Source organism: Leuresthes tenuis, unplaced genomic scaffold (genome assembly GCF_036924035.1).
Source record: "Leuresthes tenuis unplaced genomic scaffold, fLeuTen1.0.hap1 SCAF_3, whole genome shotgun sequence".
NCBI lineage: Eukaryota > Metazoa > Chordata > Actinopteri > Atheriniformes > Atherinopsidae > Leuresthes > Leuresthes tenuis.
In genome coordinates, this window is record NW_027325357.1 from 26,457,806 (window position 1) to 26,529,787 (window position 71,982).

The window sequence follows — 71,982 nt, forward strand, 5'->3', positions numbered from 1 at the left end:
TGGTGTAGAAATCCACAGTAAATATGACTGGCTCACTAAATGAGATTTCCAAACCAAGATGTCCCACACACATTGATATGGTTGTTGTGTTCAGAGTTTTTGAAATGGTAATGACTTTAAGCAACCAAATATACGCTCCCATGGACAACAAAGTAGTGTCACTATTAGCTATTGCAGTTTTAAAGGCAACCATTTTCCAACAATCATTTCATTATTATTTCAAAATATTTTATTCAAATCACTAGATATGGCTGTGGGGATACATTTCTCTGTCTCATGTTGCCTAGACTCCCTGAAACATAAATGCATTTTTCACCCTCATTGGCAGAACAATAACATATTCTTAGTAAAAGAATCCCTGGCTTCCCTCTCACTCAATCATTACATTGTACTCTACTACAATACCTCATATTGCTCTCAAACTCAGGATGGCTCAGAAAAATGCCACAGCCTGTGCATAAGCACACCAGCAAGTTATTTAGCCTGGCATGTTTAACTCCTCCCTCCGCTCTTTGCCCTTGGGTGGGCTGGGGTCTTCAGCGCTCCCCCGGACCTGCATGGCCTCTCCAAGCACCATCAGAGTTTTCAGCCTTTACTGGCCACGACTCCACAGGTCCAGCTGAGAGAGGAGCTAACGCTTGCCCATCATCAGGGTCAAGAGCTCAAAGAGGACCGTTACAGGAGGAGCAGTGACCCTCTGCACCACAACATCCACCACACTGCCACTGCCTACGTCACGCATCCACCTGGCCGACTCGCTGTGAGCCAGACGTCCATGGAAGTCCTGAAGGTAAGCCCATTTATTCTGTTGTATGCTCATATGAGTGAATCCAGCAGTGGCAATGATCTGCAGAACAACATGGTGATGGATGCTCTCTGCTGGAACCTCGATTCCTCATCTGACTAATTTCTAACTTCTTTAGATTACAAATTCATCGTGACTGCGGATTTTTGTTTTAGAAATGAGTGCTTCAGCTCCTCTGAGACAAATAGAGTTCTTTGAGAGGGGACTATGTTAAATCCATAGGGGGGATTATCTCTTGAGAGAATTCCTGTTTCCAGACATTTGGCATGCAACTCATTTAATCCTATTTGCTCCACTACACTGACATATTTTCATTTGAGTCCTTGTATGACCACGTGGAACGTAATAGCATGAGAATATTGGGATGTTTTTTACATAAAAATATATTAATGACATTTAAAACCAACATTGGATCATGAAGATCAATGTGTCTTGTCATATAATCAGTTTTGAGTTTGGGAAAGCAAATAGTCACAGAAAATTCCAGCTGTCAGACACTTTATATGTAGTTGAATGCGCTGGGTTTATTGATTTTCTGCCCAAATGAGTTAAAGAAAAATATCTTCATCATTTACGCTAATTTTCACAGATATGCATGTGATGTCATTAGCTCTGATACGCTCTGCAAGATACGAGTGTTGTTTCTGCTTTTGGGTGATTTACCTCTCCAGTTTGCACATGAACTGTTGACTTTTTTTTTTTCAGCAAAAGTTTTTTTCATATCTAACTTTTATTCATTGATAGCCATGCAGCATAGTTCCTCAGCTCTACACCACTTCAGCTCATTTTAGCATGAAAATTAAATCCTGTCACAGTGGTGTTTGGCACGTGGCTCTCTGGTTCCACATGGTTTTATGTCTCTGCGTCACTATGGTTATTGTTGTTTTTGTTATTGCGAATGATAACTCTTGTGAAAAAGCTTGTGTTTTCTGCTCTAAATGAGGCTTACGCATATGTATAGATTTTTTAAAAAGTCCAAGTGTTTAAGGAAATAATTTTTCCAACACTGCGTCATTTAAATCATAGATAATCCAGACATTAATGTCAGTTTTCTAGGCAAATACCTTTTTACAGAACCAAACCTGTCTGTGGATTATTAAAGAACCCCCCCCCCCACACACACACACACACACTCCCCTTGTGAAAGCCATGCAGTCGAGGCAAGATTATCTTAGAAGTACCAGGCAGAGCTGCTCGACCATGGAAGTGAAAACATCAAGCTCAGACGAGGTTGTCTAAAACGGGAGAGTGACCCTTCATTAGACATATTACCTCTGACCCCTGTGAGAAGTAAAGCCAATTCTGAAGACAACAGCAGCTGCTGCTATTTTACACTCAATATATAAGTTTACATTCAAGATAGGCACATGATTCTGTTGAATCTGGACTTTATTAGATCAAAACAAAAATTCCGACATATTACACAAGTGTCCTTCTGAAATTAAAATGTTTATGAAGGTATATGTGTCATTTTGCCACATATTGCAGCAATTGGGTTCTGAGTGTGTTAAGGTAACAATGCAACTGCACATGCTTTATCTGCTTTCCCTGTCAATAAGCAGGCCAAAATCAGTATCCAAATATGAAAAAAAAATGAAATGATGCAACACTTCTTCTTATGTGGTATTTTTGTCTCATATGACATTGTGAAATTAACTACAAGCATGACTAAAAAGTAACAGTATATTTTAAAAGTTCTTAGAGTTTAAGAGTTCAGAATATAAAATTAATTCTGAAAGTGTTTGCAAATGCTTAAATAAATTTGCCCGATGTTTCTTACAAGGTAATGAATGCATCATCGGAATAAGCTCTCATAGCTCCCTGTAAAAATCAGGTTTAAAAGTGGATTTGGGGGCGTTGGGTAAAGTCTGAGAAGGTGAAAAACTCATAATGTCTTTAAGACTCTACAGCAAAGAAACTGTTACTGATGCAATTGTATAAAAATATGGATGCAGTCAGCTGCTTTCAGACTTGAAGTCAGTGTTTTATGTGTCTTAAAGTGCAGCACCACTTTAAGTGCTGGTTCCAAACATCTCAAGCTCCAATAGACTCCCATTAAAAAAACATAAACTTTTCTCCTGAGATGCCAAGCCAGTTGAGTCAGTATAGTATTTCTCTCCTTGATCAATGTGTTGAAGGTCCTTATAATTCAATGAATTTTGTCCTCAGAAATAAATATATTTCTGCTCTCAATACTCACTGTACAGCTCCACCTTTTTCTCCAAATATGGCCACTTAGTGCTCCAAAGGCACCAAATGGCACCAGCCAAATGCTAAACTTGAGGCTTCAAAGGGCATTTTACAATGCAATTGTTACATCTATCTTTTATATACATCCATCCATTTTCTATACCTGCGTAATCCAATTTAGTCATTGGGCGAGAGACAGGGTACATCCTGGACAGATCGCCAGTCAATCACAGTCTTTTATATACAGTTTTTTTTGTAAATGTACAAATTCTACACAAGATATAATTTCAAGCATTTTTAAGTATGCATACAAGTGCATGTATACTGTCCCACAAAGAAAATGGGGGGATGTTTTCAAGCAGTAATGAGGACATTTATAGAGGTTGCATATTTTGGAAATATACAAGCTCTAGTGGTTATGTGAACAAGTGCATTTCAAATTTTGTGTTGATTTGTCACCTCTGTTCTTAACAAAAATGTCAGTCGTAACATAACACTGGCATTGTTAGAAAATTAATTTTTAGCTCAAATCAAAATCCTTTCCTAACCACAACCAGGTAGTTTTACTTTCCAGACATACACAGGTTACTGTGTATGTTTGCTAATTCAAATTGGTAAACGATGAGTTGAATCAAAAGAAAAGAGTGAATAAATAAGAACAAGTACACTTTTACATTAAAAAACTGCATATAAGGTTGAAATAAGGGGGACGTGTTGAAAAACACTATAGATGCTAATGATAATTTTAACTGCGAATGCTAGATCAATGTTGATAAAATCTATGTGTCACCCATGGTTTCCACTTACGTGTTTGCTAAACTCAGGAAGTTTTCAAGACAGTCTGTTTCAATCATAAACAAGTGAAACATTCCACAAATATCATGCTGTGTGTCAGTTTGCAGTTTTTCTGAAGAATGGTTTAGCTTTTTTTTGTTCAGCTTCCAGACTACACCACAGTGGGGAGAGTTTTTTTTGTTATATGTAATCATTAGCCTTCTTAGATTGTATTTTTCATTCTATGAAACATCATCTATGATTTAGCTTCAGTAACACATTCTCCCTCCAAACTTAAACATACACTGACTGTTTTCAAGGTATTGGTTACCCTTTATTGTCATTTTTTGACAAGCAGGGAACTTGCTTTACAGCTGCATATTGCCAGTTATACTCTTACACCAGTGACTGACCATTCAGCTGCACCAGTAGTAAAGAAATGTCATTGTGCTGTGCTTGCTGATCACCACCTAGCATGAAACACTTATAGCCATTGGAAAGAAGAAAGGTAATACTCATGTGACCAACCTTGGAACTGCTGTTTTTCAGTTCCATCTTCTCATTAATCGATTATTTTGTTTTTCTTTGCTACTCTTTTTTACACATCAAAGTGATTGGTTATGGTTAGGCAGTAAGAGTATGTGAATATGATTAGGCACTGGTAAACATTGGGTGACAAAAGTACTGAGTTGAGTTAAAGCATTAAAAAGTTCTTGGCAAAGGTTCAGATATCATCTTGGTTAGGTGTTAAAATAGACTAATACATTTTATTGGGGAAAGCTTTGCTGATATTTTCCACATTGTCATGGTGACGTGTCTTGCCACCGTTACCAGACTGGAATGCCCAGTCGGAAGGGAGAATTGGTTGTCATCAGTAGTTGCGCTGGATGGTAAAAAAAAACTAACTCTGGCAAACGTGTGTCATGAAATTGTAAAATTAGGACAAACAAAATGCATTAATAATGGAAAAGTTGCAACATGTGTACCAGTGAGCTATGACAGGGAGCATAGATCCTGTGATTAGTTCACCTAAATGGAGGACAGTCGTATATAATAGTATTAATTACAGCTGTGTCTTCTCTATGAACCAACATTTCTACTGTGAAAAAGGTCTATCAATTGCTATTTAAATGCTTTTCCAGATATTGCTTATTGTTTCACAATCCCATCCTGATATTCCCTTATACTGCGTTTTTTTTCATGTTTGGATGAAATACTAGGATTTCTCTATACCCTATGACTATATAATTTAGTATTATTCCAAACGCTTAATTCTCCACAACATCACCTGTCAGATGCAACAAGTAATGCTTCAATTATGTCCCTCAGTCGGACTCTCTTGTACAGTATGGGTTCTTAATGTTATATCTTAATTATTTCCAATGTTCTTGGCATAATACAACATTTTCAGTTATCTCAGTCAATACACATAATAGATATTAAACTATCATTTTATACACTTTATTCAGCTAACACTTTAAGAGGCTGATACCTTTTTCATAGCATATATAATCTTGTTATTTTGGTATTCTGGTAAGGTGACTCAAATTTGTATTTATTAGTTTTGCTATAGTCAAATGTTTGTATTTTTTCAAAGTAAGAGGCAAGGCTTTGGCCTATACTGAGCATCGCTAAATGTTCCCTGAAAATTGGGTCGATGAATTTACTCAACAAAGATACCTAAAAATGATCTGATGGTCTTAAGAAATCGCAGACTTTAAAAATCATCAGATTCAATTCCACGTGCAGTCGTTGGTGGTTTGCACTGACCTTTGCTTCAAACTCCAGGCACATTGAGCTAAATAATGCTACATCTTTGTACTCCTTGATTTTCGGGGTTGGCCTAAACTGAGCTGTAGCCAAGCTAAGAGAGAGTCTTTTGTTGATAAAAACCCATCCGAGTACACCTAGAGCTCTGTTCTCAATTTCCAGTAGCCAGTAGATGCTTCAAGATAATGTTTTCAAAGAAAGGGACATGTTTCTGCAAGTTTTAAAATCCACATGGAGAAATTTTCATTTTTTCCCCCCACTGTGTAAAATATGGCTTCTACTTTCTTCAGAAATGCACTTCATTTAGTCAGTTATGATAGTGCTGACGTGTGACCATTGGCCTTACTGATAGAAAAACAGTGCCCCATTTCACTCTGTTGTTGCATTTTTAGAGGATGGCATAGCTCTGCATCATCTGTGATAGTGGGGCTCTGTGTTGTTTATGTTGCTGCTAAATTAAGCACTATTGTCTGTTATTTAAGCAAGTGCATGTTCCTTATCCCACAGTGGCTGGACAATGTGTCTTATTCTTGGAAGAGGATGTCACATTCATGATAAAGTTACCCTCAGGGTCGGTAGCAGAGAAGACACTTCTTTGTCCCAAGCTCCTCCTTTTGATAAAGTGGCCTGTCTCAGCTGTAGCTGCAGACAGGCCGCTGTTCAGAAGTGTTACTAAGGGCATTAGGCAAGAGAGCAAAATATGTCTCCTCAAGGCAGTGGTGGAACTTAGCATGCACTGTAGTTTTTTAAATGCAAATAATTATCTTATTCACTTTGGTACTTTGTTTTGCTGCCTTTTGTTGGGAGCGAGAGAGTTTAATGTTCTGGAAATTTAACATTCACTCGAATGTTGGCACTTTACTCACGTGGGTGTTTTATATGGATTTCATGAGAGCAGTGAGGCAATTGGGGGAAGCCTATTCAATGGCATGAGGTATATGTCAACTGAGAAATCACAGTTCATATTATTGATCATTTTCATACTGGCAATTTTTTCTGCACTAGTCACTAAAGTGTACAGATTGCATTCTGTAGATGTCGATAGTTCACAATAACTCTAACGAAAGGGGTTTTGGAATTTGAATTTTACAAATGTGAAAGAAAGACTTTAAAGAAAGGCTTTATATATCGGAAAAAAGAAAAGATCTTGTGATTCTCCAGAGCAAACAGTATGTGAACTCTTGTTGAAAGTAAACAGTGGGCAACGGTGGAAGCGTTGGACTCCTCAGCGATGCCGGCTGTCTCTCAAACAATTTCATTGCACTCAGAATCCGTGTGCAGCAGCTGTTTGCTCTGCACAGAAGCATTTTAAAATGCTCCCATAAGATGATCAAAAGAAGTTCATCTAATTTTTTTTTTTAAAAAGAGGCCTTTGTTCTTAATTTTATATGCCTCTTTACTGGCAGAAAAACAATGTTTGACCTTAACATTTCATCACATTTTTTTTTTAGCAGTGTTGTTTGTCAGTAGAGTTTGAAAGAAAAACAACAATAAGTTTAATAAATCTACCAAAAAATTTTTTTTTACATTTGTCCAGAAAAGGCTTTTCATATTGCCAGTTTTCTTTCATCAGCAGTAAGAGACACACTGGCTGCACCAATAGTGCATCATTTACAGAAAAAACATATTTTATAGTGCTGGGTTCTCAATGTCTAGTGGATGTCTGCCAGCCTCTCCACACAGTCCCCGCTGATGATTAATGATGAGATATCTGTTTTAATTCTCCCGTAGTCTATGATGAGTTATTTGGTCTTTGAAGTATTGATGAGCAGGTTGTTGGCCCTGCACCATGTTGAAAGCCGCTCCACCTCAACTCTGTATGAGTTGTCCATTGATCAACGTCAGATGTCAAATTTCAGATGTACTAACTAACTGTGCCACAAACTGTTCTCTTTGTAAGGACAAAGTGGCTGCTGCCTCGTCCTTCACAACCAAGTTGGACATTTTTCCTATCGACTGGTCAGCAACCAATTATAGGTTTGGAAGCCAGTCGAAAGCCACCAGGGTAACGTGTCCCACTGAACCCACAAGCTATCCTTTAAGTAATTTAGTTAACAAGAGCTGCGGTGCGAAAGCATGCTGAGCTGTTTGATGAGAGACATTACAACTGTATTGGAACTGGCTGGTAATCTTGCTGTATACCACCTCCCACTTTTAGGTTCAAGTTTGACATAGATCAGCAGCAGTTCACTGAAGTCTCATCACGCAAATATACAGAAATCTTGCATCCGCTGACATGAGGGGTGGTGAAGATCGATGCCACGCCCACTGCCAAAGAAAGCAGGGCATAGTCTCTGTGGCACAATTGGATAGCGTGTTCGGCTGTTGACCAAAAGGTTCTATTAAATTGAATTGAATTATGAGAACATGTGATAAAGACATATTTCAAATTATAATATTTCACTTAGCTCAAAGCACCAGGGTCCATCAGTACAGTCTTCCACTGCATAAATAATACTGTTTAGTATTAGTAGGACTGCAGCAAACAATTATTTAGGTAATCGACTTTTCAATCGATTATTCCATTGATCGATATTTGAGTAATTGGATAAAAAGTACTTAAAAGAGTAAATTTTACATTCTGAACTAGCTTCTATGTATAGTCAAAATTAGGGCTGGGCAATATGGCGTGTAAATGTATTTTTCTAAAAGTGTTTATCAATATGAGACTGATACCAGTACTATGGAACACTAAGTATTTGTTTTCCTACTGTCTCTGCTTTCATATATTGTATTTTAATGCAGCTGAAATCCTAATAAAGCCTCTTGCTTACTTTTTATCATTGTCTAATGTCAGATAACACAGTGAATCAAATAGAGACTGAAATAACACAACTTAAACAGCAGTATCTGATTTTACAAATACAATATCCTCTGATAAAATAACTTTTGGCAACATGTCTTTCTTGTTTTGATTTTACTTTCTGTATATATATGTGAACTAGGTTCTCTCTGCTGAGATACTATAGCATTGACTTCGTGCTATTGTGGTAAACTAATTTGGTTTTACAACAAACACACTGCACGGTATTTTTGTTTTTCTTTTGTTTGAAACAGTCCCTAACTTTAGATATTTTTTTCTTCAGTTTCCTGCCATCATATCAAGCTCGCTACAAACACAAATCGTACGCACATCCTGTGATGGTAATGACCATGTGGAACAGGGTGAACACTGAGCAGAACATATACTATACTGCCTAAAGTATTCACTCACCCATCCAAATAATTAAATGCAGGTGTTGCAATCACTTCAATGGCCACAGGTGTATAAATTCAAGCACCAGGGCATGCAGACTGCTTCTACAAACATTTGTGAAAGAATGTGTCGCTCTCAGGAGCTCAGTGAATTCCAGGTGGTATCATGATGCCACCTGTGCAACAAGTCCAGTCCTGAAATTTCCTCCCTACTAAATATTCCACAGTCAGCTGTCAGTGGTATTATAACAAAGTGGAAGTGACTGGGAACGACAGCAACTCAGTCACTAAGGGTAGGCCACGTAAAATGACAGAGGGGGTCAGCGGATGTTGAGGTGCATAGTGTGCAGAGGTCACCAACTTTCTGCAGAGTCAGTCGCTACAGACCTCCAAACTTCATGTGGCCTTCAGATTAGCTCAAGAACAGTGTGTAGAGAGCTTCATGGGATGGATTTCCATGGCCAAGCAGCTGCATCCAAGCCATACATCACCAAGTGCAATGCAAAGCGTCGAATGCAGTGTTGTAGAGCACGCCAGCACTGGACTCTAGTGAAGTGGAGACACGTTCTATGGGGTGACAAATCACGGTTCTCCATCTGGCAATCTGATGAATGAGTCTAGGTTTGGTGTTTGCCAGGAGAACAGTACTTGTCTGATTGTATTGTGCCATGTGTAAAGTTTGGTGGAGAGGGGATTATGGTGTGGGGTTGTTTTCAGGAGCTGGGCTTGGCCCCTTATTTCCAGTGAAAGGAACTCTGAATGCTTCAGCATACCAAGAGATTTTGGACAATTTCATGCTCCCAACTTTGTGGAAATAGTTTGGGGATGACCCCTTCCTGTTCCAACATGACTGCGCACAAAGCAAGGTCCATAAAGACATGGATGAGCGAGTTTGGTGTGGAAGAACTTGACTGGCCTGCACAGTCCTGACTCAACCCGATAGAACACCTTTGGGATGAATTAGAGCGGAGACTGCGAGCCAGGCCTTCTCGTCCAACACACTCCTAAACCGTGTAGAAAACTTGCCCAGAAGAGTTGAAGCTGTTATAGCTGCAAAGGGTGGGCCGACGTCATATTAAACCCTATGGATTAAGAATGGGATGTCACTTAAATTCATATGCGAGTAAAGGCAGATGAGTGAATACTTTTGGCAATATAGTGTATCTGGTGAAGTAAACGATGCATTGAAGAAAATAATTTCCATCAAGGATTTTCTTGTAATAGTGTTATTTGATTTACTTTATGACTTGTTTCAGCCCTTGTGTTTAGTGCTGTAAAGTTATTCAAACGCACGTTAGGTAAAGCATTTATTTTATGTTCATGTTTCAAGAATGCCAGATTGAAAAGAAAAATCATGAATAGGGGAAATGGACCTAAAGAAAAGGACAAAAAATCTCAGCTTGAATTGCTCATATCAGTGTATTTAAAACAAAGCCCATGTGTCTTTCGACGTCAGAGGAGCAGAGAGGCAAAACATTTTTTTTTTGATTAGTAATAAGTTCTTCTGTGCTGGTAGTTTTATAGACTCACATGTCACATTCTATAAATCTGTTTCCTCAGAGAATACTTAAAGGCTCGTGAGCACCAGATGTTGTTTTTTTTTGCTGCAGTTTTTTCCAGTACTGTGCATCAGTTTAAACTGTAGAGTTTCATAATGGTACCTGTAGATATTCATGAGAGAAAAGACTGAGCACAAAGTGTTTAAAGTTCATTATCAACATGTAGGTCATACTAACTTTTTGGTAACTTTGAACACTACATTCATTTTCAGTGGCTCTGTGTAGACATGTGCATAGTGGTTCATAGTTAAGCACAGTCCATCACAACAGGAGGTGTGTATTGCAGCTGCACATGGCTCAAAACAATTTGTATAATTTTTTTGTTTAGTTTGTTTGTTTTGCTTTGTGATAGGTTACTCTCACACCACCAGGTGGCTTAAACCACCACCTGACACCTGTTTGTTCTTCAAAAAAAATTTAGGCTTAAAGAAACAAGAACTTGGTCTCACCACCACCTTCATTTACCTGTAATATCTTCATTTATCACACTGCCCAGAATTTCTGTTCAAACACCTGCTCATTTCACACTATCCAAAAAATAAAGCATTCAAAATTTAATGTTTAATATATAAATGTCTTTGGGACTACTGAAAACATAGATTTGTGTGCTGTGGTGTGATAGTTTTACAGATAATTGCTAAAAGCAGGGATGAAGAAGGCTTGTGTGTTTCCACATTTCAAACATATGATATTTATATCTCCTTTAGAAAATGTAGGTTTACATTATTTGCAAATTATTGCATTCTCCTTATACTGACATAATATTCAGTGCCCCAACTTCTTTGGAAATGTTCTCATAGTTATGGCTTACTTGTCTACCCATCCATCCACGTTTCTTTTTACTTGCCTTTAGTGTGATTTTAAAGCATTTTGTCAGAAACTGTACTGCAGCCATCTTTTTATATTTCAACCCACAATAAATGTTAACCATCCTCCTCTGACAAAATGCCCTGAAGAGTGGCTGGTTGCCAAGGAAGTGGGAAACACTGGAGAGCAGAGTGGAGCTGGTTGAGAGACATGAATGGATCTGTTTCTTTTCAGGGGTCAAAGAGTGACGACTATCTTTTGAGATGTTATTGGTCCTAAAGGCATGAGTCTAAAACACAGACCCATGTGCTTTTCTTGAGAAGGTAATAAACCCCTGTCTCACAAAGAGTCTATGAATAAAGTGAGCACTGGGCTCGCTGTAGGGATTAATGCAATACATCCCTTGTTAATAGTTCCCTTTCAACTCAAAGGTTTGGCTGAAGGAAAAGGCCAGCCTGCGAAAGAGAGACAAAGAAATGCTCTACTATGAGTTTACAAAGAATGCCTTTTTCAGTTTTATCGTATCAACCTCCGCCCAGCCAGGGGGCATTACCCCTGTGTTTGTGTTCACCTCTGCAATAGTGAATTTTTACTAATTCAGACAAAGGCGTGATGCTCTGTTAACTGTTCTTGCAGCGTTGCACGAGATGCAGCAGCACATGTTAACTTTAATAGCTGCACGATTGATAACACTTCATCACGCGTAAGAATCCTAATCACTAGCTTATGTATACTCAATGGTTGTATTACAGAGTTTGAACTGGAGAAGAATTTGGCATGGCTTGGATGGTATCCCCAAATGGAATATTCATTAAAACATCTTCCTGAAAAAGTTACATTTAAAGTGATGGCGAAAGGAAAGCACACACAGTTTTTCTATACTATTGCATTCTGTATAAAATGCCTCAAGGAGCCATTTTAAACAAACGGAAATTACTTTCTTTGTACACTGTCTCTTTTATCCCCAAATCAAATCTTCTTTTGAAATGTAAATTGAGTTTACAGTTCAAAATGAAAAGATAGGTTTGTACAAACTTGTGACTGGTATTCATGAATATTAATAATTGAATACACATGAAGGCTAATTTGTGCCTAATAATTGGAAGTTGGAAGTAATTGATAAGAAGATGAAAACATTTTTTAAAATAAATTTGTCTATTGTCTATTGTAGACTCAATAATCAAGACTGTGCTTCTTCAATAAACAAACCATGCGTTAAAAAAGTTCATGTAGGCAATAACAACCTACAATTATTTATGTAAAGGTAATATACAACCTTTGGTGGTAACGAGTCCAACTACAACTTAAGATGATGATCGTACAGTATAAATCTTTGCTATGGCATTTTTACAATGCATGGTACTGCAGAGAACAGTTCAGCTCCGCACAGCTCTTCCGTGCTTCATTTTCCACAATGCTCAGTAATTCGGCTTGTAATGGGCGGGATCAACCTTTTTACGTTTGCATTGTGTGAGAAGTTGTGTCAACACAACAAGAACAAATCAGATAATAATAATAACATGCTACTATCAACCATGAAAAACAACCAAGAAAAAATTGAAAAAAGCGTGGCTTACTACACCATGTCATGAAATATCTGCATTATTCCAAACCTTGATGTTTTTTAAGCTTCAACAAGTAGTTTTGATTTCTAACCTTAAGGAAGGGATGCTATTGCCTCAAGTTAACCAGGTAATGACACAGTGTCATGGCAACATGTCGTTGTGTTGACATGTCACAAAAACAACCATCAAAATTACCTCTATAAAAGTGATGGTGGCATCAAAAACAAAGAACCGTGATTGTTTTCCAACCCTAATCAAGTAATGTCATAATGTTTAAACTCAACCAGGAAGTGGCAGATTTGTTTTGGTTAAATGTTGTTGTGTTACTTACTGGATGTAAGCAACAAGTAAAAAAAAAGTTGCCATATCTGGGTGTTGAACTAGCTTCCCACGGTTGGCTGCACAGATAAAAACGTATTTGAATGGCCCAAAAGGGTGTCAATGGGGTCTAACAGGGTCAAGGAGGCATTACACACTTACCTATGTGTAATGCAACTCAAAAGACAAGAAAGACAGTAATTCAGAGTCACTCCAAATATTCCTGATTGTCAGCTTGGTGTATTAAGCCTCTACAAGCTTGTTAGCTTGTAAAAGGACACACTTTGAGAATGACTTTTGCTCTGGCATGGAAACGCTGATATGAGTTGTATTTCCCTCCTGCCACCTGTAAGGGTGTTAGTTCATAGGACACCCAGAAGGGCTGTAATTAAGTGTGCAAACAAACAACCTGTGTGGTTGTTCTGATCAGAGAAGCTGTTGCAACAAAATTGTTGCAGTTATAGGTCTTTTCTGTAGTATATTCATTCTGTTTGCTCCATGTTTCACTCCATCCACTCAGTAGAGGTCTATGCTGCCCCTCCCTAATGACTTTTTCCAACAACCACCTACTCAGCTCATCAATTATCACCCTGCTATTAGTGAATGAATCAGTACACATATCTTCAATTTACCGACTTTCATTTACTAACTGTCTGTATGCAGTTTTATGTCTATGTGTAACTTGTGCCTTGCTTTTTAAAAACATTTTCCCAGCTCTTTTGTTCTGGCTCAGTCTTTGTTTGCCTCTCAGTTTTTTCTGTTCTGAGTTTGCTCATAGTGAGTAAATCTCACTTTTGGTAAGATTAGTAAGTAAAGTTTCCAGGAAGTAATACTCAATTACTGCTGCAGAGAAGAGAGAAAAAAACAACGCATTGAACTGAATGTCCAAAATAGGACCAGATTCCATCTTCTTTGTTTGCCTGTCACTGCACATTTTAGACTTACTTTTTAAGGAAACCATATGACGTGAAAGGCTGTGATCCCAGCATGCTTCCAACAGTGCTACTCTTCCACTACGCTTCTCTGGCCACAACATTTTTTTCCAAGTCACCACACCCTCAGGGCCCCTTGCAGTGCACCACTGATTTACCACAATCAACTGAATCACAAAAAAAAAATCTAAAAAAACATTGGTAGAGAAACTTGTTTTAACAAAGGCTTTACATTGTGCAAAGAGTACTGACTTCGAATGATCCAAACTACATTCAGAAAATCAAATTCAACACATTTTCCTCACATTTACACTAAATTTCTTCCCAAATCAAATTGTTCACCTTTGCTGTTGATGGTTAAATACAATTAACCACTAAAAGTGATGGGGTTAATAAACACAGTATACATTTTGACTCTCATATGGCTGGTTTGTAGAGTAACACTGGTCTCAGTTGTGTTTCTGGTGCACAGAACAAATGATTTTTTATACTAAATGAGCAGAACTAAAGGTTAAATGTTAGTTGGCCTTAAGCAAACTTCAGTTTGCAGACTGCTGGCCAATCAAGAGAAAGACTCCTTTGTAAGCTGGTGGTCGTGACGTCAAATGGTCTCTATAAAGACATAAATTCATAGTTTAATCTGGAACAACGCAGCAATGGTAGGATGAGTCTTGATGTCCTCCTCCATTTCCTAATGTGCATAACTAATGAGCCTTTTGCCCTGGATAAATTAAGCAGGGCTTTTGACTGCTCTCAGATTTGCATGAGCTAGCTTGCTGTCCACTGCCTAGACGAGCAAGTTAAAGGGATTATATACCGAATGAGCGTTATTTTTCTTATAATTTCATTCTGAACTAACAACACAAAATGCTGGAGATGCTTGAATACAGTCACTATCAGGTGAGATGGTTTTCCTTTCTTTTCTTTCAAACTAAGTTTTCACTGGGTAACAATATATTATTTGAAAACCGAGAAGTAAATTGACAGGTGAGTGGACTGCATTTATGTACAATCGCTCCAGTCCTCTTAACAACTCTAATTGTTTTATGCATTTCACCCATTTACATCTAGCTATCATTTGTGCAGCCCTTCTCAGTCTATATAGTGTTTTTTTTTCAGCCTATGTAGTGCTTTTCTTTTCCCAGTTCATGTACACTCACACATGGATGAGTTTCATTGTCTTGCCCAAAGGAAACCTCGATATGCAAAGCTGAGAGGACAGGAATCAAACTAACAAACTTCTGTCTAGCAGACAATAGCTGTAATTTCTGAGCTCCAGCGGTCCAAAATCTCTCTGAATAAAACACCATTTTTAATGTGTATAAATACAATGACAGTATTCTACCAAACCTTTATGTATAACAAACCACAATTAAACTGTTGGAGGTATTTGAACAAAATGTCAAGAAAAGTATACAGAATAGCCTTTATGTTGTTTGATGAGTTGTTAGGAAGCTGCCATAAATTTATTTTGGGTCATTCGATCATGTGACTCAACTTATAAAAGAGAAACGTTTGCTATGTGGTGATTGTTTAAATGTAATTTAAGGAAAAATAACATGTTTTGTTAAATTATCAGTTATGCAAGGTTAGAAAAAGATGGCTTTTAAGTCATTTCATGTCAGTTCTATTCATCAGACATGAGAATTCCTTTGGAATAAATCTACAGCCTTTGCTGTTTTTGATTATTATCACATGAGGTGACAAAAAAAGAACTACACAGAATGTGTATATTTTAATGGAGATTACCACACATTAAAAAAGTTTTTAAAAAGTCTCATTTTTGACTTGGATCTTTTGTTTGTCTCGTTCATGATCGTAGGTGCAGTCCCACCTAGAAAATCCGACCAAGCACCACATCCAGCAGGCTCAGAGGCAGCAAGTGAGGCAGTATCTTTCCACCACTCTGGGTGGTAAAGCTGGCAGCCAGTGTCCCAGCCAGCCCTCGGAACACAGCATGCCACCCGGGCCTGCTGGCAGTGCGCCCAACAGTCCCATGGCTTTGCTCACTCTCAGCTCTAACTGTGAGAAAGAGGTACACCTGTTTATTGCTATATCATTTCTGACAATCAGACACCCTACAGAGCCTACACAATAAGCTAAATGTTTTTTTTGTAACGTGCAGATGGATGATGTCATTGATGATATTATAAGCTTAGAGTCGAGTTACAACGAAGATGTTCTCGGACTGATGGACCAAGGGCTCCAAATCAACAACCCGGTAAAATGTTATCTCTTTGTCCTCTGGTTCAGTTCAAATTCACAACACAGTTGTTCTTTAGAAGTGTGCATTATAATGACACATCTATGATACTCTAGCTCCCTGTGTCTGGTAATTTACTGGATGTGTACAGCAATCAAGGGCTCCCACTCCCAGGCCTCTCAATCAGCAGCTCGTGTCCACCCAACATTAAAAGGGAATTCACAGGTAAACTGCTGACACCCACCTACCCAATTCATTAGTTTTTGCTTGATGTTATAAATCTTGGTTTATTTGTGTATGTTCTGTCCAGTGCACACAGTGTTGTAAATTCAGATGTGAAATCATTTGAAAGTTAGTTTAGGAAACGTTTTGATCCTTCCTGTGCTCCTTCTTTGTCTTTTGTTGAAACATGCTTTGAAATACTCACTAACAAGTGTGTATATATATGTGTGTGTCTGCCACCGATAGAGTGCTTGGTCAGTTATGCTGCAAATGGTTTTTAAGAGAAAATCGCAGTTGTGTCAGAATATAGAAAGTGAAAGGATTACCGTAGACAAATGTTGATATTGTGTGCAATTTGGAAGTGCGCAAGATACTATCAAGTCAATGATTTGCCAAATAATTACTCCAGCTCCTGGCATGAAGCAAGTACTGGACAAGCCTGGATCCTGTGGCCAGTATGAAAGCTATCAAAGGCCAGAGGGCTTTCCAGTAGGTAAGCAAAGCCAAATGAAGATGTTGCCCATCTGATTTTCAGAAACTGTGTGTTAAGTATTTTGTGTATGACTAAATCGCACACAATAAAAAGAAAAAAAATCTGCAATTACAAAAACTTTGAAGCTAATTTCCGCTTCTTTTTTTTTCTCATTGGTAGTGATTAAAAGATTTGAAAGATGATTGCAAAGTCGCTGTATGCTGTGGACTTGCTTTACCATTTGTTTGACTGATACCAATCCCTCCTTGCTTCGCAGAGGCTGAAGTCCGTGCTCTCGCAAAAGAGAGACAGAAGAAGGACAACCACAACTTAAGTAAGTCAGAATCAGAGTTTAATATAGATAATGGTGTGACTACAAATTGTAAAAAGTATTTAAAAACAGTAAATGGATTTTCAAATGTCACGATGCTGGGAAAAAAAAGTACTCAATTATGAAATTATACTTCGTGTTCATTATTTTTGATACAAGCTGCTGTTTTTTTTGTGTACTCTGCCAATTTCAGTCGAACGAAGACGGAGGTTTAACATCAATGATCGCATTAAAGAGCTGGGAACTTTGATACCCAAGTCAAATGATCCGTAAGTATTTTTGTGTGTATTTGGAGAGTTTTCAGAGGTAAAAGTACTGATTACAATGCTTCACAACTTTCTTAAAAAAGTAAAACCCTTCATACAGGATGTTATGGAAGTTCAGTAAGAAAAATTAACTAAAAATACAAAAAGCAGTTATAACCACTGCTGAGAAAAAAAACCAAATCTTTACTTTTTTATATTATGAAATTACATCATTAATACGATACAATTTATGATATAAGCAGTACTTTATAGTTGAAATTGATGGAGTCCAACAGCTGAGGGTTACAACTGAATAATTTCCCAGTGTTCAAATGTACGGTACTTAAATTAAGACACAAACAATTTCCCCGCTTTTACATCTTTATTTATTTAAAAATAAAAAAAAGAACTTTTATTCACAGCAGTTTCTGAGAACAGTTTTACTCAAAACATAAAATTCCACCTCAATGCATTTATATCTAAATCACTGATATATCATTAGCTTTTCATAGATCTTTAAGTAAAGTTTAGTAAAAGCACAGCATTCCAATTCTTTTTTTCTTTTTTTGCTCATCACTGAATGTGTCCTGCTCTTTAAAGTGCATGACTTATTCCCTCAGATGAACCGTAAAGAATCCTGTGTTGTTCTGGTCAGCTGGTCATCTGCCTCTGACTGTAGACCTTTGTCTCCTGTATACCCCAGAGACATGCGCTGGAATAAGGGCACCATTCTGAAAGCCTCAGTGGACTACATCAGGAAACTACAGCAAGAGCAACAGAGAGCCAAGGAGCTTGAATGCAGACAGAGGAAGCTGGAGCACGCAAACCGCCATCTGATGCTTCGTATACAGGTGGGTCAAGGGACAACAGCAAAGAGGTTAACTGATGATCCTAAACTGGTCTTAAGGTGAAGTGTGATCAGTCTCAGCCATTTGAGCTCGCTTCAGTCAGCTCTGACAGCGCAGTCTCATAACGTAACGTATAGTAGCTGTGTTGGTCAACACTACAAAACGTTGCAGTTTGACAACCCCAAAATAATTGCACTGTGACTATGTTTTTCTCAGTCTTTTTCCTTTGTCAGAACAAGGATACAGCTTATGTGGTGACATATACTTATAACATCTACCAGCTATGTCATGACGTTCACCTTCCACATGTCGCTGCACAGCAATGACCTCCACCTGCGACACAAGTTTCACACTTGCTTTTGTTCACTGCCCCGTGCAAGAGAACACATGATCGCGATCCATCTGACACAATTGTCTGGTTGGTCTTTTCACGGTTCTACTTCACAGTCACTTGCAATTCCTTATTACTTTGCTGTCATTCACAATAGTTAGAGTTAGAAATGAAAGGAATGAGGTTAGGTTAGTAAAATAGACATGGTTAGGGTTTACACGTTTTAATGTTCATGGATTGCAGTTGCCATGATCTTATATGGACGCTCCTCTACACAAATCACCGGCCTCATGATACATTACCATCACCCAAAATTGTGAGTCAACTGTGTGGAGATGTTGAAAAATACCTATTACATGTTTTTTGTGTGTGGTAAACCATGAACTTCATTGGTAATCATAACAAAAACAAAAAATCAGAGGAAAAAAACATTTATCTCCAATTGTTTTACAGAGGTTTTGTTCTACACCACAAGGAAAAACATACAGAATTATGTACAAATGTGTAACATTAAAAGACTGAGTTAATACAGCTGAAGCTCGTGTCCTGGTTTAACTGTCTGTGCTTGCTGCTGTGACCAGCCCTGAATCACTGACGCTCCAGCAAGGAGAAACATTTTGCTCACTTAATCTTCCCTGTGCTTTGATTAAAGAGATATACAACAACAGTTTTAGATGTTTGTAGGCATATGTTATCTCTAGACCAAGCCAGCATGTTTGCTTGAGTTTCCAGTCTTGGTTCTTGGCTTAGGTAACATTGTCAGACTATGACTGAACTGCAGCAATAAAAACAGAAACCTGTTAGCCAAGTGCTTTGGGCACATGCCATAATGAAGAAAGAGCTACCAAAAGTAAGTTCCAAGTTCGTTCCTGGGAAGACCGAATCAATGTGTTAATCTGCCTGTCTAAAATAGGCTGCAAAGTAGGTTTTAACCAAATTGTTTTACATTCTAAGCTGCAAAGTCCTGTGTAAATGCATTTTTCCCCACCAGTGTGGTCATACATTTCAGTGCATTATCTACATAATGTGTTCATCTAGGAGTTAGAGATCCAAGCCCGGGCTCATGGTCTTACGGTGGTGCCATCCACATCTGTCTGCGCATCAGAGCTGATGGCCCGAGCCATTAAACAGGAGCCCATCCTTGGTGACTGCCCGTCTGAGCTCTACCCACACTGCTCAGCTCCTGACATGTCTCCTCCAACCACGCTGGACCTTAACAATGGTACCATCACCTTTGACCAGATTCCTGCAGATGCCGGAGACCCCGCCCCCTTTGGAAACTCCAGGACCTGTAAAATGAAGGAGTTGGTAAGGGACAATACCCTCGGGCCAATTTCCCCAAGTGATCCCCTGCTGTCCTCAATGTCCCCGGATGTCTCCAACTGCAGCAGCCGTCACAGCTCCAGCTCAAGTATGGAGGAAAAAGAGCATGGCTGTTAGCCAAATCTGACACCACCTTAGTGGATGAAAGAACTTAAAAGTTTTTTTTTGTTTGTTTTTTTATCTTGATTGCTTTTTATTTTCATTCATTTTGGCCATGTATTGCTGAACGAATTTCAGTTTTAATGCGAGCCAAGACACTTCAGTTCCTGTGTCTATACTTTTCTTTTTATAAATGGACAATTCCGAAAGACAGACATGTAATTCACATAAAGACTGCACAAATGAAAACTTTTCAATGTTTAACCTGTTTATTTTTTGTAGTATGAATTCAACAGTCCATCACAAAATGAATACCATTCTGAATGTAACAATGCATTGGTAACTAAGTGTGTTTTGCTGAGGTAGAGATTGCAGGTGAATGCAAAAAAATATTAATTCTCATCGTGCTCTGTAATAATGGCTGATCAATTATTGAGCGTATTGAAAGTGTCATTATTATACTGTACTATCAATATTTACGATGTAATATTTTTCTTTTAGTCACAGAAGGTTCCTTTTGTTTTAAGTCCAGAGGTGATATAAGCACCAAATATAATTGGATTTGATCAAATTGGGTCAAAATGGAAAAACCTAGTTCTCATATGATACATGATAATAGTTTGTTAATAAAGAATGTAAAATAAATATGAATGCTGGTGCTATCCACCACAACTGTCAAAGTAGTATATGCCAATAAGCTGTGGAATTCATGCATCTAGCACCTTTTGCATGTTTAGTTGAGGGTGCAGAACTTGGCAGTCAGCAACCTAGAAAAGGATATCTTGATGCGAAACATTATCACAGCGTCCATTTTTTTCAAATCACAATATTTTCCTGACCGCCTTGTTTTTAAGACCTAACCATAACTCTGCCATTTTAATTCCTTAACCAAACAGGCAACTTTGTCAAAGGGGTAAGTTTTTAGCTTCAGTTTGAAAGAAGAGAGGTTGTCAATGTCCCACTCCCAAGAAGGTAGCTGATTCTACAGTAGGGGAGCTTGAAAACTGAAGGTTCTGCCTCCCATTCTAATCTGGAAACAACCAGTAGACCAGAGTGCTGAGAATTAAGTAATCTGGTGGGGTGATATGGAATAATAAAATATTTGACATGAGAAGGAGCTTGGCCATCAAGAGCATTGTATGTAATGAGAAGGATTTTAAATTATTTTCTAAAACTTGAGAGATGTGATATTTCTTGGCAGTACCAGTCAGAACTCAGCACACAAGTTGGCATTTTGGATCAACTGAAAGATCTTCCGGGAGCCAGCTAAAATGGCACTGCAGTTTGCCAGCCTACATGTGACACAAGCATAAAATCACTTTTCATTGTCACATTGAGACAAGATGGTCATCATACAAACAATCAAAATGTGACTATTTCACAAGATGCTGTGACATTTTGAAAAAAAAAAAAGAAAATTGTGAATAAATTTGCGTGACTATTTCATGTTTTTGCCCAGAGATTGGGTTGGTTATATGCACACATGAAAAAGTGACCAGTGCGGCTTTTTACACCTGGTATATTTTGTGATTAATGCACCATACCATACATATCTCATTTCAGTGCCCTTAATCATTGAGGTAGGGCTGTGTTAGCTTACAGTGCTGGCATATGTGAATAGTCAGCGTAGAACCTTTTGAAACACATGGTTAAAAACAATTTAGCAAAAAACATGCATACCTCTATCATAAGTCCAAGTTGCTAGAAACAAATACATACAGGGTAAACCAAAAAAATGAATTCTTTCTCCCAGAAGAGATTGAATAGATTACTACTTCTGAAGAAGTTCATGTTCAAATAGTCAACATGTGGTGGTAGTTCAAGGTTACTTTTTAAGCATTTCTCCTAATATGCAGACTTTCTGCTGTCAGGAAGCGATTAATTCTCATCCAAATTATATCTCACCAATAAGTTTTACTGCCTAAACCTAACAAAGACATAGCAGGAACTAAAAAAAATAAAGAGACAAAGTTAACAAAGTCAAAAGATAAGCAGCTTTGTTGGTTTTACCTCACACACTTCAGTACAAGGAGGATAAATCCTGTGTTTAACCCATCTATCCACAACAAGGCTCTACCACTAACAATGCTCTTCCTGTAAAACTTCTTCTTCCCCCACATGTTTGTTTTTTATACAGGTCTGTTATTCCTGTGGAGGTACAGTGTATTCTAAAGGTGTGTAAGTGAAATTGACATACCAGCCAGTGTTGTCTTTTATTAACATTTCATCTTTTTTATTGCTGTGGTATAAACTGGGTTTTTAATCCGAATTTATGGTGAACTTGAGTCAACTTTTCAGGAAAATTGCTCAATAAAATGCAAATATATGTATGTTTCCAGCAAATACAATTAGACAGGGATTACATTTGCAGGGAAAAACAGTAGATGGTGCTAACTTTCAAGCCAGAACTGCAGAGGTACAGGATGCATCAGGATGATGTCATTAAAAAAAGCACTCAATCTTAAGTTAAAAAAAGCGATAAAAATGGCTGGCAACAGAGAGCCCAATGGACAATTTGAACTTTTAAACATCAAATATTATAACCACAGGACGTGCTCTGGGAATAGTTACTGTAAAAGGCCCATGTACATGTTTAAATAATGTGATCTCTATATATCAACATTTATCCCCTAAATTATTGCTGTTTCCATCATGCACATTACATTCAACCATCCTTTATATCAATACACCAGGCTGTCCACCTCTCCCAAGTGTAGTAACCTTCTTTGTGAGATCATGTGTTTCCACCAAGCTGTATTTATGTGTAAATTCTTAAAAAAAAAAACACACTTTACATGATCATTTTCCATGCCCCATTCGTTGGGGATTGGGCCCTTGCTCTTTTAGGCACTGATGGCAGTAATGCCCCTAAAATCCTCACGTTCCATTGTATAGATCATTAGTGGAGACAGTTAAATGTCACTCTTTGGTTTGCTAAATTAAATAAGTTGGGTATCACTGTTGTAGCTAGCTTACATTTGGTCTGTCACTGGTTTTTGTTATCTATCACTGTATGCATTCTGAACTTTGCATGGATTTGTTTCTTTTTTTGTTCAAGGTTAATTGAGCACGTGTTGGGACTGGAGATCGAACGGCCGACCTTGTGTTTATTCAACCCTGAGCTGAGTCACAGCTGCACCTGGTGACCTTCCATTTGAGTTGTCAGCTAGTCTTTGTACTTTGCTATGTGTCAAGCTGATTTTAGTTGGTGGCTGTATCATCCGGCTGAGATATCGGCCTTAAAAGTTTTTGTCAAGCAGTTGGAGTTAATTTGCATATTTTTAGCATTGAATCTAAGCAGGCACCTCACCAATTTTGGGATCAACTGAGGTTTCCTGTTCGGTATGGAACTAAATCAGTCTCAATTATCACAAATGCACAGGACAAGATTCACAAATGCACAGGATGATTCACATGTGCGCAATTAATGGGTCAGGTCTTTAAGCTCTGCAGAAGGCTGAGGACGGCCCATTCATTTAAATCAGTTGTGCTGGAGAAGGGAAACATGGAAAACATGCAAGGTGGTGCACCTTGAGGACCAGGATTGGGAAACACTGCTCGAGACACCCATTCCTCACATTTCAGGCAAAAATCCTCCTGCTGCAAGGAGCTTCTGTCAACAGCAACTACAGAAAAAGAACAAATCAAATCAAATTGTCTGCACTTTCTCCTGAACATCTTTGGTGTTTGATGCTTTGAAAACTGTTTGATGCAGTTTCTTTTAAGCATCTGATGTGCTGAGCATTTTGCTGTTAAAGGCTGTTTGGAAGTTGCATTCTTTCATCCACAGCAGAGGTTATCTTATGTTGTGCTTATCATTTTACTTTGCAACTGCTGGTTAATATGCTTTAATCGGTGTGTGAAATGTCAGGTGGCAGCTGGTGGGACGAGAGTCAGGAAGTGGGAAGCCTGCAGACTGAATCGTCCGATGAATATTGTGATGAACTGCAAGTGGCAGGGCTGACTTTGTTGTTGTAAGGCCAGGTGCTGACTTGTATGCCAATAGCTGGCACCTGGAGCATTGTGCCAGGGAATGCTCATCATTGGAATGTGAGTTCCATAACTGAGTTGAGTAAATTATGGGTGCCAATGCCGAAGGCATTAGGACACACATAATACTATTGTGTTGGATGCTTATTATTCGCCCATTTCCGTCACGCTACTTTTTTACTTTAGTTATGAAGCCTATATATATATATATATATATATATACATATATATATATATATATATATATACACATATATATATATATATATATATACATATATATATATATATATATACATATATATATATATATATATATATATACACACATATATATATATATATATATACAACAATGTCATATATTGCAAGTTATCAGCCAACCTTTTAAAAGGATGCACATTTTAAGACTGTAGTGTGAGCTTTGTAAAAACTGAACAGTGAGAAAAATGTATTTGTATGTTAGTCTGAAACAGGACAAAGGTGTGAGGAAGGAACAATAATGGTAATGGTAATGGTTTTACCTATGTTTCAATCTCATAAATAATATAACACAGGTTAACACACTGCTGTCATATTGTTGTATATGTCCCGTTAGATGTGATACCAAGCATTAAACTCAAAGTATGGAGTACATAAACATGGTACAAGGTTGCATTTGCAACAAAATAATGTTTTGCATGAACAATATCATATAGTCACATATACATACAGACATTCAGTTGTTCTATAATAGGATTCAACTTCCACTTCAACCTTTTCTGATTCACACCCTGCACAGAATAGTAACATGCAAATCAACAATAACTGGAAAGCTAATGTCTGGCAAAAACATGTGAAGGTTAGAATTTGCAAAGCAAACACAATACACCTTAAAACATGTTTGATTACCCGCGCAAACAGTGAAGCCTGTTTAGCAAACCATCCCATTCAGATATGCTGCAATTTAAGCGTCAAGTTTACCAACATAACCTCTACATTTTTTGCATAGATATTAAGATGCCGTGGAAATTACAGTATTCTTTCTACCAACACTTGCAACGCAAAAGCAGCACAACACAGAATAAGTGAGCTAATCCGTTGTTACTTAGTGACAGTCACAAGTGACACGATAAGTGTGCATTTGTCTGTTATCCTGTTTTAAAGCAAAACTATTCTCATACTGGACTGAAAAACACAGGTGTGAACTGTGGCTCAGCCCGTAGGCACAGCAAGGCAGTTTTGGACCTAAGAATGTGTTAATAATAAATGTAAGTGCACTTTAGAACAAGTCAGATTCATAATTTTAGGCCTGTTAAAGGCCACATGGTTCAGGGAGCCACTCGGAGGCCTAAAATGAAGTGATTAGCAACCCTTTTTGATTGGAAAAAGACAGTCAAATGACTGAACAAACAGAACAGCCAAAAATTATTTTAAACCTCTGTAAAGAGAAACAAAGGTGCACAAAAGCACAACAATAAAAATTAAAACAAACACAATGCAACCCAAAAAAAGACACAAAGAAGCCCAAATGGACAGATAACAGCCTCAAAGGGATGTAGAATGAACACTAAATGACCACAAAAATGCATACTGATGATTTTCTTATCCCTCTTTCAAATAGTCCAGGATGCACATCATGCCATGTATGTACAGAGTACAAAGACAGAACATAGATCGAAGGTTCAGCTTTCTTAATAATGTTCAATGTATGTTTCCTCTCTGAACTGGGAGTGTGACACTGAATAGTTCTCCGAAAAACACATTTTTAAAACTAGGGGGCCCCGAACAAAGTGCAAAGATTGTGTTTTTCTGAGTATTTAAGTTGATAGTAAAGTCAAACACAAACACCCCTGCTCTCTCTCTCTCTTTTGCTGTATACAAACATATATATGTACGTATACAGTATATATGCATATTTATATATCTAGATACACATATATGGATATATATATATTTGTGTGTGTGAGTGTTTACATGTATGAGTAAGAATTTGTGTAATACTAAGTTTGAAGAATCAGGATTTGTGATGGGCAAAAAGCTATTTGCTAGCTTGATATGTTGTTGATTTTGGCACAGCGTCGCTTCTGCATCAGACAGTTAAAAAAACCCAGATACGCATCCCACAAGTTGCTGTTGCCATGAGTGTTTTGGAACAGACAGCTAACTCTGTTGCTGGTGTAGAGAAAAAGTAAACAAATGTGTGATGCAGAAGTGACGTGACGTAAAAATCTTCAGTGACACTCTTGCTCGGACTGCTCTCCTATTTTTGGGGTTTGAGTTGTTTTGGATTGTAAGAAATATGCTTTTTTTAGTGGTCCATTTCTAAGTAGCTTTTAGCTTTAGCTCAACCATCAGGAAATCGTCTGATTCTCCAAACTGAGAGCTCTCCAATTGTTGTCTTCTTCAGGTAGGTTGCTAACCACTCATAAATGCTAAGTCCAGTGTTGCCATCCTGATTTTGTTGGGAAGATACATGGCTAGCAAAATAGCAGGGTGTCCCATTTTTATCAAAAGCAAATTTCTGTATTTTTATACAATCTAATCTCTTGATGTTAGGTGGCACAGGTGTCTATAATGCACAGAAAAAAGGTGAAACCATTCCATTACTTGAAGCATCCACAAAATCTGGATCTTTTTTTTGTTGTTGTTCTGTACAAGACATTATAGCTCTATGACATTTTTTTTTATTCTGGAACTATCTTTCGAGGCCAGTTCCTGAGAGATTAGAATACATGTGGACTTGAAACTGCACAGTAAAATTAGCTGACATATTTTGAACAGTGTATTTCTAAAGTAAATATTAGGTCCACTGTTTTCTGACAAACAGACTCTCCAACAAAGCCCATGGCACCCCAAACATGCTCAATGGGTGACATGTCCGGGGAGTATGCTGGCCATGTGAGAACTGGGACGTTTTCAACTTCCAAGAATTGTGTACAGAACCTTGCAACATGGGGCCGTGCATTATCGTGCTGCAGTATGAGGTGATGGTCGTGGATGAATGGCACAACAATGGATCTCATCACGGTATCTCTGTGCATTCAAAATGCCATCAATAAAATGCACTTGTGTTAGTTGTCCATACCATAATACCACCGCCACCATGGGCCACTCGATCCACAACGCTGACATCAGCAAACCGCTCACCCACACGATCGCTGTCTGCAATCTCTCCTGAACAGTGAAAACCGAGATTCAGCCGTGAAAAGAACACCTCTCCAACGTGCCAGACGCCATCGGCTGTGACCGTTTGCCCACTCAAGTTGGTTACAACGACGAACTGCAGTCAGGTCGAGACCCCGATGGGGACGACGAGCATGCAGATGAGCTTCCCTGAGACGGTTTCTGACTGTTTGTGCAGATATTTTTTGGTTCTGAAAACCAATTGTTTCAGCAGCTCTCAGGTGGCTGGTCTCAGACGATCTTGGAGGTGAACATGCTGGATGTGGAGGTTCTGGGCTGGTGTGGTTACACGTGGTCTGCGGTTATGAGGCTGGTTGAATGTACTGCCAGATTCTCTGAAACGCCTTTGGAGATGGCTTATGGTAGAGAAATGAACATTCACTTCACTGGCAACAGCTCTGGTGGACATTCCTGCAGTCAGCATGCCAATTGCACGCTCCCTGTGGCATTGTGCTGTGGGATAAAACTGCACATTTCAGAGTGTCCTTTTATTGTGGCCAGCCTAAGGCACACCTGTGCAATGATCATGCTGTCTAACAGCTTTCTGATATGCCAAACCTGTGAGGTGGGATGGATTATCTTAGCAAAGGAGAAGTGCTCACTTACACAGATTTAGACAGATCTGTGAACAATATTTGATAGAAATATTGATCTATTGTGTGTGTGGAAGATGTTTTAGATCTTTGAGTTCAGCTCATGAAAAATGGAAGCAAAAACAAAAGTGTTGCGTTTATATTTTTGTTCAGTGTACATGAGCTGAAAAGCTTTTTATCTATTTAGTTCATTTTACACCTTTTTATCTTATTTTACTGTTTTAGTCTTTCAGTTTTTAGGGTTAGGTTAGGGTTAGGGCCGACCACACTGGGAGCTGCTTTTTGGTCCTCTGAGGGGGGTGCTGTTCTGTGGACTGCTCTGGCCCGGGTGGCTGGAGGACTCTGCACCTTGGTGTGGGGCCTCTTGTCTGCCCTGGTTGGGACTGTCTCTGTGGCTCTCCCTGTGGTCGTGGCCCAGGAGCCCTCTCAGTGTGGTCGGCCCCCCCTTTTCCTTGCCTTATGTCTGGGTGCCCAGCCATGTCTCTGTCTGGTAGGTGCAGTGGGTCTGAGCTTGTGTGTTTGTGTGAGTGTACGTGTGTGTGTGTCTGTTTGTCTCTGTCTCTCTCTGGGTAGTTATGGGGGTGAGTGGGTTGGTATGTTGTATCATTGTTGTTTTTAGCCTCTGTGAGGCACTTTGTGTTGCTTGGTGCCACATAAATAAAATTTTATTTGAATCTTAATTAAACATCTGTCTTTCAAATATTTTAGCTTATGGTATTAAATTAAATTTAATTTGTCAATAAAATCATCCAAATGAATATACTGAGAGGTATGTCAATAACAACATTTGTGAGTACCATTTTACTAAAAACACACACTTTGTGATATGTAATAAACATCTTTAATGGAGTATACTTAGTATATTTGACAGTCAGAAGCAACATGTATACGACGAGCAAACTACTTGTAACACTACTAGCTCACTGCTGCTGCACTTACATGGTCATTAAAAACAAGTTCAACCACTGATGAACTATTAAAAAAAAAATTTGTTTTCTTATTTCATCTGTTTTCCAGCCCTGTGAAATATAGACAACCAACATTAGCAGAATTTCAACCACCATTTACAGAGAGATCATTGTAGGAACTCAAGCTGACAGATTTCACACAGAAACAGGCTTTTCATATGGTCTTAAACTGTTCTGGAGACATACTGTCAGCGTAAATACAGCTGCCCCACTTATGGCCTTAGTGGCTGTACTTGTAAAAATACTGTACACATATTTTTCAATTTAGCCAGTAACTACTGTAGTTTTCCCCAGCCGTGCTATCATGCAACACCGGACCATTTGATACTAGATAAAGTTCCCTCAGTACAAAACATATATATTTTAAAATCCCACTAAAGCAGAAGAAGAATGTGGAGATTAAGCGTCGCAAGTTTCATCAGAGGAAACGCTCAGCTCTTCACACCACTTGATGTGAGCTCTGTGTAGGACGTCATATGAAGTGCTGTTAAAAATTTCTGCAGAGAAGAAAGAAGAGCAAACAAAACATGCTTTAGGCATACTATATATAAAAGTTTTTTTTTTTTTTATTTGTTAGTTGCAGTTGGTTTTTATTCTTACCTGCTTGCCCAAGACCAACAGGTAGAGGCATTCTGACCAGACCACCAGAATGTTTCAGCCTGTCCTGCAGGGATTTTTGTATCAGTTCCATTGTAAACTCCTCGTGCCAGACAGGTAGCTCCAGGCCCACCATGCAGCTAATGATCCTTTTCTTCTCTTCATCTGTCAATAGACCACTTTCATGGGACACATAAACCATGTAAGACATATCGATGTTTACTGCCTCGCCGTGCAGCAGAGATGGAAGAACTTTCTATTTGGGAGAGAGAACAGTGAGGTTACGTGTGGTTGTCGCCAAAAATTAATGAACGTGTTGACGTTTCTTTTAACCGCAAGAGTTCAAAAAGGAATTAAAATAGGAGTTATACCATATAGCACTTACCATCTCTAATGCTGGGCTTATAAGGTGGCCAAAATCCACAAGTCTATTTAGATCATCCTCCCAAAGGTTTGGGGCAAGCTCCTCCAGCATGGTTGTGATTGCTATACGGGTGGCCTGTGATGCAGCCTTTGAGCTGCTGTGCCCGTATAAAGTGTTGTCAGCCTGGAATTTAGTATCTAACAGCATACAGCCATGCTCCTCCAGGAGCTCAAAGAGGCCCCTGTGCTTCATCAAAGCCATCTACAAACAAGCAAAAAAAAAGAACCATGTATAAGAGTTGGTTAACGCAAGTTACTACCTCTATCAGGGAAATCTTACTGAATACAATACTAGAATTTACCACTTTACCATCTCTAAGTTTTTTTTAAGCATACATACAGACTTGAAGATGAAAGGATTTAATCCTACCTTTAACATCTCCGCCAGCCCATTGGAGATGTGTCTTCGTGGAACACTTTGTATAAATGACAGGTCAAGCAAGGCAGCAGCAGGTGGGATGTAGGCACCCAGCTTGTTCTTGCAGTTGGCAAAGTTAACCCCCGTCTTCGCCCCTACGCTCGCATCAATGTAAGAAAGAAGTGTGGTCGGGACCCTAATGTAGGGGGTGCGCCTCCTGTAGAGTGAAGCAGCCAGGCCCACTATGTCGAGGCACACTCCACCACCAATGGCGATGATGGGCTCGGTGCGACGATCAAGGGCAAAGTCGTTAACTTCATCAAGGATCTTCAGGGCTGTTTCCATAGATTTATTCTCCTCAGTGGTTGGAAGTGCCAAAATTTTATACATCACATTGTTAGCCTCTAAGTATTCGGTTAGCTTGGGACCATAGATCTTGCAGACTTCCTGGTCAATGACTATAAATCTTCTGATTGGCTTGTTTGACTTTTTTATGTCCTCTAGCTGCTGCGGGTCGGTGATGTGACCCAGCAGGAGAGTGCTGTTGCCTGGGTCCAGCAAACCATGAGTTTCAGTTACCTTGTAAGTAAAGGTGATGGGGCTGACCACAGTCCAAGAGGTGCCCTGCTCTGTGACGCTTTCATAGCTGCAGCAGAAAAGAAATTTTTTTTTTATTGTAATCTGAAGGATACTTTCTAATGAGAGCTTAAATAAAGTATGCATGAGATGAGACACTTCAGTTATGACACTTAAGAAGCTTAAAAAATCCTGTACAGTCTCTTTGTTCACTGCAAAGAACATCAAAGGTAATTTTAAACATGAATAACTTCAGGCAAAATTCTAAACCTAGTTGACACGCCTTCATTTGTCAATAATCCGGCGCAGTGTTTTCTTTAAAATGCCGTCTGTATTCTTGGCTTCTTATTCAATTGCATGTTGATTAATGTTTCTGTTGTCATTCATGGATGTAACCTGTGAGTCTTAGCCACAGAGGTTCTGCACAAGTTATCAATCCGCTATATCCAGCCTTTATGCAACTCAGGTGTTTACCAGCAAGTTCAGTGGAAAATGCTTAACTCAAATAAGAGATCCCTACAATCCTGGTTCATTTGTTGGCAAGAGACGATTTTTGAAAAGTGAAATGATTGAAAAACAGTATATAGACCTAAATGTTACAAAATGACCCTGTTTAAAGTGTGCAAATGACAGGGAAAAGCAAGGCATCTTAGAGGTCTGGGTGGATGACAGAGATAGAAAAACATGTGACAGTTGTTTTTACACCCGGACGGGGATCACCCCTTAATTCTAAGAAAGGCAAAGATAAAAAATCCAAGATAAGCTGTAGCTGATTTTACAAAGTGAGTACACCTGCTGCAAAGTCAGCGAGTTCTAGCTCAAACTCATTGTTGATTTTGATGCCAACTAACCACCTGCTAATTTTCGTGCCTGCAGCTTTTATAGACCAAAACCCCCTTGGAAATATAATACGGGGGACTTCTTTTTCATATTTTACACATGCACACATTTTATTCCCCACAGTAAGAATGTTGAAGCAGTGGAGAACTTTTTCTTTCACAATGCATCTGACAGGATACTTCTTTTTGTGTCAGCCAGTGTATCTTATTAAACCCCTAAATACACGAATTATGAGTTCATTAAACTATTTCATCTTTGTGTCAAATTATCTCTGGCATATATCCATGCACACGCACACACATTGACAGAAAAAATTAAGATCTGGCAAGCATCTCCTTATGGGTACGTGTGCTTTGGCTGATATTGCTTGCCCTTCTGATTTATCCTGTCACGCACAGCCTCAGTCTCATAAGTTACCTAACCTTACCTAACAACTTGGTTATTTTTCTCAAGTTTACATTTCAAATTTTTCTTTACCAGTTGGTAATCTTTGTATTTTTCCCTTTAATCGATGCTTTACTTGGCTGAAGCCATAAAATGTAATATTCTTGTTTGGGGTAATCTATAAACGCTGCTTAGATGGGGGATCCATCATTCCTAAAATTTCATCGATCTAACAATCTGCTGAAGTGCAAAGGGGTTTATGACCAAAATTAAGTAGTTAATCACTTAAATGAATGGAAGCCATGCACATATTGTAACAAAAGGTTACTTTACCAAAGAGAGGGATGATATCAAATGAGAAAAGTTTAACCCTGTTTCAAATCATGTCCAGAAGAATTTAAGAATGCCTGTGAGATCTTTTTGTTTTGAATTGTCACCTAGTGCCTGACTTTCATGTTTTCCTCTACATATACATTTGTGCAAAAAAACAAATGCCGAAAAAGCCTAAAGTGGCACTTTAAAAGTCACACGAAGTGTGTAACTACCAAGATTTCCCAGGGGGGGAGAATTACAGTACAGTTCCTACAATAGCCACAGGCTGACACTACATTACATTTTACCAAGATGATTCACACACATTCCTAAATAAACACACACTTGGATCTAACCAATTACTTTTAATTTCCCTTGGCTTTTGGAAAGTAAAGAAGGCGGTCCGCTGGTCTTTTTCAGGTGATTTGCATTTGCCCCCCCCTTCCTTTCTTTCTAACCTTGACACATATACAAACAATATATATTCTGTGATGGGTGTGGTCTGACTCTCCCTGCCGTTTTCATTGCCAGTAACCCATTAGTTGACTTAAGTTTGACCTAAATGTCCATTCATGCAATTAAACTGGCAAAAAACAGCAATATTTTTTTTTGCCCCTACTCTTTCTAATAATTCATACATCACATTTTTCCATGAGTTTACTGTTATGTTTGCCTTTTATGAAACAATGAATTCTACCATCTGTCAGTTCAGTGTAAGGTATCAATTCTGAATGCTGCATGTTTCATTTGACCATAATCTGTCAGTGAGCATGTGTCAGACAGCAGCTACATTTCCTTTCATTCACTGAGAGGAGTTAGAAGTCCACACTTGTCAAATTTGGCATGAATAAACAAAAGGTTTTTTTTTCCATATTCAAAATCTCTAACATTACTGTGACAAGCTGAAAAAAATTGTGATACTTACATTTTTGCTGGTGAGACACAGTCAACTGTGTCCTTGTTAATCTTCTTCCCCAGTTTGCTCTTCCATGTTCCTTTGACACGCACTAAACTGAACTCTGTCATTTTTTCTTTGCAATCACATTCAACCTGGTGAACTTTCCCCATTCTTGCTGTGTGGTCTGGAAGCTACAGATATGAGAGGAGATTCTGAAGGTTTTTTTTCCCTTGCTACAGTCCTTTGTGAAGTTGCTTTATATACAGAGCAGTATTTAGAGGATGCCACTGAGACAAGGGAGGAGCATTTGCCTTTAATTTCCCATCACATGCTCCTGCATGTGTTTTGTGTAATTGTAAGGTAACACCTGTTTTGCTGCCTGAAAATGTGACAGTTGTTACTAGTTACTATCAAGTTACGATTACATGGTGTTATTATTAAAATTTTTGTGTAGTTGAATGTATTTGTGCTAGAATTCAGAGAAAAAATAATATATATATATATATATATATACATATATAATTTTACAATAACTAAAACAAGAATGATATCATTATTGTCGTGATCTGTGTCTTTTTTTTTTTTTTACTTTTTGTTGTGTATTTCTACTCTGTTTCTTGTTCGGGTTTTTTTCTGTCTTGTCTCAGTTCTGTTCACTTCCTCACTCGTTTCCTCAGTCTCTCTTCAGTCCGGTCATCAGCTCCACTCCCCGCAGCTGTCTTCACTCACCTGTCACCCTACTCTGTATTTAAACTCCTAGTTTCATTCACTCTTTGTCAGATCCTCTGTTTTCTTCAGATTTTCCTTCCGAATTGTCATTGCTGGCTTGTTTCAGTTCAGTATCCTGGTTTAACCATCTGACTGAGTAACTTTCCAAAACTGGTTTGACTGGGTTCAGAGGTTAAAGTGTCTCATAACCTACTGCATAACAATCAGCATGAAAGCTAATACCAGACCTGCAGTTATGCAAATGGTAAGTTTGTAGGTAGACCAGGCTCACCATTTTGTTCACTGCGTTAATCCTATTAGAATAACAAATATATATATTTCACATTTGAATATTATTATTCGAGTTAATTCCCACTGAATTTATTAAATGACATCGAAGTACTTTAGTTTAAATTCTTTGACTATTCTTTATAATGTATATCAGTATTGTAAACTCAGTATTTCAGTAATGTTCATTGTAACCGAATAGACAGGTGGTCCTGCTATTTGTAGGGGCCACTTGTCAGTTTGGATTAATTTGGAAAAAATTAAGTGATATCAAGCCAACGGCAGTCATCACACTATGATGATTTTCACAGTTGGTATTGTGCTTTAGAACAAAACGTGAACTGGTTGTGTCAAACTGATAAGTATGTCTGTCTGAAACCTTTAGTCTTTAACAGTAGTTTGTTTGACTTAAGAAGCTTAGCAAACCCTGTAATTTATTTGTCCCCTGCAGAAACTTGAATAACTAAAGGGCAAATTCCAGCTGCAGTTGAGACATTTTCAGTTGTCAATATCTCCAACTGAGTCTCTCCTGAGAAAAATCAATTTTATTCCTGACATTTGTGTTATCATCTCTCTTGCATATTACATATACAATAATTCTATAATTTAAAGCCACAGAGTCGCCACAAAAGTTACAAATCAGTTGAATTTGGGTTGTTGCAGAAATAAGATGTTAAATGTTTAGTAGCTAAAGCAGCAGTAGTAGACATTATTCAGCTCAAATGAGAACTAAAGCGCCCAGGTATGCAAAGCTTGTTAAAACATCTAAGTTGCCACTTTGCAATCTTCATCTCAACTTTGCTCAGTCAATACTGCATGTTTAGACAGATGATAAATGTCTTGACAGACAAAATTGACAGTTTACAGAATCCAGATGTGAACTGAAACTCATACTTCCACTAACTAGCTGAATATAATTGTCAAATATAAAGTTTCAACTTTAATTGAGTAAAGGCTGGAAAGGCTCATGACATGGTGGGCCATGAAGTGCACATTGAAGTGCAAAAACAGCAACAAAGGAGAAATGCAACATTTAATCCTTTAGAGAGGTGAAGACAGTTCTCGGTTTTGATTACACATCACCCAGTTTTGTTGCAAGAGGTCAGCTGTCTGTTTCTGAAGGGTACCCCTCTCATCAGTCCACTTAAACTAAGAACACAGAGCTGCTTTTGTCAATAAATTCTACGCCTAAACTGAGGCTGTTTTTTTATTTGTAGCCTCTGGTTCGGCAGTTAACGGGATAGCCAAGTGAACATTTTATGGCTTTTTTGGGGGTGTAGACCACCTAAAGTTCACTGCCAACAAACTTGACTGTACGCTGTCGATATCTGCTGAATCTGAGCATCACATTATCGTGAAGTAGGTTGTATGAGCTTCATTAGTTATGCTAACATTTTGCTGGTTTGCTACTCTATTTGTTTCCACTCTGCTTCCCTCTTGGCTTGATCATGGTACAAGCTGGAGGACACATCATACAGACAAGGCTTCAACTGCCACAATTCAAAAAGATTTGCTTTGTCATTTAAATTCTACAAGTATTGCTTTCCGCCTTTGGTGTCTGTCTCCACCGTTCAGATCTGTTTTGGTTTTTAGATGACACTACTGTCACACTTGTCCTGATCAACACATTCCACAATTCCATGATACATTCATATTGGTTGGTCCTATGATTGAGTAGGTCATAGCAGCAGTCATGCCACAGGATGACAGTGTCAGAAATTTGTGTCCACCTATCTCACCTCTCACTGTTTGATATATGACTGCCATCTTCAGCTATGATCAAGGATCACCACAATTTGCGTACGTTTGGCACGTTTGCCATCTTCTTTCATCTGGGATGGCCGAGGATAGCACAGCTTATACCAGGCATTGACTGTCGTGTTCGTTTGTCTGAGAGAAGATGTGTAAACTCCAAGTCTAGCTCAGAATTTATTAAATGATTCAAGGTTCAAGTCACACAGCGCTGTGGACCTCTCTCTGCCAGGCAGTCTGATCATAAAAAGGCTACCACTCTTTTGCAAAATAAACTTTTATATTGCCATACAAACTTGATGAAATATTATTGGTCCAAAAGTTGGGGAGAAGCCGTGGTTTAGACTTGGATTTCCTTGATTGGTCCTTGGTCCAATATCAGCCTCGTACCCCATCTCTGCTCCATTCAGATGTCTTCTGCCTGTGTGAGAAAGCTCCTCCCTAAGTCCCTGTATCTGGTACTTTTCCACTATAGGCTTCATGCCACCTGTTTTGACTCTCCCTGTAAGCATGTAGCAGTTTCTCTCAACACTCAACTCAGTCCCTTTCCTGGTTTTAACCCTTCACACTGTGGGGTTAATGTTGTTCCCTTCAAAATGGAGGGTATCAACTCTGTATAAGCACAACGCATAAATGTGTACAATAGAAGGTAATATTAAACCCTCAACAGACCAGGTCCAGATGAAAAAACTAAATACATAGTCTAATCAAAGTATCCCATATATAGCATAGATTTAAACACAGTTAAAATTGTAATCCAAATTTGACCAGCCTAAGAATTGCAGTGATTCATCTGGACCAAGTTTAAGATGGTCTAGATACGAAAAAGACAGTTAAATGTCCCTTTGTTGCCTTTACCCTCAGCAGCTGAATGAGAAGCTACAAGCCAAAGCCAGCTTTAGCGCTGTGTTACAGTATGAAGACGGGGAACCAGGAAACGACATTGGCCAGTTGAAATGGACTCTGATTTCATTCGATCACTCGCAAGAACTACTGTCCCTATCTTTTCTGTAAAAATTATGGGTTTTTTTGTTGTTTTTTTTAACTTTGTTGCATTTTTTTTTCTTTTGTTTTGCCCCTCAGGTGGTAAGTTGAAATCATAAGATGTGAAACACACTCTGAAGCTTAATTTTAATACAGTCAGGGCTATTGCTGCTCCAGGAACATTTGGTGTCTGATCATCGCATCTGGGAAACCACATCAAAAACCAGATATTTCGAATCTTCATATTCTTTTTAAATTAACCAAGTTTGCATGACTAACGACTCAATCGCACCAAAAAAATGGATAGCAGGAGTTGATATTATGCATACAAGGTTGGAGGAAAGTTTAGATCTTTTTCACTGCACTGAGTCACCACATCTGAAGTCAATTAATCAAGAGTGCAATGTCAGGCCTAAAGGCTTTCTCTCTTTTTGGCAGATAGGCAGATCGCATCAGTTAACTGCCTTCAGTCAAAGAGTTGATCAGTATCTGTCAAACCTAAGGCAGACCTTTTAAATCAGGTGTGAAGCGAAATGGTGCACCATTAGAAAGATTGTTCATTCTTGAGGCTAAAAGTCAAGTTAAAAAAATAGTTGAAGGACAGATGGTGGAACTAGATTATTCACTTAACAATAGTCTGTAAGTCAACAGTTGCAATTGCGGGACTTAAACATACTCATGACAAAGTGTCTCTTCCTTAGTTTATGTCAAATCAGTTGCGTGGTCAGATGGAATGTTAGATATTTAGCCGTTTTTTTGTTTTTTTTTTACAATTTTTTAGAAATAATTCACTTGAATGTTTCGCAACATTCGCCTGATTCGAGGTTGAACTAGAAGGTTAACTTTGCTTACATCACACCGACAGCTGAGGGTTAGCCACAGATACAACCCATAAAGGGGCGTCTTGCAGCTCAGACAGTTTTCTACAATCAGTTCTATTCTTTGAGGGCTAAATGTTGGTTGTAATTTAAATCTGTAAGTTAGCAGTTTTTCTTTTTTATTCATCGCTGAAAAAAAATCACAGAATCACATCAATCACAACTACATTCCTGTAGTTATGATCACACACACACACACACACCAAACAATAAGTGGTTTCGAAACTCCGCTAAATAATAACTCCTGTCTATCTTCGGAGGTGTGAAAATTCGCTATGGCACGCAATAAGCGGTCACGTGTCACGTGAACGTTGAATAATGATCGTTTTCACGTGTTTCGTAAGCAAACAGTCCCTCCCCCCCACAGTCCGTTTGCGTAGTAGTGTGATATAACTCTAACTCCTCTACCACCGTGGCACGTATACCGACCGTGGTTGCCAGCTACAGAAACCGTCACGCCCATAAACGCCAAGCATGTTACCCACTAAAGGTAAGATTGTTACTATTTTTTTTTTTGACCTCGTGAGTGGGTCTGCGGAAATAGCAACAGAATGGGGGCTTCCTTGGTGTGGCAGTCCAGGGTGCATTCAGTGTGTGTCCATGTTTTGTTTATGGGACCTGCTGTGGCTCGCGTCCGGCAGGTTCTTACGATGCGTTCACGCGTGAAACACCACAACGCGGACGAGTTGAAGTCGCTTTTGAGTTATTTAGGTGCCGTCCTATGCGTTACACCAGAAGTAAGACTTTTACTCACCCCCTCTGCGTGTTAAGCGACAGGTGGTTTGAACCGTCATTTTCAGCAAGCAAAGTTATCTGCTGCTTTCCTTGACAAAAAAAAAAAAATTAAAAAGCTTATAGTCAGGCTTATCATTTCAAAGGTTTTATTGCATCCGACGTGATAATAAAGTAAGCAATAATCTGATATTATTATAGACCACTAAAGCTGCTGGGAAAACAATCAGCAAAATGAATAACTACACACACACACACACACACACACACACACGCACACACATATAAATGTGTATGTATATATGTTCACATACACACATATGCGTGTGCCTGTGTGTATGTGTACATATATATATATATATATATATATATATGTATATGTAAAATATAGAGCCCTTAATCATATTGTAAAATGCAGGAATGAGGGGTTGTTGGTCACTAAGGCAAACTCCATCTGTTATTCCCCCAGTTCCTGACACCCCTGTGGAAGTCCTTGTGGACCTGCTAGTAAAAGCTAAGGACATAGCTGCAGCATGTGGTTCTGTTCCAGAGGACCTGAAAAGTCACTTGCAGAAGGCTTTGGACATTGCCAGTGGACTGGATGACTATTTGGAGAAAATGACCACACAAGAGAGCCAACCTCTGGCAGAGCTTTATAAGTATGCCATATGATTATTCCAGTGCTTGAAATGGACACTGTGTGAAAAAAAGATTCTGTTAATGATTTCCTGCTTACTTTATGGTAGAAAAACGGTGTCTCATGACTGGGATCAAGTGTACCAGGAGGGCAAGACAATGTTCCGGCTTCCCAAGGAGTGCATCACTGGACACGTTGAGGGTGCGACACTTATCCATACACCTCACTGAAATTCTGTTGATTGCTTCAACTGTTTTGTGATGGACTGTTTCTTTGTTTGTCTGTGGCAGGCCAAACCCTTAAGATGCTGATCCACATGAGCCAAGCCAGGAGGGTCTTAGAGATTGGGATGTTCACCGGCTATGGAGCTCTGTCCATGGCAGAGGGGCTCCCTGAGGATGGCTGCATAGTGGCCTGTGAGTTAGAGCCATATCTCAAAGAGTTTGCGCAGCCCATTTTTGACAAGTCTCCACATGGCAAGAAGATAACTGTCAAGACTGGATCTGCTATGGAAACCCTGAAGGTGAGATCTATGTCAGAGGGATTTATGCAGGGCTTCCTTTCATACATCTCACAGTGACGTCCTCTGTCATGTAATGGAATCTTTTCTGCAAGTTCACATGGAAACTTGTATTCAGTTTATGAAAAATTGGAAAATTTTTCAATCCAGAAAACTAGAAGAAATAGAGAGCAATGAAGCAAGTTTAAAAAAAAATGGAACTTGAGGAAAAAAAAAAAAAAGCAAAAACCTAGAGCCAGATGCATAAATGTGCAGTGAGAAAGTGTTCACCACACACACTTTTCAGACCATGCGTGCACATGTTTTAGGGTCATTTAACCCTGATTTGGTGAGTTGGAAATAGAAAAAGATGCAACAAAATTTAACTTAAAACTGGCAGTGTAACTTGAATAGCTTAGAATAGTGATTTATTTATTTTTTCTTTCTGATTTTGTGTCTTGTCAGTTTTTCCCATATACGCCTATTTAATTGTGGCTCCTATACATAACTGGTGCCATAGTTGTGCATGATGGCTATGGAAGACCTCACTAATGAGGCTTTAAAAAGAGAACTAGCATTTAGAGCTCATTCTGATTGTCTTGCATTGGACTGGCTCCTGTGCTGCTTCCAAAGGCTGTTTAGATTAACAGCGATTCAAACACTGTCTTTATATACAAATGCACACTTTCATTGCCATAGAGCCATTACTGAAGTTTTAGAAACAATCACAACAATAATGAAAATGTATCTAAAGAACAAACTGACCTAAAATGATTTGGAAGTTCAAATGTTTTGTTTATTTTGTCTTCTTAGAGAAAATTTGTCACATGTTCTGGAAGGGTCAAGTGACAGAATGACCCAGAATGATCCTTTACCTTTGTGCCCACTATTTGCTCAGTTAGTGACTTTGTAAAACCAGACTAGTCAAATATTAACGCTGACATTTTTGGGTACACGTGCCAATTTTTTAATGATCTTGTTCCCCTTTCAGGAATTGGCTGCTGCAGGCGAGCAGTTTGATATGGTCTTCATTGATGCTGACAAGAATAATTACATAAACTACTACAAGTTTATCATGGACAACAATTTGCTGAGATTGAGAGGGGTCATATGTATAGATAACTCGCTGTTCAAAGGAAGGGTTTATCTTAAAGACACCACTGATAGCAACGGACTGGCGCTTCGAGAGTTCAATCAATTTGTCTCGGATGATCCACGAGTGGAGCAGGTATGTTTTAGACCTATTTCACTTTAAAATGAATCGTTCGAATCCTTTTTCTCTTTTATGTTAATGCTGCCCCTTCTGTCTGAAAGGTAATTGTCCCTCTTCGTGATGGCATCAGTCTTATTCGGCGGGTGTCGGTGACCTCTGAGGGCTCGCTCGCTCAGGTACTGTTGACCTTACTCGATGACAGCGACTACATACACTCGCTGACTCTGTGTGACCATGCCTGTGTGGTAATCTTTTCCCTTTAGTTTAAAATAACAGACGATGAAGTTTTCCGTGGGGTCAAGGGCCGTTCCATCCTGGACCGAATGAGGCTTGATGGAAAGGTGGCCTACGTGACGGGCGGCGGGCAAGGCATTGGCCGAGCGTTTGCTCACGCTCTGGGAGAAGCTGGTGCAAAGGTGGCCGTGGTGGACCTGGATCCAGCTAAAGCTGAGGCAGTTGCAAAGGAGCTCTATCTAAAGGGTAAAGAATCATGTTATTAATTTACGGTTGACAAAACACATTTAGCACTGTGCAAAAGTCTTAAGCCACCCCTCTTTTCTTTATATTTCGCTCCCAAGCAACCACTTTCTCGGGTTCTTTTAAAGTGGTCTTGACCAATAGTTCTCCAGGCTTTCTTAAGGTCTTTCAAGGTTTTTCTTTAGGCATTGGCTACTTTTTCCCTCTTTTCCTTTTAGTCCAGTCCATGTACTTGACCATTTTCAAAGCGCTAAGTATTTTTTTATGCCATTGAGCATTAATCTATGAATGATTCAAGCACAAAAAAGGTACCTAACGCCAGAGATGAACCAGTGTTGTGTGTTTACACATAACAGCATAGCAAAGAGCCAATTCTAAAAAGTATCTTCAGGCACATTTACTAGAAGCTTGTCACAAAGACACACAATTTGTTCCCTTTTCTGTATTTGTTTACACAAAACATGCTGACAACACAGTTTGACAGATATAGAATGTTTTTTTTTTGCACCATAAAGATCCTATTGGCTGAAATCTTGGCTTATCTCAGCATAGTGTGCAGTGTGACTTTAAAAGTATGATAAACCTGGGCGACTGGAGGACAGAAGAAGATGTCGCATGTAGGACACCATCTAGAGCAGATGAACGGTATCTGAAAGGGATGTCGTTAAGAACTAGGCGGGAAAAATCCAACAAAGACCCGATATGTTCTTAATGGAAGGGCGGCTGTTAAAAAGCCCTTCTTAAGGAAGGGGAACGGGGAGGAAAGGTTAAGGTATGCCAAATGACAAGAGAAGTGGACTGAAAATCAGTGGTAACGCGTCTTATGGAGGGATGCCAAAATTTGGATGAATGTCAGAAGAGCAGTACAACAGTGAGCAAACACAGCCATCTGTAAAACATGATGGAGGCTCTGTCATTGTTTGGGGCAGCATTTCAGCCTGTGGTGTTGGGGATCTTGACAAAATTGACAAAATTAAGAACACAAAAAAGTACTGTCAAATTATGGTCCATCAGGAAAGCATCTGACTGGATTCAGCCAAAAAGGCAGCCAACATCCAAAGAAGAGCTTTGGAATGTCCTTCAAGAAGCCTGGAGAACTATTCCTGAAGACTAGTTGACAAGACAGCTTGTCTTAGAGGGTTCAGGCTATGTGCTCATACCAAATATTGACTCTCAAGCTTGCACATTTTATTCCTTATATACTGTATTTCCATTTATGTTTCCATGTTATATTTAAAGAAACAAAGGGTGACCTAAGACTTAATCACAGTGCTTTATGAAGCCTGAATATGCAACATTCCACCCTCCTCATGCTTATTGTGAAAGAAGGCGGAAGAGAGGACATTCTTTCCACCTCTGTCTGTCGTAACTGAAATATTGCGGCTCTTTTTACAGTTAATGGCTTCTTTTGTGGCTCAATCACTTCAGAGATACAATTGACAGCCACTAAAATAATGCCTTCTGTGAACACCTGTCAGAGACGGAGCAGTACATTGGCTCAAACTGGTTAAACTGGCCTAAGAATGTGTATTTGCTTGTGCAGCTAGTGGAGAGCTGGTGTATGGTGCATTTAACATTCATTAATTGTCAAACGATCAAGTTTACGCACTTGAAATTTAGTTAAAATGCTCTGAATTAAATCTAAACCTGTTTGTAGTGTTTTGCCAGCAGATGGCAGCATACTAAAGGATAAATTGATGAAATGTGTTCCTCTGCACCTGTGCTGATGTGATTATTGTCTCACAGAATGAAACATCCCACAGACATAACAGAAGAAAAGTAGAATGCAATTCAGACTGATCCTTAATGAGTTTATTTGCTATTTTTACACACTACCTTTACACACCTCTTCTGAAATATTCGACCATTGTCTGTGTTTTTTTTCTTGTCAGGTATCCACGCTGTTTCCATCACAGCGGACATCAGCAAGTCAGATGATGTCCAGAGGATGGTAGACGCCATCGTCTCCAAATGGGGAGCGATCCACGTCGCTTGTAACAATGCGGGCGTCAACAAGAACTCAGCCAGCGAAGACACCAGTTTAGAGGAGTGGGACCGAACCTTTAACGTGAACCTGAGGGGGACCTTCATGTGCTGTCAGGTGTGTATCATCCTCTGAGAGCGCCTGGAATGTGTGACAGAGTGCGACAGCACTCCATCAACTTGCTTAAGTGTGATGACGAGCAACTTTTGGAGCCAAATGAAACTTAAGTGTAAATTGATTTTGTAACTCATTCACACGCTGTAGAAAGACAGGTTTCTATTATGAGGGAGGCAGGGAAAATTCCACTTGCACTGATTTTACAAATTTTCTCTCTTGATAGAAATTATGTGATCAAACAGAGATAGAATCAGTTGAACTGAGACCTTTACTTTAGATGGATTAGAACACAGTTGTATTGATTTGAGTCACAACTTGTATTTTCAAAAAGAAACAGACAGAAAGATCTGTCAATTAAAGGAAACTCCTTTTTCCGATTTGTGACTAGTTTAAGACTGGTCAGTGGGTTTTCTGAAGCTTCAGAAGCTTACCAGAGATATTCCAAACTACTCGTTTGGAAATATACTGATATCACAGGTTTAGAATCAAAGAACTTTATTGATTCCAAAAAGTTAATTTACAGCAACTCTGGCTCTTTCAACTCACAATTAGTCACATGTTGGCGACAAAAATGAATCAGATGCAGGATGAATTAACTTTAATAAACAAGCAGCATTGCTGGGGGTCAGAAATTTGAATTTATACTTTATTCAAGGTGCTAAGGAGTTATTTAGACCATTTCCTGCTTTAAGAGCCTGACAGAAGAAGGGTTTCATCTTAACATCAGCCAGATGGCAGCAAAATGAGTGGGCTTGATAAATAATGGTTTTTGGTTTGCAAATGACCTGATTTCTATCTTTATTTGCAACTTAAAGTTTTTCGAGAGATATTTTTCTTTATCTCCAGGAGTTTGTAGACCTCATCCAGAGTTAAAAGTTGTGAATCCCACAAACCCTTTCACACCTGTTAAGCAAACTTCAGTCTCTAATTTGCCAGCGATGAGCCTGACATGGTGCAGGCACACTGTTCAGCAGGTAGATATTAGATTTATTCAACTCACTATATTTACATAGCGCCAGTTTACAACATGTTGTCATGCGAAGGCACCTTAAACAGGGAATAAGCAAGTCCATTTGAATCCAGTTCTAATCCAATTTACTCTATTGCACTTTGAATTCAATTGATTTGAATAGAATGTAATCCAATTCAGTCCAAATGAGTCGGAGTGAATCCTCTCTTTGATTCAATTGGACAGTGAAAGAGTGTTAAAGGACAGAGCCAGAAACAAACACAAAAACACAAGACAGAGTTCTCCTGCTTAAAATAAAAATGAATGAATAAAGTATGAGTGTAACACCTAATTGATTCTTGATCACATATTCCTTCTGTGCTCTATTTCTGTCAAAGCCAGTGAGATAATGACCTAATTAACCACGGGCTAACTGTCTCGGGTTTCTAAATTTAGTTCTGTAATATCTTGGCTCAGTCCGACATTTACATATACAACATGCACATCTTCAAGTCCACTTATGTGCACCCGATGCTTTCCTGTCTCCTGTGACAGACTGCATGTTTTGATGTTGATCTGTGCTCAGGCTGTTGGTGTGGCATATCAGCGCCCTAATAATATGAATGTTTAATATGTCTCCTTCCCCCCTGAATCCTTGCCTTAGGCAGCAGGTCGAGTGATGTTAAAGCAAGGATACGGAAAGATTATCAACACAGCCTCCATGGCCAGTCTAATAGGTGAGTGATGATTCCATTCCCTGTTCTGTCTCTCTCTCTCTCTCTCTCTCTCCCTCTCTCTGGAGCCCCTCCATGTCTGCTTTTAATCTCTCCGTTTTGGAGTGGAACATTGGGCAGAGAGGAGGGGGAGTTAAATATATTCGTGCTGTACAGCTATGTGGGACAGTACACATCACACTAGACAGTTTTCATCATCGAGACAGAAAGTAATTCTTGCAGTTTTCCTGCTTATGAGACGCTTAAAGTGAACCCACGTATTTGAAATTGGGATTAGGTGGCTTTTCTCCTTCGCAAGTTTGGGCCTCTTGTGTAGAGCTGCATCTACCCCTGCATACAGTAAGCACAGCAGGAAATACAAAGTGTTGTGATTGCGTCTCAGCGAGGCACTTTTGCATCATAATAAACATCCCCTCTCTGCGGAGCTGTGTGGAGGATGTGGAAGGCAACCTGAGGTCCAAAATGGGAGGGGAGGGTTCCTGTGCAACAGCAAAAAATAAATAAATAAAAAAACCCAGCCTGTGCCAGCGGCCTTGTTTGAACAGCGGAAGACAGAGTTTGGTGAGAGCCTAGTTAAAGCCTTTCAGTTCGCAGCACTGGTGTAGTGCTCCTCTTCCAACAGGTTCCTCCAGAGGAACAGCAACACTTCATCAGCAGTATAGCCAAATCGCCTGTAAAACGCTGTGCCATATGGGCCCCAGTCCCGACTGCAGGAGCAATCTGTAAAACAGGAGCATGCTGGTAAATAGAGGCCGGCATAAAAGAAATGATCAATTACTCGCATTACGTTCGAGTCCTTCAGGAATTTACTTTATCACTCTGGACATCTGTTATGATATTGTCATAATGTGTAATCAGATGGGACCTGTTCTAGCCAAGTGGAAGCCCAAAAAGCGGCCGTAAATGTCCAATTAGAATTCACAATGACAGCTTTTTGTCCATCTGTTGGATAAAATGTGTGTGCCTTGCTAAATCTCTTCCACACACGCGCGCACACACACTCTTGAACAGAAACGTCGCTCTTTTTTCTGAACGACGACCAGCAGTTCACAGACAGGAAATATGGCCTTACTGTGGTATTTGTGACTCACCCACTCAAACCTGCACATCTTTGCTGCTCAGTAATGTACATGAGAGCAGCCGCACCGTTCAGGTAGAGGAGAGCAACATTTGAACTCCTTATCTGCTCAGAGGAATTCCGAATGTAAAGACGGGCCCGATAAAGAGCATGTTTTCTCCCACTTGAAGTGGGCAATAAGTAGCAGGGTGAATGTTAAAGAAGGCTTTGGAGAATGCGCTCCTTTTACCTCCTTCTCCCTTCTCTGGGGATTACTTCTCTTTAATATGGTGAAAACATCAATGCAAGTTTATTTAAAGGATGAAGGCATTTTCTGAATGGTATTTTGGGGCCGTATCATCAGGTCTTGAACGAGGATTAGTGCTGTTAGGCATTTTGAGCTGTGTTTCCTGTCCTGATAAGTCGGATTTCACCTTCAATCTGCTAGTAAGCCCTGGGCTCTGCTCCTCCTCGCCTGCTTCTCTGAGGTCCTAGCCCAGCTTTATCCAGCCCAGCCCTACCCAGCCTTACCATCTCCCGCAATCTCATCCTGCTCATCCTTCTCTTTATACGTTATTTCTTCATCACTTATCAACTTTTACCTCTATTGTGCACATTTGCTGGATGCTCCAGCCTTCTTCTCCCCAGGACAGCTTTCTGCCTCTCTGCAGCTGGAAAGTATTTATCATCCCGGTCTCACACTGAAGCCATTTGGCAGTCAGATCGGCAGGTGATGAGGTTAACTACTAAAGTTGTATGTAACTTGGAGCCTTCCTTATGATGATTAATCAACCAGCAGAAAATGAGCCCCTGTCCCGGCATCCCATGCAGTGTGCAGCATCTGTGATGGTCAAGGCAAACAAATGGCTCCCTGCTTTTGTTGCTAAGGACAGAGCATAACTGGACATTATAAGCAATTAATTTTACATGACTTCATCCGTAGAGTCCCCTGCAGCTAATGGAAGAGCTTTTATGTGGTACCCAGAGGAAACTGCATTTGCTAGAATGCTACAGCATATAAAATCACGTGAAAAAAAAAATATTACCTCTTTCAGTTCACAGGTTTCATGTATCAGGAGTTGGGACACAATGAAAAATAAATAAAAATCTGGTATTTAACACATCTTAACATTAGGGGGGAAAAAAGATCAGATGAACAACAACACACAAAATATTACACCATGTCAATATTAATGTAACAAAAGCTAAGCCAAATGCAGAAGCAGTACGGTCCACCCCGTGATTCAGTAGCTTGCAGGACCACCTTTAGCAGCAATAATTTGGAAGTAATAATGTTCTGTTTGATGTTGTCAGTTTCTCACATCCTTTACAATGTTGCTCTCTTAAAGAATATCACAGTATTTTAGTCGGGTTGAGTTCTGAACTTTATCTAGGAACCCCTTGATTCTTTGTCAGCTTTTGTGTTGTATGGATCATTTTTCTGTTTTTTTTCTGTCAGACAGATGGCCTCACATTTGACTCCAGAACACTTTGGTAAATAGAGGAGTTCAGTGTTGACTTAATCGCTGCAAAAGAGGCCCAAATCATCAGCCCTCCACCACCGTGCTTGACAGTTGGTGTGAGGTGTTTGTGCTGATATGCTGTGTTTGGTTCTCACCAACCGTGCTGCTGTGCATTATGACCAAACATCTCCACATCTGGTCTTGGACATTGTCTTGTGGTTTGTTCAGATGTAACTTTACAAACCTAAGCTGTGCTGCCATGTTCTTTTTGGAGAGAAGAGGCTTTCTCCTGCAACCCTTCCAAACAAGCCATACTTGTTCAGTCTTTTTCTAACTGTACTGTCATGAATTTAACATTTAACATGTAAACCGAGGCCTGGTGAGTCTGAGATGTAGCTTTAGGGTTTTGTACAGTTTCTCTGAGCCTTAAACAATCTGAAGTTGGGGTGAACTTGCTGGGACGTCCAATCCTGGGAGGATTAACAGCTGTCTTAAATGTTTTCCTCTTGTGAATAATCTTTCTCACTGTAGAATGATGGACTCTAAATAGTTTGGAAATGGCCTTATAACCTTTCCTAGATTGATGGGCAACAACAACCTTCTCTAAGGTCATTGCTGATGTCTTTCCACCTTTGTATTGTGTTAACACACACCTGAATGCTGCAGAGCAGCAAAATGACAAAACATCTGATTTTATAGAGGTGCTCTCACTTGCTGTTAATCAGCTGTAGCAGTACAGGTTAGATTGGTACACACTGCATTTTGGTTTAGTTTTTGTTTTGCAAAGCAAAAAACAAAATGTCATGTAATATGTGTTGCTGTCATTCTGAAGTTGTGATTACGTCAGATTTCTTTCTTTTTTTTCTTTGCATGACTGTTAGCTGTTAGCACCCCTTCCAGAAGGAATTACTTAGTTCTTAAATGGTATGAAAAAAGAATGAAGTTTATATGGGGTGTTTGACAGAATGTGCCATTATTGATGATGCAGTAAATTATACTTCCCTAAGCCTTTCTTTTTCTGTCCACTTTCTCTTCTGTAGTCCCCCATCCTCAGAAGCAGCTTTCCTACAACACATCCAAGGCTGGAGTGGTCAAACTGACTCAGACTCTGGGCACTGAGTGGATTGACAGAGGAGTGTGTGTTAACTGCATCTCACCGTAAGTGTTGTCTACTGTTCTGGGTTTTGTGCCAGAGCACACCTGTCCACCTTTTGATTGTTTTATGGGACTCAGCGGCTGAAGGAGCTGGTGATTAGTGTTCTTTATTTTTACTTTCATATTGAAGAGCCCCGTTTGAGAATGATTGACCTAATTTAAGTCCTCAAACAATGCATCAGAGCTTAATTAGATGACGTCTTGAGGGATGAATCAACCAAACACTTGCTCTAATTGTTCTGTTCAATTAGGGAATCAAATTTGCAACCTCACGCCAAGTGTCGCCACAACAATAGCGCTTTGTTTGTATCTATTTGTCTGTGAAGCTTAGTGCTGGGAAGAAAAGAGGAGAACACAAGAAAGGCTTTTGAGTGTGTGTTTGTTGGGCGGGTGGGGGGTGTTGTTAAGTGGAGCATCCCTTAGCCCCAGCCATTCCCGTGCAAATCCATCCGGTGACAGTGGGCGAACCAGGCCCAGTCACAGCCCCAGAACAAAGCCCTCACACATGCGCCACGCTCGGCTTTATTTATCTGTAGCTTGTTTGCTAATTTTAATTTGCAAAGAAGCAATTCTCTCTCCCCTCGCTAACTGGGTGTCTCAATGGGCCGCTGATTTCTTTGAAGTGACAGTCGGTAAATATGCATAAAAAAGGGACACAATTAGCGCTCGCGAGGTTGACTGGAGCCTGATTCCATTGGCAACTTTAGCCGCAGCGGTGATAAGCTGCATTATCTGGAAAATTGGCTGAGGGAAAACAGTACCTCTGATTGCCAGGAAAGGTTCCAGATAACAGGGCAGCTGAAGAGAAATATAATTGAGGTGGAATATGTTAACCAAGGTGTCACATGCGCTCCTTGGAAGTGCTAATTTAGCCAAATGTTGGAATTCCATATCAAGGCACCAGGATATATTGTACAATGATTCCAGCTTTATGGCTTTTAGTCACCGTCACACCGATTGTGTTTAGAGCCAGAAACCGTCTCATATTAGGCACAGAACGGGCATATTGACATATTTATTCAAATGTAAGCTCTCTGATCCGTGACTGTTGGAAGTGGAGAGAACAACATTTGTTGTGACATAATGAAGAGCTATTTGACACCAATTTTTTGGTAAATTCTACCTAAATACTGTCACAGCATCAAAGGGTAGTTCAAGCATATTGCAGTGAAGAGTCGGACCAGGAATTATGAGGAAGTTGAATATAATAAGTAGGTAACCAAGGGCTGTGAGCAAATTATGCCAGACGTCCCATCATACCTGTGGGCTTTTCCTGAGACGTGCCAGTCATTAAAGTGCCCCCAGTCCCACTGTAAATATCATCAGAGACGCCACACCATGCCCTTTCTTCAAAGGATAATTGGGTTTATTTTTGTCACCAAAGCGGTGGCTCTGAAACAATGCTGTCACTCCTGGCTCTGCACTGTGATGCCTTCTGATTTCATTGTGCTTTTTCTATTTTTTTTTCTCTCTCACCCCCCCTCTTTCTCTCTCTCTCTTTTCAGGGGGATTGTTGACACCCCTCTCATCCACTCTGAGGATCTGAGGCCTCTGGTGCAGCGCTGGCTGTCAGATATCCCTGCTGGTAGACTGGCTCAAGTGACAGACCTGCAAGCTGCAGTGGTCTACTTGGCATCTGACGCCTCTGACTACATGACAGGGCATAACTTAGTCATAGAGGGTGGGCAAAGTCTGTGGTAGAGGCTGCAGATGAAGAGATGAAAACTTCTCCCCCTCTTCACTCTCTTGAGAGGCATCTCAGAAAGAAGTAGCATCCACATTATCTGCTTTAGACATGTTCACTGATGTATCACTCTAAATTTTTGAAGATGGATAATCTTTTACGTTGCGATGAGATGACCGGTTGATTATTACTGTATCTTCTGTGTATCCCGTAGAGGTTCTACTTCCTGTCCAGGGTGTTACAACTCAGCTTTTTAGAAGATGAAGAGGATATGTATGACATTATATCCTGAAAAGAGCTCTGACAGCCGCCGGTCTTTGAGAAGTTAAGAAGTAGTCAGAAGAAAAAGAAAAAAAAACAAATCTGTCGGGTAGCTTCAAAACCGTGTCAACAACTTCCATGTTTTCTGTTACATTCTTTTTACACGGCTGGGACTTTGTTGGTAAAATTCACTACAGTGTGGATGATGATGATATTAATATTATAAGGGTTGCAAGTATGCTGTATTTAGTAATGTGGCCAGTACAGGTGGGGAGGGGTAATAAAAGGACTGCAGCTTTTGTACTGTGATACACTAAAATAGGTGTTGCAATAAATGTCACTACGTTTGCTGCATTATTTTTACAATGTGTCTGTGCCAGGAGTAAAATGTTGTTAGTTGTTTTATTTTTTTAATTAAGAATTCACACGTCTTTAACGCAATACGACTGTTTCAGTGGCGACCACCAGTTTCTATTTGCCCCAAAATGGGCGTTCAGTGTCCGCTTTGCATCTTGACACCCCCACTCCCTGTGGCGCAGGACTCACGGACGGTGTGACAGCATCCCAGTCCACCTCTCTCCAGCTCTTTCTTGCCAAATGGTCCCTGCAAGTGGTGCCCGTGAGGACCCTCTTAATTGCTCCATTAACTGTTTGTGTGCTGAAAAACACTGCTTAAAGGACAGGCTAGCTGAGGACGTGACCCCAGTCGCTGCAATTATATGAAAAGTAGTGGCCAATTAGCGCTCTATGCAATGTGACACTGTTGGTGTTTATGTGAGTAACTTCAACTTCTCACTGGTACTGACCGTTCTCTGATTTACATAATTGGGGGGGATTGGTCATTAATGGGAATGGCTGTGTGAGAGGATCCCATTAAGATATGGAGTGAGATCTGATCATCTCCACTCTCTGCTATGTATCTGCAGCTGAACTGCCACATTGGCAATTATTAGGATTCTTATCCTTTTATTTTTTGGTGAAACCTCACACTGTGGTGCAGTGTAGATGTAAGACTTTGCAGAATCTGTTTACAAGAAGGGCCAGCTTGTCACTTAGAGGCTGTTTCTCTGTTCTGCCACTGAGGGGCAGTATGCAGTCATGCTGCCCTCAAATAATGACAAAGTTAGAAGAGGTTATGCATTATTTGCCATCATCTAAAGGTAATGACTATGAGCTGTCATATGTATGAGGATATTGTTATAAGAACACCTCCAATTCTAGTGTTCAAACAGCTCATCATAAGAATCAAAGAGGAGGTGAATAAATACTAATATATTTTCAATTAAATGTGCTTTGATAGTGGACAATTTCAAATGCATTAAAATTGTAATTTGTCCAGCTCTATTGTTTAGCTTTAGTTTGAATAGCTGTTAAAAGTTAAGGAGTGGTGAGTTTGAATTTAAACATTATGGCTGGAAAGATCAATATCTATTCAAAGTTGAATGCCAACCCCTTCAAAACAAGTTTTCAATGATAAACCTCTGTCTTCCGAGGTAGGAAAACGCTCTACGGATAGATTTGACATTAGTTTGTTGCCTTCCATCAAGGGTAGGCAAAAAAAAAAAGTCCTTCACAAACTTGTGACACTCATTTTTCACCCTCAGTTCTTTTTCCAGCAAGTCATTGTCATCATTTAGTGGAGGTGTCTAAACTGTTGTTTTGCTGTCATGTTTTGCACCACATTAACCTCTTTCACAGCCCCACTGGAGAGGTCCTGTTTTCCTTCAGCACTGCTGCCAAAAGAGCCAAATCCATAATTTGAGTGGCAAAACACGATCTCTTGAATGCAATAACCTGCTTCACGCGCTGTAAGTGATCTGGAATCCATTATTTATCGCCCCCTTTTGCTGCCATTACACCGAAGAGTGGGACCCTGTTGTACGAAGTGCTGTTGTGCTAAACAGCTCCCCGGCAGAAAAAAGCCACTTGTGCCCTCACACTTCAGCTCAACTTTGATTAATGCTCTGCTCTGTCGCGGCATGAAACGTTTTACAGCCGCAGCCGTTCAGATGAAGACCTGGGTCGATGCCGAACAACATCACAAGACCGTATGCGCTGCAAAGCGGCCTGTGTCCGGGTGACAAGAGGACCCAAGGGTTTATGGATGACATATTAACATTTGACAGTATCAATACACTTTTATTGATGGATTATAGCGTCCTGTTTCATACCCACTCAGTGAAGTGTTCAAAGATGAAATGTTACCCCTTCATAAATTGAGTTGCGCCAGCTGATGTTATCATCAGAGGTGGGACTGTGCGACAGCAAAAAGAAAATGTCAACATTTATCTTCTAATAAGGGCAAGGGAATGCTATGTGAACTTCAAACTTAATGACCTGAGACAATTTAATTTGACTAATTATTACATGATGGGAGAAAAAAACGAAAAAAAAAAAACAGGATCTATCGCAGCCAAAATATCAAGCCATTTTGTGTCCAGATTCAGGAGTCGTTTTAAAAGCGGCATTATTCCAAGTGAATGTCTTAAATCATTTGAAATTAAGAATGTAGATGTATGCAGTAGCTAGTCTATCTGTAGTTTTTGCAACCGTTTTTGGTAAATTGCCGATTGTATGTCCAAAATACAGGGTAATGTGGTGTGTCGGCTGGTATAGCTAATGCTAGCTAGACTGGTCAGCGAGCCCAACATTGAGCAAAAACCTTCCGGGTTTCTGACTTCCGAGTGAAAAATGTTAAACTTTGTGTTTTGTCATTCCCAACTTTAAGTTTCTACAGTGCTTTCACAGCCAAATGCAACTCAGCTTGTGGTCCATGCGGTGTGCACCGAGACAACGTAGCCATCAGGCTGGCTTAATGATAACATAATGTAGTTGTCTATAGACTATCTATGTCACCGTGAGCTCCCAAACATGCTGACCATAACTCAATTACACAGAAGCTCATTGTGGTAGACATTTTACTGTGATATCTAGGAGGATACGATTAGAAAGAAAAGATGCTCCAAAATGATTAACAGAATAATTGGATAATTTCATGATATTGTTAGCCCGATTTTTTTCATTGGAAGCCCAAGAACAAGCTGGATAAATCGTTTATTAAAAAAGTATTTATTAGTGGTCACAAGTAAAGTATATTGCAGCACTGGACTCGGAGTGCCAGAGCTCCCGCAGGAAATCCGTCAGGCCGAGCCCCGATATCTGGAAACATTTCATATTTATATTCAGTTTTATCTCACAGAAGTTGTATTCACACTTGTCAGAGTATAATTGGCCAGTCTTCAGTGCCATGATCAGGCCAGCTGCTGTCCTTGTTGTGTTCTTTGGATGTGATAAACAATGTGTGTGTATGTGTGAGTGCTGTTTTAGGCGTGGATCTAATGTACCAGACCTATCTGCCCTAATACAGATGTTTTGTCTGACCCAGTTGTTTATGTCATTCTAAGGTCTTGGACCATTTTAAGGTCATCGATTGTGCAGTATGAGCAGAGTGGAAAAGTACCAGCTAGGAACATAGGTTATTTAGGAAAATACAGAATATGAATTTATAATGTCTAAGAACAAAGCCAATTATAACAATATGAAAGAAGTCGTCAATTCATAACAATAAAGTCTTTCTTTTGCATCGCTTGAATCAGTCAAATAAGTCACCGCAGCTACAGAAAGAAAGCAAGAAACAGTTATTACTCTTAAAAAGGTGTTCAAAACTATAGTAGCATTGCCCGTTCATAATATCACAGGTTTATGGGAAGAGGGGGGCTGTTCACTTGTGGTTTAATTGTGACTTGAATAATAGAAAACAATTTGTGCAATTGAAACCAATTAAATGCGGGGTTCCACAAGGTTTGGTGTTGGGCTCTGAATTTTGTATTTTTATATATTTATTTTTAATTTTTTAAGTGTTTAAGATGTTAGAGTTTCTTCTATTCATAGGTGATAAGATTATGACGCAGATGGGGTTCCTTGTGGAAATGACTTGAAAATGATTGCAGACAGTTGTATTGTGTAAAATGTCTGAAACTAAGTGGTCTTTTAATGATAACAAATTATATTTATTTTGTATGATCTTTTGATAACCAGAAAAGGGTTGATTTAATCACAACATTTGTGGATGGAGTATCAATGAAAACAGTATTTGAAGTAAACTTCTTAGTGGTGCAAAGAATGTCTGGATTTGTCAACACTAATATATATATATATTTTTTTTACTGTTCATTTATTCTTTCATATTTCAGTTACTGAATAGAGTTGTGGAGCAACACGTACATCACTAATACTAAACATTTGTATTACAAAAAGGGCAATAACCAGCGCTCCCATGAACAAACCTACTATCTTTTCAATGAGTCAAGTGTGTTGAAATTTAAAGATTTAATTTATTTAAAATTGTATTAGCTTTGTAGAAAGCCAAAAAGATATAACTGACAGAAAATGTTACATTGGTTTATTACAAACCTTACAGGTATATCTTTAACCTTTTCTGGAGTTAGCCTGTAGTAATGCATACGGTAACTCACTGCTGCGACTGCCAGACTCTGTCTCTCGATCCCCCACTAGGACAAACCCACCATGAAAATGTAAGTTTCACAATGTAATAAATTTGGTATCTTGGTCCAAAGCTGACAGGTGTGTGTTTAGGATTTCACATCTGAACAGTTTGCTTTAGCTAAAATTAACTCTGATCTGTTTGCCCCATTAATGTTTTTTTTTAATGTTGAGCTCATTTCTCTGTGATGTTGAGAAATAATTTGGTTAACAACATGTTTGTCTGTAACAAACTCAAAACATCAGACTTTAAGATCTTAGATGAGGACCACAGAAGAAATTGTACCTCAAAAGTCTACATGTACCCACCACACTAAAGTAAGTACATGGAGGGAAAATTTAGAACGCTCTGAAAAATGGTTTAGAATGTTTCTTCAAATATCTATGAATGAATAAATTATGAGATTTAATAAACTCTCTGTATAATATTATGTAAGGTTGATCATAGTATTTGCAGTTGAGTATTCTATGTGATTTGTAGAAAAAAACAATTCAGTTGTATATATTTTCATTGAGTTAGTGTATATTTGGAAAAACAATTCAGAAAATTATAAATGAGTTAAAGAAATGATTGAATAAGTAAATTAAATAAAGGCATTTTTGTCTCAAAGGTTCAAGGTCGTAGCATCTCGCAACTCAAAAATGCATGATTATTGGAGGCATTTAGCTGTCGGTGGATAATAATTTAAATGTAGTGAATAATACTTTATTAATCCCAAAATGGGACATCTTTAGGGATAAAGAATCAAAACAAATATCTGATGTTTGTCATTTTGTAGAGTTAATGCAGTGAACAGGAATGAACTCCTGTAATGCTCTTTGTCGGAGCGGAGCTGAAGAAGTCTCTATCTGAACATATTTAATGTATGTTGGGTTTATGGGTTGGGATAATCTAATCATTACTCCTAACACATTTGTTTTTGTAGGGTGTTTTAGAGGTACTGCTGGACAGTATATCTTAAAATATAACTAGCTAATTAGCTGTGTCACCTTTCATGGTCAATATGGAAAGCTAAGCTAAACAATCCCCCAAACTGGAATCCTATTTAGCATATAGACCTGAATGTGCCAGCAGAAATGTGTGAACACCCTTACATCACAAACTGTTAATGTTATTAAAGTTAAAAGTGACCAACAAGAAAAAATAATTGTTTTAATTAGATTATTTTTCTTTTACAAAAGCACTGAAACCAACTATTAACTGCTGTTTCATTGTGATCATCAGGGGTTGCATCAAGTTTGATTAGCCCTTCGTGTTCTTATGTGATTGGGCACGTGTGTGTGTTACACTTGACTTGCTGAGGTACTGGATCGTTGGCTACCAACGTTTGTTAGCTCATGTGTTATTCATTGAAAATCTGTTTTGCTGTTTGCTCTCAGCACGTTACCTGCCGACTTCACATGGGGTCACTTCAACTGGCAGCTGTGTCTACTCTGGACTGCCACTAAGTAAAAGTGTGAGGCAATATTACATTTTATTTAATTTGAATGCTTGAGAGGTGATTTGCATGATCAGGATTCATTGAGAACCTTTCACCAAAACTGTGTTTCACATGCTTGTGCTGTGTTCTTTTTTAGTTTCCTGGCTTTGAACGCTGGATTTTTCCAAATCAAATAAAAAATTTCATAATCGAATGAAAACATATCTGATATGTTTTTCTTGTATTATTTGCCATAACTGCAGTGCTGCATGTGTTCCTGATACTTTTAAAGAAACAAGACTGGTGCAACATTGTATCCTCAGTAATATTTAACTTCATATTCCCTCATTTGTGTTTGGTTTGATACTGATGCATTCATTTGATTATTTTCTTAAGGTGCCTCCTGACATCTCAAGAGGTGTCCAAAAACTATTCAGATGTCCACGTTCTGTCTCCTCATCGTGAATATATCAGGCTTTTATTCAACATTAATGCCGAGCTGGGGAAACATTGCACTCCGAGTTCTCTAATTACAATTCAGCTAATGTATTATTTCCTCCCCATGTGGGATTACTTTCATCTTTCCCATTAAGATGCACATTTTGTTTGGATTCTCAAATTACGAACCCCATATTAAATCTGACTGTGCAAAAGGCATTGATCATAGCCCCGATAGCTGCACTCCAACTTTGATTTAATTTGCACTTCCATTAATATCTATGAGACGTCCGATTGTCGTCTTGGGCATATTGATGGTATTGTAAGCCCTGCCTTCATATAATGTTCCCCAGCGGCAATGAGGAAATGTTACAGAGAATTAGGCCGAGAAGCAGGCTCAGTGGAACTGGCACTGCAGTCGGAAATTCATTATCCTAATAAATAGAGGGGGTGAAAAAAGCAAGAATCTTAAGAGAAATTTCTCTCCCCATCTCTTTCTTTCTTTCTTTCTTTCTTTCTTTCTTTCTTTCAGAACAGAAACACAAAAAGCCTTTGCTCTGGCTTGAGAGAGGACCGAAGCTTAGCTGCTGCTTTTGCACATAAAGGGTATTTCTGGTACCCTGAGAAGTCTTCAAAATGTGCCTGATATTTCAATAAAAGCAGTCCCTTACTGATTCGCTATCTTGAGGCTTTAAGTGTACATGCTGTTTGCATATATGTGGATGCATTTCTTTGAATATTAATAGTAGTTGTAATGTAGGATAAGTGTTATTAAATTTTCAGAACACTGTTGTCTGAATGAAATTGGAATAATTCAAAGAGAATACAATGCAACTTCAGTGCTAGACTCTGCTAGATAAGTGTCAGGCAATGCTGACTTTTTTTTATGTTGATTAATGAAGTGCCAAGTGAGTATATGCACTGTTCCATTCCTTTGTTGAAGCCTTGACATGCTGTTTTCTATGGGGAAAACACCACTGGAGCCAAGAGACATGCGTTATGTTGTAATTAATGCAATCATGAAGATGAAAATAGCTGTTGTTGCAACAAGAAAACGACAAGGACGAGTGTCTGAACCAAGAGACACAAAAATATAGAGGATACATTGCTAGGTGACTGTGTTCAGAGACCGTGCTGTCCTCTGAGGCCTCTCTCTGAAGCTCAACAGTGTATCTTTCAGTAACTAGCAGCTCTAAGACGGACCTGTTTTACTGCACCCTTCCCTTCTTGTAGCACACCTTTTACACAAGACATTTTTGCAAGCTTTTTCAGTGGATGGCACAGTCTCCCTTTTTGTTTTCAAAAACGAGAGGGCTCTCGCTTCTCTTATGATTCTGCCGGAGTGATTCATTTGGGGGTCATTAAAAAACTCGTCTTTTGAAAGCATTAGCCTGCTCAGGTGGCGAATCCTGTGCAGGGGAGACATGTCGTAAATAAAGGCAGCTACGTTTCAAATGCCATAAATTGGGGACACCTAAGGACCTTGCATGATTGCAGACATCTAATCATTTAATTTATGCGTGTCTAAAGGGGCCCTCATTAACATTCAAGTAGCACTCATCTGTCTCTTGGATCATTTCGAAGGCTGCATCACTCTGAGGTGGGACATATCTATTTGGGCAACACAGCATGGCAACACACTCAGCAAGCACCTTCTTGCTTGCTTCCTCAATGTCACGAAAAAGACAGCATGTTACTCTCATAACTTACAGAGATTTGTGATCCAGTGATTGTGTTGCTGTTAATCTGGAAAACCTTTGACAAAGTTAAAGCAATATTCCCTAGGTCACAATACTGTGTTAGGAATAATATATCCGACTGTGTTGCAGCAAATCATTTAACCTTTTCTCAAAAGAGCTTGGACAAAAGGTGCAGCTTTGCTTTTAGATGTAAGCTAAAGGTTGCAATGTTTACTTTTGGAGACTGTCTGAAGTCTTTGGTAGCACTGTGATACCTGACACACCTGAGTGTCTGAAGAGCAGATGCTTGCATGACAGAAACTCAATAATAATTGGCGTGGATTGCTTTTGACACGTGCTGGTTGCTGACAGCTGCTTTGTTCTGTGGTCAGATTTCATATTTAACACATCAAAGAGTTGGGATACTTCACACTCTGCTAAGGACTGATAGCAAGTCTGACACTTTGCTGTTAAGAGAGGAGAGTGTTTCTCTTTCACTGGTGGAAAATAAAGTTTAGTTGCATTCAGTGCTGCTTTTTTCACATTAGTGCCAGACACAGACAGTCTTAAAAACAGAGCAGAGCAAACATGGGGGTGTGAAGTGTCATGTTTACAGTGATAATGAAAGAATTATTGGAGTGAGATTCCTGCAAAATGAAATCATATCCCCTTTTATTCCTTTGACAAATGTTTGAATGATTTTAATGATTTGTTTGCGCCATTTCTAATGACTAATCTGTAAACCTGAAAATGTTTGTGAATTACTTTGCACCTAGGTGAACTACAACAATGGAACAGTGAAAAGGAAAGAACTAACTGTTTTCTGACTAGATCTATTCCCCAAACAGAGGTTGACAACTCAGCGTCTGTGATAAAGAACAGCAGAATTTGATGCAAAAGCCAAGTTGATGTGCTGTGTACGCATGCATACAAGGAGCACTGAAAGAAAAAAGGCCTGTTCATATCAATCATCTTTTCTTTCATACAGGTCACATGTGCATTGCTTTTTCTGGGGGATGTCCCATTACAACACTTGCAATCAGCTTTACAGTACTTTTCTTATTCTGTGTCCTTTCCTTCTATTGGTAATTTTGGTAGGTATATTGGTAATAGAGTAGAGTCAATGCTTGCCAGTCTTTTTCATTTACATCGAACTAGAGACAAGAAAATAATTGTTTGCCTCACGAAACCGGAGTAAAAAAAAAAACATGTTAAAAGGTCTGACTAAATTCATACAAAAAGCAGGGTCTAAAGCAGGGTTCTAAAGCAAGGTTCTTCAACACTGGTCCTCAGGTCCCACGGCCCTGCATGTTTTCGATGTTTCCCTCCTCCACTACACCTGATTGAAATGATCAGCTTGTCATCAAGCTCTACAGTAGCCTGATAAGGAGCCATTCATTTGAATCAGGTGTGTTCAAATTAAAATTCAGCCCAATAAGACTCTATGTTAGCTTGCTGTTGCTGAAAGCATTTCCAGACTGTCACTCTGTTCTAATAAAATCCTGGTTTTGTAACCACAGCATCATCTGAAAAAGAAATCACCATTTAAGTAACTTAAAGACAACTTCTATGCAGAGAATTCTGCCATACTAACATGTACAACGTACAATTTGTTACACATGTAGAGTGATCTTCCACAATTTCAAGACAGAAGCAGCAGAACGTCTAGAATGTTGACTCATCGTCCACAGCATTGAGGCCTCATGCTTCCTTCATGTTATAACTTGATTCCCATCTATGTATGTATACTGGGACAAGGATGGTGGTTCAATTAACTGGCGAAGTTGAGCTGTTAGCATAGTTCGACTCAAATGTGAATGTCACCATACTGAGGGATATACAGTAAATATACTTAAGTGAACGGCTCGCTTCCGTTTTGGTCCAAAATGAGCATAACACATTGAGACATCAACTGTGGGCTCTGCAGCCTGGTCTTCTTTTTTTTTTTCACATAACATGTGTTGTAAAAAATCTAGCTACACCAATGTGAGAAAAGTGTGACAATTGTGTGCAATTGCTAGCATGTTTAGCTAGCATCAACAGCAATAATTTTGGATAACCTCCACAACTCCTGCAATTGGCATAGCCTACTGTTTATTAGCTGTGATTATTGTATAAAAATATGAGTATTTTCTTTGCTTAGCAACATGATATACATTTATTCATTGATGTTATCCTATCAGAAAATTTGTCTAGATGCTCACGTGACAGTTTCCAAAAGTTAGTGGAAACGTTACACTTATTTTCAAACTAAACCTGTGTCAGCTACTTGCAGACATCACCACTTTAAGGGTCTTGAGATACTGGAGTGGTATTAAGTAAATGTAGCAAAAGTTTTAAAGCAAAAATAAATCAGTGTGGACATCCTGAACTGTATTGGCAAGGTGCTAAGTCCGCTCATCATCCCTGGAGACCTGCAACACCCAGATTTTATAAGGGTAGGCAAAGCACGATAGGGGCTATTTAATGACTTTGAGTTAAACACCTCATTTTAACCAACACACAAGGCATGAGAGAGCCATGCTCCGCTCTATAGGCAGTATCCAGCAGCATTTTGATGTCTCTAACAAGAACACAATAAATTGTTCCTCATTATTCAGTAATTAACTCCAATGCGCCAGGTCCCCATCCCCCTGTGCCACGCTCTAAATCACCACCCTCCTCTCCTTTTCTCCTCCTGCTACACAGCTCTTTAATTTCCTCTATGCTGTGGGGGGTGGGGGCAAACGTAGCTTGATGCTCTCTATCATTGCCTCCTTCCAGTCACCCCTTCACCCTGTCCCTGCCACACCTTCCTCCTCCTCCCCCCTCCTACCTATCTGCCTCCCATCCCCATACTTCCTCCTCAACAGTGTTTGCTCTCCCTACAGGACAACATCTTGTTAAAAGACAAAGAGGTCACCCAAGCGGGTACCCAAGCTCCCGTCATGTTCGACATACAAAGACAGCAGCATCTTGTACTATCAAGGCATCAAAACGCACCCCCCTGGCTTTGATCACTGTCTTTTTGCAGGGCTTTCCCCTTCCTCCTCTGCTCTTAATTGTTAAAATCAGGTCATTAATTGGAGAGTTAGTCCAATCACCTGTCATTTCAGCTGGGAATCGTCCGTTGATTGAAAGGTATCATAAAAACCTGCCCAGGGCCTGGTTTTTGCTGTGCCTGCTGGGAGCTCCCTTTGTGCCTTGACAATTTCCGCCCATGGGCCCACAACTCACTTTACTTTCTGTGGCGGGTAGTCTTGGGTGACACACATCCACACACGTGGCCCAAATATAGATTCAAGGCAGTCAGTAGTGTCAGGCGCAATTCCTGGAGGATGTTGTGGGGAGTGTTCGTTTTCCGCAGTACTATTAACGCCCCTGACCTAATTGAGGATGATGCTCACATACACTGCTTGCCTATATATACGAGTGAGGTCAGGTTCATTTGAGGGGGTAATTGTGAAATTGGCATGTAAACTAGGACAATAGAACAAATGACAAAATAATGAGGACATATGACAAATTTCTTGATGGGTTTTAAAAAAAAATTGACACGTCCAGCTACATCCACTTATGTATTGCAACAGTCTGAGTATGTTGGACAGTGTTTTGTGATGTTTACTGTCTTATATTGGAACTCAGTAATGCTGAATGCCATTTTCTCAGGTGTCATGGCGTTTTGATGCGGCAATATTTCGCATCATGGGTGTAACTGAATATAGAGCTTGTGAGAAACATCTATTTATGAAAGTATTTGAAGTGACGTCAACTTAGATGCACCCAAACATTCTTCACTCTGTGACAGTTACACAGGACGCTGTAAGATACAGAAAGCAGTACTCTCGTCTACTTAAAAATGTTCGTGAAAATCGGGAAAAATGTTGGCAATATTAACACAGAAAGACCATTAGAAAAACAGGCCTAAATTATTCTGAAGGCACAATGCTGCATAGATTTTCAGGACCCCATTTTCCACACAGGCCATATCTTGGAGAACACTACATAAGATGCTGACAAACCCGCTGGAAATAAAAACCCTCTAAACACATGGCGTTAATATTTAATGGTGCTGCTTCCTCGGGAGGCCACTCCAAGCTGAGGCACTGTGTCTGAGGGGAGATGGTATTAGTGCTGTGTGCTCAGGAGGAAGAGCTTCTTCACACTAATGAAGCGATCAGGGCCTGAACTCTGTGAAGAAACCTCACGTCCGATTAGTGAGCAGAGATGCGTGTAAACACGCCGAAGCAGTTCGCAATTAGATCACTTTTATTAATGTGAGTCTTATGTCCCGAAACACAACAGTAGAGCGGCATGCAGCGTTTGAAGTGTTTTGCTAACAACTCATTTCACATTTAATCATTTCAGTGTTGCAGTTTCTTTTTGACCCTCTTCACAAGTGTTTTGAATTAAGCTGGGGATTGAGACGAGTAGGATGCAAGCTAATGGGTTAACACTAGCTGCTGAGCGACCATTAAGGTGCATGCATGTGTTGTGCAGCAGCGAAAACCACCTGACCTTGTCCACATCCGTTCGACTGGGATGGGGCAGTATTTGAACCTGGTCAGTAAAGGACAGGCCATTTGGATGTTATTAAACAACATTGGAGTTCCTACAGCCCATGCTACTCCCAAAGCCATCAGGTAATTTGAAAGAGATCCAGTGAGTTTAAGATGTGCAGATGTTTTTGCTTTAAATTTGGCATCTGTTTATGCAGACACACTTTATGTCCGAAAAACCACAAAGGACCTCCAATAGATTTTATGGAGCAGTATCAGCTAGAGCACTCAGCTCTGTAATTGTGCTATACCAGTTAATGAGAAAATTGGTCACTAGCAATGCTCCCTGTAGATGTAACCCGTAACATACAATTTTGCACAGCATGTGCAGTATCTGCTTTTATTTGCAGTGCTGTCTGAGCCCCCTGGCTGCTTTCATGTGGTCAAACATGCACAGTTTAGAGTCTGCTACAATATCTAAGTATTATTTCTACCTTAAATGGCATGACAGTTTTCATTTAACTCTATATAAAACAGCATACAAATTATGTAGAAACATAATTTCTTTAGATTTTTGTTGGGGGCAAAGAAATGGACGGGAAGTCTGGTGTAAAAGTACCAACTAATCCTTGGAGCAAAAAACCTTTGTCTTCACAGAGTTTATTTACAGCAGAATGTGGGAAACTTTCTAACTATATCAGTCTGTTTTTCGTAAAACATGAGAACTGAAACAGCCCCTCAGAGGTGATAATTTCCTGATGAATGCAGACCAATCTTTGTTTGTGCTGTATGACTGAAGAGCAACTGTCAACACGACTGATCAAAGTTAAATAACCACAAGCTTGGAGGATATGGGCTATTATCTGTGCTGCTTCTCTGGTCTGGTTTTAATATTACCTGTCAAACAACTCTCAGCTTCTATTAAACTTCTCAGGTCAGTACAATAACACTGATCATATTATACATATTAGAGTATTAGCATATTCATGGTTACATCTTGGACATACAAACCGTGGAAGGAATTTGCTGAAAAATGCACTGTATCATTTATTATTTTGCCTTTGACAATAACCTCCTTATTCTGCTGTCCAATATTATCTTGAACCGTGAAACATGGAAACGGAACTTTTTATTAAAACAGAGTTTAGTCGCCTTCTATTCTTGTGTTGTCATAGCTCTCGCCACATGTTCAATAGTTAGCAACAGACATTGTGTCCTGTATTCTAAAGTAAAACCATGTGATTCCAATATTTGTGTCCCAGTCGGCCTTGTTTTTGGTTCAAACAATATGCAAGATGCATTTGAACTGTAAGATTCAAGTTTTGATGTGAGGTTTGTTGCCTGTTTACATGCCTTATGTGGGCTTTGTGCCATGACTGTTTTGTATCACCCAGGTTTCTTGCCTCATGCTTGAATGATTTGTCATGATGATGCCATGCTGAAGATTTATTCATTGTTTATGACAGATACAGAGAGGATCTCGTCAGGTATTTTAGTTCTCAGGTATTTTGATACTTTTTGCAATCTGTTGCTTGCTGGGTTACCTGAAAAGATTAAAAAAATGGTGATTGTAATGTCTCCTGATATATATTAGTCTGCATGACACACTTTCAAAAAGCATTAGTACAAATCTTGTCTGATATGTAGATTATACAACTTTGGCATTACTCCTTGAACCTTTGCTATTCACCAACAATTTCCATCTTGGAAAATCCACACCAATGTTTATTTTGTTTTCTGTCTTTTCTTTTACCAAATCTGCGTAAAGATCTGCGGAAGATGTTTTAAGAAGTACATGACGTACAATCATAATGATGTGTCAACTGTACACATGTCAGTGAATTAGCTTTCAGAGAGTCGGTTGCCTCATATCTATGCCACCATCACCCAAATAAACTGCACAACAGGAGTGTACTATAATAGACTACTTTCTCAATCTTCATATTTAATGGCAGAAAACAAATGTTTGGTACTATAATTGAGCATTATCCAGTAACACTGCGTTGTACGCCCCGGCACTCACACTGACCTCTCTGGGAAACAGATGAAGCTGAAGTACAATGTTGTCCTGTATACAGTTCTTTCACAGACATAGCAGCGTTGCTCCAGTGTCCATTTCCCAATGTGTGACAAGGACATATTTCAGACTCAAGTGATCCAAACAATGATCTAGCACTTGAGAGAACAGTCTTTGAGAACATAGGTCGAGGGGAGTGACAAGGACAAGTGTCCTACAAATGCCGTATCCAACAGCTTCTGTGTTTCCAGTGGCACTTGAACTGAAATAGGCAGGCTCATAAGGGGACAGGCTTCAAGATTTTTTTTCTCTACTTCAGAAAGGCTATCATGTTCAAGTTTGAGTGCTTGTTGATGCGTCACTGTGTGTACCAACTGAGCATCGATGGAATTTGTAGGCCTCAAGGCCACCGAGTTGTTGTGATGACACTGTTGCCTCGCTGAGTAGTCATTGTAACTAACTGTACAATTCAAATTTAGGACAGTGGAGATGGTGATTGTTACACGCACAATGGGAGTTTTGTAACTACCAGGTTAGAAAAAATAAAGAATTTTATTCATTCTTTAGCCTGCAAAATATAAAATGATCTGGCTGAATATGCTGCTTTTTTAGCAATACAGTCACTCTTCAGAATTAATTTCTTTGCTGGGACATTTCTAATTACATTTATTTGTATAATTGTAAAAAGCTTTTATTGGAAGTGAAATATCTCATTTTAATAAAAATAAAACAAACTCTTGCAATATTTGTGACCAACTTAACTTGGATATTGTTATTGATATTGCTGCATTAAGTAGAATACCATTTTTGTTGAAAAAATTAAAAGAAAAAGGTCAAACAACTGAGAACTACTACTTTTAATTTGACCAGATTTGTCCACAACCCACACAGCCTGACCAATATAGAATGGAAGAATGGACATCAGTTTTGCAAAAAAAAATTCTTTTTAGAATTCTGTAATGATCATTACTAATATCCAGGACCCTTGCAACAATCTTTAAGTCCTTTTTTCTTCGGTTGACAAATCAGCAGCCACACAGCAGCATGAAAGATGTCTGAATTTGCCTGTACTACTCCCAGATTTTCGTCTTGATGGGCACTATCACCTGTATTGTTCAAAATGAAAAAGGAGTGAGTTGAAGGGCTGTTACTTTTTCTTTGAACTTCGAACATCAGTACCCCATTCAAACTGAAAAACTAGTGAGCCTCCAGATCCAGCAGGTGGCGCTTTAGTATACGTTTGGTTTTAAGCATAATCTTTCTAATAAATAAGCTAATCTTGCTAATGTTGTCATCACAACAGAAATGGAGGAACCTTGCTAGCAAAGCTGTTGTTCAGGGAAGCCCATGACACCAAAATATATAAGATACTGTAAATTGTTTTTTGGAAGCGTATTAAATAAGTAAATAGACATTTCAATACATTCAAGGAATTGCGTATGTCAAATTTGTTTCACCTAATTTTTGAAAGAAAGTGTGAGCCAGAGTAAGTTGTATCTAATGTGAAAAATGAAAAATGCTTTGGCAAAGTGTTGAACATAACTCAGAAGTGATTACCAGTTGTCATATGTTGGTCTTGTACTCGTGCCGTTGACTGACAGCACTGCATGTTATTGCGCCGATGTGCCGACCAATTTCTCCTGCTTACTTCCTTATAAACATTGTGTGATTTTTCTAATCAAACACTTGGGAATGATGTCTACTCTGATATGCAAATGTTTGCGAGTTGTATTTCTTTTCTGATGCCTGTAGGGGGCAGTAGTTTACAGGACACCCCGATAGGTCGTCTTTAAAGGTATGAACAACCTATATGACCCAACATTTTTCAGTTCTTTACTTTTTCGACTTCCCAATCACTTCTATTTTATTAGGATTTGGTGTTAAATATAACGTACATAACGTGCTATCGATCACTCTCTCTTTGTCCTTTGACATCATGTAATTATTTATTATTCGTTAAGGTCTCTTCTCTCTAATGACTAACTGTATTTCATTTTATTCTAGGCAGCACAAACAGGGATGACTTTTGGTGTGTAGAAAGGTCTTTTCATCATAGGAAAAAATGTTCTACACAACAATTTTTCCATGTATTTTCTTTATATTTATTTGCGTTTTAGCCCTTTGATTTCCCCTACTACACATACTTTCTAGTATATCTCACTAGTGGTAACATATTTCAGAAACTTCCATAGCCAGCTCCAGACAGTCACTTGCATCATGACAGGAACCTAGCAGACCACAATCCAAGGCCATGCAAGCATCGTCGTCATCACTTTGTGTAGACTCCAACTCCACAGTAGTGACGACATGTTTGTAGCTGGGACAGCAGTGATTGGTGAGTCTCTCACAGGAGTCTGGTATCATAGAGATCAAATCGGAGAACCGGCAGAAGAGACAGTTGAGGATGACGTCTGCGCAGTCAACTGCAGGAGACACACAAGGTCAGGAAAAGTGCTTTCTTGATCTTGTTTTTTAAAATGTCTCCTGTCTCTGATCTCTCTTCATGCTTTTGAAGTGACCTCCATGAAACAATACATGACTAAAAGAGCTTAAAACATTTCTTGGGACATAAATGAGCTTAACTTGTGCTTCTGGTCTTTGCTTGTATCTTAGAACATTCTAAAAGCCTTGTTTCCTTTCTTTACCCATGCATAATTTAGGAAATCATGCCTTGCTCCCTCACAGAGAGACAAGCAAGAAAGCTGTTTGGAGACGTAATCAATTACTAAACATCTCTCTTGTATACTTTGCCAGGAGCGCTTCCAAGGTGCGTTGTGGATACATTGAAACATTGCTTGTGTCTTCAAAAGCAGCTTTTGCCAAATGCTCCCCCATGGGTGCTATGAACTGTGGAAACAGCAGATGACACTGACCATGAGCAGCCAGTTAGTCACAGAAAACAGGTCATAGGAACATCCCTATGACTTTGAAGCTTGATGTTAGAGGCTCCACAGTCCGCTAAATCTGTTCTTTTCTCTTCTTTTTAAAAATACCCTTCCTAGAACTTTTAAGGATTTGTACAAGGATGACTTGTGCACAGTTTTCCTATTGATATCCAATGAGTTATTGTAAATCTGTCAGTTAGATAAATGAAAACCCCATTTATTTTGAACAACTAAACAGCTGCTGTTAAATGTTTTATTGCGATCAAAATGCTAACCAAACTGATAAATATTCTTCAGTTAAAAAAAATTACATTTAGAAAAGTGTGATCTTCACACACACACCAAAAGAAATCCCTATAAACATGTAGCAGTGGGTGGAAATTTCCCTTTTAAAATGTAAAACAGATGTCCTGAATATAAGATCAAATATGCAAGAACACTTAGAAACAAAAAAAATTGTTATTTTGCTTTTAGAACTGATCCAACCAAGCCTACCTTAGTATAAAGATCACTTTTACTCATCTGTTGGGGAAAAAATAGATGATGGTGTTTCCCAATGTTTTAGTGAAGATGTGAAGTTGTAAGTTACAAAATTACCAGAGTATTTTTCATTTGACATTTTAGGAGAACTGTCTGTGGTGCAATGTGCTGTTGCATGGGAGTCTACTTTGGTGGTATTTTGCATTAATCTTTCTAATTTTTGCTGCTGTTTCAGATCCTAAATTATTCACAAATTTTCATAATTGATTACATGAATTGTATTTAAGCATTCTTACAGCATGGCGAGGAATAAAGCTTGCAGCCTGTCAAGTTTCCTGAACGCTTTGTGTGGCATTGTTTCTGCATATTAATCAACATTTATTACATCGTACAAAAGTTGCATTTGAATGAATAGTAAGTTTCATAACAACACATATACATATATATATGTGTGTATGTATATTATGAGGAGTCAGCACACAATATCCTTTTCCTCAATGATTTCTATGTGTAATTACTTAGAGGGGTGTGACTACAAATCAATGGTACCAACCTCCCATGTTGCTCTGCTTAGAGGAAGACAGATTGTCTGTTGTGCAAGAACCTGCTGAGGAAGACCTCCTTAGGTGCATTTTCAAAGTAAACAGAGAGGAAGAGACGCTGTCACTCTCTTTGGACTGCTTAACGTCTGCACCTCTGCTGGTTTCTGCAGGCTCAGTTTCTGCAGAGGCACTGACTCTCCAGTCGCTGACTGGAATCTCGCTTTGGATTCTGTCTATCAACAGACATACAAACAAAATATTCAATGAATAAAGAAGCACCATCACCAGATACTAAGTGGATATTTTACAAAATTACTACATGTCTGAAGCCAAGAGCTCTAGTATTTTGAATACATCAGAACACAGATGCATATTGGGAGACTGATTAACCTAATTCAGAAATAACTTTGTGTCAAAGCTGCTGATACTTATTGGATTAAATAGGGCATTTTGGATCATACAATAAGTAATAAATCTCTTCAACTTGGTGCCAGCCAGAACATTGATGCTTTATTTAAAAAGAGAAAAGAAAATCCCATTCAACAAAATACAATATGATGCAATATCATTCAATAAAGAAACAAGATTATTTGTCACAAATGCACTTGTTTTATTCTATACAATATGACAAGATCATACACAGTGGAACACAGCAGAACATTTCAAATAAGCATGACTTTCCTTTTTTTTAATGGAAATTACTGTTTTCTGAATTAGGAAAATCTCAGCATGGGTCATGCGCTTGTTCTCATCCTACCTAAAAGTTATGTGAAAAGGTAATTTGACATTATACCTTGATGTATAGGTGGCACGCCCCAGAGCTTCTTTTGAGTGCAATGTTTATTAAATAAACCAGTCGTGGACTTTAATGTCAATAGTAGTACATAACCAAAAGAAGTACATATCTACTGTTCCTGTAGATGTGTCAGATATATCAAAAAGTACAAATTTACTGTATTTAGCAAATATGAGCAAATCCAGAATTTGATGCCATTAAAACACTTTGCGTGAGAAGCAAAAAAAGACAAGAAAAGTAACAAGTAACAGTGTTCTGGCAGATTCTACAATCAGCAGGTTAATTGGTGACAGGTAAGGGTATCAAGATTGGGTATAAAAGGAGCATTTGCCAAAGCCTGAGTACTTCCAAGCAAGAATGTGTTTTGGCTCACCAAAACAACTCAACAAGTAAGATTGTATTTTCCAAGTGGTCTTATTTGTTTTTATACATGTTTTTTTCATATTTTGTCTTTTAGAAATATGGTGTTTCTAGTTTCCCTTCAAAGCTCAGTTCAGCAATAAATGTAAGAAATGAATTCTTCTTCTTTATTTTTAACCTACTTTTAACCTGTGCCAAACTCAACAAAAAATCCCATAGAACTTTAACCTTTTCTAATCTAAAGTCCATAATATTGTCAAATATTAATATAATATATTATATATGTATGTGACCTTCGAGTATTGTTTTCTGCTTTTCCTGCACACCTTCATTCTGATTGCCAGTTTTCACACCTGCCCTTTGTTTGTTATATGCTCTCTGTATAAATAATCCCTAGTTTCCTTGTTCAGATCCTCGTGGTAGCCCCCTTCCCTCCATGCCAGTCTTGTGGTTTTTCACCTCTGCATAGTTTCTTGTTTTGTTTGGATTAGGTTTCTTGGATATCCTGCCTTGGCAGCAAACAGAGTCCAGTGTTTTGGTCTTCAATCTCTGTGGAACCTGACAACTACACCATGAGGAAGCCATACATCAACTCTGTACTTTGGTATCCATGGTGTAGATGACTTGTATATGTGTGAGTACCATTGATGCAGAGATGCATTTTCTGATGAGACATATGCTTCCATCAAGGTGATATCTTTTCCCCAGAGGTTTGTGGTTATTTCAGCAAGACAATTCCAGATCTTATTCTGATTTATTATGGCATTGCTTTCATCCTATTGAAAATGGTGCATTATGAGGAGACGAAAAACCAGACATTTTCTAGTTTCCCACCCAACTGTGTGGTTTTGAATTTTATTGCTCTTTTGATATTAGTTTTGGCAGGTAAACCCAGCCTGGGCTGATTTGGAACCAGTTTCCATGTTTTTTTAAATAAATACATCTTATAGGCTAATTTGAAACAAAATCCAGAGATGCAAATATTCTATCCAATCATCACAACTGAAACAGGCTCGTCTACTGCTGATTGAGATGCTCTTGGCCTCCATTCTCACCCTCTTTCCTGCTTGCAAGTACAGTGGCAGCTAGCACTACGACAAAATCTGTGGTCAAAATACAAAAACTCAAGACCCACTTAAAGCATTTGAAAGACCACACAGATACAAAGAAGCACCAGACGTGGTGCAATCCCATAGTTTTCAACTAGCAAAGCTATGAGTGATACAGACATATGAGGATCAAGAAAGATGTGAACTACATTTCCGCTGCTCATCACTATATACATCAACTAATGCTGTGGATAACTTATCGGATCAAGTCTGTCATTTAGTCACCTACGGCACTTTGTTTAACGTAGGAACTTCAACATTGGGGACTTATTGTATTTCTCTCACTTGAACAAATAGACCCACATTACTGTAAACTAATTCATTTGCATAAGCGTGAAATATCTCTTGAAAAACTAAATCAGTTTGTGAGCTTGGGACTGATCAAAATTTTAAACACGGTTTCAAGTGGGATTGTGGAAGCAATCATTGTCTTTCTGCAAGCTAATGTTCTGGATATTTCAGATACAGTTAGCAGTCACAAATGTCATGGTGGAGACACATCATTTTGTGGTGGTATATCGATCTTCTGATTTTCACTGCTCAGACAGATGCAGCTAAATTTACAGTTAATCGGATGTCATTTTCTGAATATTGTTACTACAAAAACCT

General features: G+C 39.1%; 3 protein-coding genes across 4 annotated transcripts; 2 read left to right on the forward strand and 1 right to left on the reverse strand.

Moving 5' to 3' along the window:
• Window positions 1–706: 706 nt before the first annotated feature.
• On the forward strand, window positions 707–21,326 carry mitfa (melanocyte inducing transcription factor a). Of its 2 annotated transcripts, XM_072382832.1 has the most exons (9): window positions 707–790; window positions 15,738–15,950; window positions 16,041–16,136; window positions 16,235–16,343; window positions 16,750–16,833; window positions 17,090–17,146; window positions 17,337–17,412; window positions 18,092–18,239; window positions 19,606–21,326. In XM_072382832.1, exons 1-9 carry the CDS (start codon window positions 776–778, stop codon window positions 20,005–20,007), a joined length of 1,200 nt encoding a protein of 399 aa, XP_072238933.1. In that variant the 5' UTR covers window positions 707–775; the 3' UTR covers window positions 20,008–21,326. The 2 variants fall into 2 exon arrangements, with proteins under 2 accessions (XP_072238933.1, XP_072238934.1); XM_072382833.1 differs by lacking the exon at window positions 16,750–16,833.
• Window positions 21,327–28,555: 7,229 nt separating this feature from the next.
• Window positions 28,556–33,356, reverse strand: eevs (2-epi-5-epi-valiolone synthase). Its single transcript, XM_072382835.1, has 5 exons — window positions 33,121–33,356; window positions 30,096–30,729; window positions 29,688–29,927; window positions 29,306–29,558; window positions 28,556–29,202 (listed from the first exon to the last, which is right to left on the reverse strand). The coding sequence occupies exons 1-5, from the start codon at window positions 33,261–33,263 to the stop codon at window positions 29,105–29,107; spliced, it is 1,368 nt and encodes a 455-aa protein (XP_072238936.1). The 5' UTR covers window positions 33,264–33,356; the 3' UTR covers window positions 28,556–29,104.
• Window positions 33,357–38,067: 4,711 nt separating this feature from the next.
• LOC140303880 (uncharacterized) lies at window positions 38,068–51,014 on the forward strand. The gene is made up of 11 exons (XM_072382834.1): window positions 38,068–38,193; window positions 38,905–39,094; window positions 39,182–39,273; window positions 39,363–39,595; window positions 40,563–40,799; window positions 40,886–40,960; window positions 41,048–41,264; window positions 43,154–43,362; window positions 44,976–45,048; window positions 48,606–48,723; window positions 50,226–51,014. The coding sequence occupies exons 1-11, from the start codon at window positions 38,178–38,180 to the stop codon at window positions 50,419–50,421; spliced, it is 1,656 nt and encodes a 551-aa protein (XP_072238935.1). The 5' UTR covers window positions 38,068–38,177; the 3' UTR covers window positions 50,422–51,014.
• Window positions 51,015–71,982: the final 20,968 nt, after the last annotated feature.

What these genes read in the sequence shown, in the direction of transcription:
- mitfa (XM_072382832.1), top strand. An exon ending in GCCAGAGGGCTTTCCAGTAG is followed by an intron (nt 16,834 to 17,089) that starts GTAAGCAAAGCC and finishes CTTGCTTCGCAG; the next exon opens with AGGCTGAAGTCCGTGCTCTC. An exon ending in GAAGGACAACCACAACTTAA is followed by an intron (nt 17,147 to 17,336) that starts GTAAGTCAGAAT and finishes TGCCAATTTCAG; the next exon opens with TCGAACGAAGACGGAGGTTT.
- eevs (XM_072382835.1), bottom strand. Translation starts at nt 33,263, where the DNA reads ATGGGGAAAGTTCACCAGGTTGAATGTGATTGCAAAGAAAAAATGACA. An exon ending in TGTGTCTCACCAGCAAAAAT is followed by an intron (nt 30,730 to 33,120) that starts GTAAGTATCACA and finishes TTTCTGCTGCAG; the next exon opens with CTATGAAAGCGTCACAGAGC. An exon ending in GGCTGGCGGAGATGTTAAAG is followed by an intron (nt 29,928 to 30,095) that starts GTAGGATTAAAT and finishes GCTTGTTTGTAG; the next exon opens with ATGGCTTTGATGAAGCACAG.
- LOC140303880 (XM_072382834.1), top strand. An exon ending in CATCACTGGACACGTTGAGG is followed by an intron (nt 39,274 to 39,362) that starts GTGCGACACTTA and finishes TGTCTGTGGCAG; the next exon opens with GCCAAACCCTTAAGATGCTG. An exon ending in CTGAGGGCTCGCTCGCTCAG is followed by an intron (nt 40,961 to 41,047) that starts GTACTGTTGACC and finishes TTTTCCCTTTAG; the next exon opens with TTTAAAATAACAGACGATGA.